At 43.9% G+C, this 65,124-nt stretch overlaps 6 protein-coding genes across 9 annotated transcripts; 1 reads left to right on the top strand and 5 right to left on the bottom strand.

Moving 5' to 3' along the window:
* Positions 1-2,146: 2,146 nt before the first annotated feature.
* Positions 2,147-4,661, top strand: LOC130116617 (phytanoyl-CoA hydroxylase-interacting protein). Its single transcript, XM_056284585.1, has 3 exons — positions 2,147-2,505; positions 2,752-2,869; positions 2,965-4,661. The coding sequence occupies exons 1-3, from the start codon at positions 2,373-2,375 to the stop codon at positions 3,509-3,511; spliced, it is 798 nt and encodes a 265-aa protein (XP_056140560.1). The 5' UTR covers positions 2,147-2,372; the 3' UTR covers positions 3,512-4,661.
* Positions 4,658-7,349, bottom strand: ppp1r3c2b (protein phosphatase 1 regulatory subunit 3C2, duplicate b). Its single transcript, XM_056284574.1, has 3 exons — positions 6,710-7,349; positions 6,394-6,479; positions 4,658-6,122 (listed from the first exon to the last, which is right to left on the bottom strand). Exons 2-3 carry the CDS (start codon positions 6,411-6,413, stop codon positions 5,261-5,263), a joined length of 882 nt encoding a protein of 293 aa, XP_056140549.1. The 5' UTR covers positions 6,414-6,479; positions 6,710-7,349; the 3' UTR covers positions 4,658-5,260.
* Positions 7,350-8,988: 1,639 nt separating this feature from the next.
* gins4 (GINS complex subunit 4 (Sld5 homolog)) lies at positions 8,989-13,337 on the bottom strand. Of its 2 annotated transcripts, XM_056290736.1 has the most exons (8): positions 13,087-13,337; positions 12,203-12,289; positions 11,278-11,391; positions 11,069-11,166; positions 10,870-10,958; positions 10,614-10,704; positions 10,350-10,451; positions 8,989-10,001 (listed from the first exon to the last, which is right to left on the bottom strand). In XM_056290736.1, the coding sequence occupies exons 1-7, from the start codon at positions 13,183-13,185 to the stop codon at positions 10,355-10,357; spliced, it is 675 nt and encodes a 224-aa protein (XP_056146711.1). In that variant the 5' UTR covers positions 13,186-13,337; the 3' UTR covers positions 8,989-10,001; positions 10,350-10,354. The 2 variants fall into 2 exon arrangements, with proteins under 2 accessions (XP_056146711.1, XP_056146718.1); XM_056290743.1 differs by lacking the exon at positions 12,203-12,289.
* Positions 13,338-19,704: 6,367 nt separating this feature from the next.
* arid5a (AT rich interactive domain 5A (MRF1-like)) lies at positions 19,705-29,718 on the bottom strand. The gene is made up of 7 exons (XM_056291538.1): positions 29,636-29,718; positions 28,338-28,417; positions 25,457-25,610; positions 25,241-25,293; positions 21,807-21,904; positions 21,558-21,717; positions 19,705-21,452 (listed from the first exon to the last, which is right to left on the bottom strand). The coding sequence occupies exons 1-7, from the start codon at positions 29,637-29,639 to the stop codon at positions 20,175-20,177; spliced, it is 1,827 nt and encodes a 608-aa protein (XP_056147513.1). The 5' UTR covers positions 29,640-29,718; the 3' UTR covers positions 19,705-20,174.
* A 4,258-nt stretch (positions 29,719-33,976) lies between these two features.
* Positions 33,977-48,165, bottom strand: dbnlb (drebrin-like b). Of its 3 annotated transcripts, XM_056280795.1 has the most exons (15): positions 47,956-48,164; positions 45,473-45,528; positions 45,143-45,255; positions 44,978-45,052; positions 44,512-44,658; positions 42,953-43,030; positions 37,840-37,991; positions 37,675-37,729; positions 37,314-37,388; positions 36,879-37,002; positions 36,390-36,506; positions 35,937-36,011; positions 35,609-35,679; positions 35,413-35,500; positions 33,977-35,221 (listed from the first exon to the last, which is right to left on the bottom strand). In XM_056280795.1, exons 1-15 carry the CDS (start codon positions 48,036-48,038, stop codon positions 35,085-35,087), a joined length of 1,446 nt encoding a protein of 481 aa, XP_056136770.1. In that variant the 5' UTR covers positions 48,039-48,164; the 3' UTR covers positions 33,977-35,084. The 3 variants fall into 3 exon arrangements, with proteins under 3 accessions (XP_056136770.1, XP_056136778.1, XP_056136786.1); XM_056280803.1 differs by lacking the exon at positions 36,390-36,506; XM_056280811.1 differs by lacking the exons at positions 35,937-36,011; positions 36,390-36,506 and having other exon boundaries at positions 47,956-48,165.
* A 2,850-nt stretch (positions 48,166-51,015) lies between these two features.
* ube2d4 (ubiquitin-conjugating enzyme E2D 4 (putative)) lies at positions 51,016-63,398 on the bottom strand. Its single transcript, XM_056283920.1, has 7 exons — positions 63,122-63,398; positions 58,214-58,277; positions 57,887-57,918; positions 57,647-57,724; positions 57,397-57,502; positions 54,666-54,759; positions 51,016-54,503 (listed from the first exon to the last, which is right to left on the bottom strand). Exons 1-7 carry the CDS (start codon positions 63,143-63,145, stop codon positions 54,458-54,460), a joined length of 444 nt encoding a protein of 147 aa, XP_056139895.1. The 5' UTR covers positions 63,146-63,398; the 3' UTR covers positions 51,016-54,457.
* Positions 63,399-65,124: the final 1,726 nt, after the last annotated feature.

The raw sequence follows: 65,124 nt of genomic DNA, 5'->3' as shown, positions 1-65,124 counted from the left end.
TGGACCAAAACTGACGGGTGAGACTACAGCCACAGCGCCGCCTCCATCTTGATTATTGCGCAACATCAGAGCGACTCGAGCTAATCTGCGACTATCATACAGCGAGTAGTATTAAAACAGATCCAGAACTGGATCACAGGGCGTCCGGGTGGCGTAGCGCTCTATTCCGTTGCCTACCAACACGGGGGTCGCCGGTTCGAATCCCACCCGCAGACACGATTGGCCGTGTCTGCGGGTGGGAAGCCGGATGTGGGTATGTGTCCTGGACCTTCTGGCGCCTGTTCAGTGGGGGGGGCGTGATCCTCCCACGTGCAACGCTCCCCTGGTGAAACTCCTCACTGTCAGGTGAAAAGGAGCGGCTGGCGACTCCACATGTATCGGAGGAGGCATGTGGTAGTCTGCAACCCTACCCGGAGGGGGTGGAGCAGCCGGCTCCCCAGATAGCATCCGGATGTGGGCCAGTTCAGGCAATGATACAGCACTGATGGCCCCTGACAAAATGGATGTGAGCCTGAAGTGGCTCACATGTATAATAGCAAATATGGCCCAAATATGCCAAATCAAATGTGGGCCTTCGTGGGCAAAGATGCGGTGCTCTGGGCAACATGTAATCTGGCTGTGACCCTGAAGTGGCCCGAGTGGTAAATGGCGAATATGGCCCAAATGTCACAAAAGAAATATGTGGCACATGCGGCATTGCTATGGCTACGTTCTGGCCCAGATCTGGCAAACAGGAGCGGACCGCCCAAGTGCCGTCATTCCACGCGGTATGTGGGCCGGATGAAAGTGTCGGGTGTAGGACGGGTCCGGGCCACAGCAGTTTTGCTGTCTGGGTCGGAAGAGTGGGTAATTGGCTGGGCACAACTGGGGAGAAAAAGGGGGGGACTGAATCCCAGTTTGGATCACCAGCACAAGCTTAAAAACTTAAATTTTTCTAAAGAGTCATAAATGAGGGATTCGGTTCTGACCGAGTCTTACCAGGCAATAAAGGAGGCGGCGCGCTGTGAGGTAAACCCATATGACTCACCTTATCCACTTCCTCACACCAAATACTCTTCAGCCATCTTTTCTGAGCTGCTACAAATGTGTAGGATCTAAATTCACAGTGCACATGTACAGCATATCACAGTAAGTAGTGTTTACTTGTTGTCATCCGGATGTGTGCAGTCGTCATGGGTTGCCTCGGTGTCAGCTGTTGCACGCAGATCGTCCTGCGTCTTCTGAATATGTTTTCCTTGGAACTGGTCTAATACAGGATTATTATTTTTAATTGAGCTAACCAGAAAGGATCAACAATAATCAAGACTTTTTTTTTTTAATTCAGCATACATATTCAAGACAGTAGCATAAAGTTATTGTCATTATCCTACATTTCCCCTCATTTTATGGGCCTGCATTTTAAGATTGATATTAAGTTAGATTAAGATTAAGACTGGGCGGCACAGTGGCGCAGTGGTTAGCGCGGTCTCCTCACAGTGAGAAGGTCCTGGGTTCGAGCCCCTGGGGTAGTCTAACCTTGGGGGTCGTCCCGGGTCATCCTGTGTGTGGAGTTTGCATGTTCTCCCCGTGTCTGTGTGGGTTTCCTCCGGGGGCTCCGGTTTCCTCCCACAGTCCAAAGACATGTAGGTCAGGTGGATCGGCCATACTAAATTGTCCCTAGGTATGAATGTGTGGTGTGGCCTGGCGGCCTGTCCAGGGTGTTTCCCCGCCTGCCGCCCAGTGACTGCTGGGATAGGCTCCAGCATCCCCGCCACCCTGAGAGCAGGATGAGCGGTTAGGATAATGGGGATGGATGGATGGATGGGGGATTAAGACTGAGTTGCTTTATCGTTTTAATAACACTGACTGTAATTACGACGTTGCCTCCTATTCAAACGTGAGCACGTCTGTTGCCTCTACGAAGTCAGAGCAGAGTCAGGGCTCTGACGCTTTTGACTGGGGGGGAAATGTTCTCAGTCGGATGCAGAGGTGACAAAAACCAACCAGCATCAGCCACGTTGCCATGGACAACCGGCCCTCCGAGCTTGTAGCGCTCAGCTATGCTGCTAGAGGCCTTCGCCAAAACAAGGCTACTGATCTGATTAGATGTATCATAGCAAATACCCTGGTTTTCTTTGGTTGAGGGTTGTTTTTTTGGGGGGCGGGGGTGTTGGGTGACTCGAACGGCGCCTGCATTTTGGTTTTCTCACCTCAGCTCAAATGCCACACGAGAAACGCACCGTGACGGCCGTGCTGCACAGTCAGCAGCCTGTTGCGCGTTGCTGGAAAGGAAGTGGCACCACTGGCGCTGCTGTGCAAGGAAATCCGCTCACGCTTGCTCCGTTTTCTAGGATGTGCCGACCAAGCTGGTGGCGAAGGCCGTGCCCCTTCCCATGGCGGTGAGGGGCCACTGGTTCCTGAGCCCCCGGACAGAGTACTGTGTCGCTGTCCAAACCGCGGTCCGGCAGCCGGACGGGGATTACCTGGTATCAGAGTGGAGCCAGGTGGTGGAGTTCTGCACCGGGGGTATGTACGGCAGATCTTGTCCAGCAGTTTATGCAAACTCTTATCAGCTTCTAACACCGGGCTGTGATGGTTTACACACAAAAGTGATGCGGGTCGAGTTGCTTTCAGTGTGCTCTGATTCAAAAGCGGCGTGGGCGGTCCAGTTTTCCCTGAGTACGTCCATGAGACACACTGGGCATTTTGGATTCGCGCGTCGTTTGTTTGTCGGTTTTGCTAGAACTAAAAGCCCTCCTCCCAACCTCACAGATTATGCCATGGACCACCTGCAGCAGCTGCTTGACAAGGCCAAGGACTCCGCAGGAAGGCTGCTGAAGTTCTCCGTGTTTTATCGCAACCAACACCCAGACTACTTTCACCACGTCAGGTCAGTGTTGCAGTCACACATCCCAGTTGCCGTGTGCAGGAAAACAAACCAGCTGATTGACCAAATGCCCCCCCCCCTCCTGTCCCTTTGCTCAGAGCGCAGTGCGGCGGCGTCATGCAGCCATCCCTCAAAGACAACAGCGGGAGCCACGGTTCTCCTATAAACGGCAAACTGCGGGGAGTCTTTCTCAGCTGCAACACAGAGTTTGACACCGGCCTCCCGCCCAAGGACTCCCCCTACGGCCCCCTGCGCTTCCAGATCCCGGCCGGACACCTGCTCAACCCCAACACCAACCTGTATTTTGCAGACTTCTATTGCATGTACACAGCCTACCACTATGTGGTGCTGGTGCTGGCGCCTGCTGGCTCAGAGGGAGACGGCTTCTGTCGCAGCCGGCTTCCTATGCTGGACCCGTCCTCCAACCCCTTTCTGACATGCACTGCCCCTCAGAGGCCGGGGGAGGAGCCGCTGTTTTGCCACGCCAGTGACGTCATCCTCGAGGTGCTTTTCACAGAGCCTATCCGGCTGGATCAGGGCAGCGTGGAGGAGATCAGCGGGCACCACCAGCTCATGAGTCTGACGACGGCCAACGCCAAGAAGGACCCCAGCTGCAAGGTGTGCAACATCAGCGTGGGCCGCTGAGGAGGCGGCCAAGTGGCGGCACGGAGTAACTGACATTCCTATAGTGCTGATAGGAATGCTGAAATGTTGCTTTCACAACCGACCACAGCTCGTGTGGCACGGAACACAACCGGGACCACCCATTTCCTGGGTTGTGTGCATGCTGCTCTCCCCCATCCCCGTGTCAGCCCGGACCAAAATAGACAGTGTTAGATGAATGACGTCTCCCATTGTCGATCTCAGATCTCCATTAGTCGTCGTGATAACCACTGAAATTACATGTCTCACACCCTGGGGACAAATAGTCATTGAGGAATGTGACAGGGTTTAGATGAGAGCCAATTAAGTTAATTTTCTGTGTGTGTGTGTCGCTCATGTGCACCGTGTTTTAATATTCATCAATTTTGTCTCATTTACATTTCCCCCTTCTTTACGTGTTTTACATTTGCTGCCCTGTCGTCGCTTTGTGTAGCTTGTCCAGTGTATGTTCAGTGATTTATAAGGTTACCGTGTTGTGTGTTGCACACCCTGCAAGTGGCGTCTGTGCAGGTGGCAAAAAGAAAAGAAGAAGAAAAAAAAGATGGCTCACTTAAAAGGAGTCCTAGCATTACGCAATCGGTGGCGTCCAGATATCTCCACACCTCATGATGTTCCTCCCTCTGCCAAGAATTAGCTGGCAAACGTCTGAAAAGCCCTGTGAAGAAACCGGATCTCCGTAAAGACCACCGGCCGTCCTCCTGCGCTTTTCTCCGCGGCGCTACCCGGCAGCCGCGGGGGAGCGGCGCGAGGGGGGGGGGCACGTGCCAGGAAGGTGGTCGGGTTGCTTCACGCGGCCGGAAAGTCCGCTTCTTAAGAAACGCGGGCTCTTTCTCGCGCCGATTGCAGAAAGATCCTGTGCGGTGGGGCAACAAGGGCAGGGCCGCCAAAACCACTACAAGCCCTGAACCTCGGCCTGCCTGGGGAACCTCGACCTGCCTGGGGAACCTCGGACTAGACGACCGGCAAAGCCACACAACACAAACACAACACAAACACAACAAACACACTGCATTCAGTCTCCGATCTGAAGCTTTATTTCCATAAAAAATAAACAGTACCGAGGGGAAGAGAAGTTTCTCCCCGACCCCCTTCCGGGGACTCTCTTTACCCCAGTCTGGCAGTCCATGACCTCTATGACGACAGCAACACATGGCTGCGGTGAAAGGGATCCCTGTGTGGCGCAGCGCCGGAGCTGGCGGCATTTTAGAGGCGGGGGAGTGTGACGTCAGTGGACGTCTTCACATGCACTGAATAACCTTTAACACCCTTCTCACCGAGACTATATATATATATATATATATATATATATATATATATATATATATATATATATATATATATATATATATATATATATTACAAAAGAACGAAAGAAATAAAGATAATTCAAAGAAAATTGTGCATGTAAAATATGCAAAAAGGCAAAGCCGTGAAGTTTGTTTTGTTTTTTTGCCAGATTCTGCAGCGTTCAAGGAAACGTACAGTGCACAAAACACATAATTACGGCTGAAATCATTTCACAACATTTCATTTTCAACGACACAAAACAGTGCAAATATCATCTCGATAGCTTAACTCGTCTCCAGTCGTCCAGCTCTGCTTAACTTAGTAATGCTTCCATGTACTAAATGGGGTTTTGCACTCATTTTGATTTTTGTTTTTAAATTAAGAAAAAAAAAAGAAGAATAAGGCTGTAATGAATATAGATTCAGGTTGAACGAGCTGGGCAAGCTACGCCCTTTCACTTGATGTCTTTCCGTGACAATGAGAATTGACACAGACGATAATGTTGTAATTCTGTCCGCCGTTGTTGTCCCAGAAGGGCACGCTGTGCCCGCCGGGCACATAGCGCAAACAGAACTCTATGCTCCTTTTGGCATCGATTACTTTAGGGACGGCAATGTCAAATTGAAAGACGTCCGTCTGCGGCCCGCCGTAGCGTTCCTGCAAGTAAGTACAGGGCACATCCCTGTAGCTCTGCCAGGAGTTGAAGGTGACGCGTACGTGCACATCCTTCTGGAAGCTGATGTTCCTGACCCGCACGATGCCCCGTAGGGCCTGTTCTGTGACACTGCAGCTCTCCAGGACAACCATGCTCTCTGCCAGCCTGGCACGGAAAGCCTGGAAATCTGCGGACGGCTGGGGGAAGCCCACCATAAGCAAAGTTCCCGGGCAGCATGTGCTGACGGTGCAGCTATATCCATCCTCTGTCATGCTTCCCAACTCCTGCAGCGACGGAAGAGGGTCCAGGTCAAAAGGCTCTTCCGCTTCAGAGAAGACTCGCACCATCGCCAGGGACAGTCCTTTCGAGTCAGCGAAAACCACCCGCTTGTTCTTGACGGGGACCAGCTCCACCTCATCATCCATATCGTCCAGCCAAAGGGACGCCGGCGGGGTCAGAAACGGCTGGCTTAGCATGGCAGGCGGCGACAGCTTTGAGGCGGACGGCCGGATGCACGGTCGCTGGGGCTTCAGGATGGGCACCCAAACGTGGGGGCACAGTTCTCTGCGTTGGTTCAAGCACAGCCTCACAGCGATCTCCACAAGGCCGGCGGACTGGGCCATCGACCCAAAGCCGATCATTGGAAGCACCCTTAGGAGACAGAACCACGGAGGTTAACGAACGAATGAGATCCACTTCACAACCGTGGAAGCCCATAAAGAAGGTACCACATATAAGAGATGCCTGAAACAAGGGAACATGCGACTCCTAATGACTTGTGTGCCGTGCGTGTTAGGAGGAAACACATCACAGATTTACTGTTAGAAAGAGGGCGGCGGTAGGGAGGCCTCTTGGCGACGACTGAGAGGCCGGTGAGAGATTTCAGACCATGCACTTCACACGCAGAACCACAAAGTCTTACGTTGTGCCGCTCATCTCCATTCTTGTAATCTGGTGTTGTAGGACGGAAGTAGAGTGCGGCCCTCAGCGACAGCTCGGGAGTGTCCTCTGAGAAACGAAGACAGGTTTCCACTCAATAAACAGTACAACGTGTTGTCGCTGACACAGCAAGGAACTTCAACACACCTTCCAACATTTTTTTGCATTTAAAGTCTTCGCTGAATGAAGCACGAAGGCGGTAAACTGCAGCCAGCCCCTACTGTTGCAGCGATCAGAGTATCGACTAAAGAGAGCGCGCACAACAAATACCAGCTCGTGTGAAGGACAGTCTTGCTTACATTCAACAGGTTAAACTCCCTGCGGTGGCCGTCTGCGGTGTCAGTCCTCCCTTTGCCTGCACAACATCCTATTTATATTAGCTCAGCCTGGCTCTCGCTTCGTAAACTCCACCCTCCTCTCCGCTCTCCTGCACCCTCAAGACGCACATCACTTCCATTTTGTGCTGCTAATGACACACGGTTTCTTTCGAAACCGTGCCTCCGTCACGGTTTGCGGGGAGTCGTCGTCACACCGCCTCTAAATCCTCGCTGAACGTCGCACTGAGGTCACAACGTGGAGCCTTTGCCGTTTTATCAGTTCACAAAAGCCCTTCGTCTATTAATAAACTCAACCTACACCACGATTTTTTAACGTCACCGCAACAACGCCACGTTAAATCAGTGCTGATTGGGCCAGGAAGCCCACGCGGATCCCGGTGGCAACGCCAGGTTTCCAACAGGGCTATGGAAACTATTCCACTCATCCTCGGCTCTATTCCTGGCCCTGCTGGTTGACCAATGACGCCGCTGACACTCGGGGCCTTGAGCCGAGTATTTCCCCCCGGCTGGCTTCTCTGACGGGCCCTCTCTCTCTATCTTAGGTTGCTCGGCATGTGTAACTGGAGAGTGTTGTGTAAGAAGGCACTCTTGGCACACTTTTTCCATCCTTCACACGTCTCCAGAGGCGGCCACACATGCCACTCTCTTCTCTTCTGCAGGCCGGCGTAGACATACAGAACGACGCGTTGCATGTAATGTGCATCGTCCACGACTTAGTGCAAATAATCATTTGCTGCTATCCCAAGCCCAGCGGACTAACTGACCAGCGTGCGGACTGATGCCGACCCGACTGCAGACCTTACAGTGATTTTCTCGACCATGTAATCGGATAATTGAATGCTTTAGCTTGACTGCTTTTGGGAACATGGTCAGCTAACCCAGCTGCTATCCGCATCTGTACATCGTTAAGTTTATTACTCCCAAACACGGGTATCGGCTAGTGTCTGAGGCAAATAAAAACGAAATGAAAGCCACTTTGTCATTGTGTTCTTACAAGGGACTTGTTCTCTGCGTCTAACCCACCCTATTGTATAGCAGCAGTGGGCAGCTGCAGCGCCCGGAGACCAACTCCAGTTCCTCTTTCCATTGCCTTGGTCAGGGACACGGGCAGGAGTATTAAACCCTAACATGCATGTCTTCCTGATGGTGGGAGGAAACCCACGCAGACACAGGGAGAACATGCAAACTCCACACAGAAAGGACCTGGGAAGGCATGGGGTTCGAACCCAGGACCTTCTTGCTGTGAGGCAACAGTGCTAACCACTAGGCCACCGTGCCGCCACTGGGTGGGCGATCCCGGCGGTGTGTCGGTCACAGGGCCCAGCGCCGGGCCAGTGGTCCGTGCTCGCCGTCCAGGGCTCGGGTCCCACTCCTGTGGGTATGCCTTGTGTCTGAGCCTGGGGGTTGGCGGTGGCCGTGTGCCTCGGGGATGTCGGCCCAGCTTGTGCCCCTCAGGGTCATGCAGGGCTGTTGCTCTGCAGCCTCCTGCCCCCCCTCCCCTCCCCCCATTGGCTCGGTTTTCCTCTGGTGTTGCAGTGCTGTGGGCTCCGGCTGTTCTCTTGGGTCATTAAGTGTCTGCACGACTGTGGGGCCTGTGGGTGGCTGCAGAGCCTGTCTGCTGCTCGGAGGCACTACGATAAGTCGTGGATCTCGGACACCAGAATTTACTGGGATTAATCCTGCACACCCACAGGTGGACACTTCACATATTAGAATCTGCCCTGACACACACTCTGGATTACATCCTTCATCCCCCTTTTTTCCTGCCTTCTCCTTTATCACCATAACCGCTATCCTAAACTGACATTGATAAGAGCGATTTGTTTTGTCGAACACGCCAGCGCCTTTCCATCTCTTCTCAGATACGTTATCATTTTCCATTTCTAAATTTCCTTGTTTCACTTGTGGCGATTGACCGCCCCCCCTAACCTTGGAGAAGCGATGCCGATTGGTTGTTTAGCTGATCAAACATGCGGAACGGGGGGGGGGGTCCGCTGGGGGCTATAAATGTATGACAAAACCCCCGTGCTCTTGTCATCTCACAGATCATCCAGAGGATGGCGTTATTACAAGTGGGTGGAAGAACCTGAACTCCACTTGCAGATGAACTCCGTCTGCGCCACATCGGCATACAAATTCCCCGTGCTGTACGCCAAGTCTGCCTCGAGCCCAGGTTTGATAAAAATTATAATGAAAAGAAATCACTGCAGCTGAAGAAGACGACAACGTGAAAACAGCTCAGTGATGCACACTGCCCACTCACTCGGTGCTTTATTAGTTCCAATAGCTTGGCAATTATGCATGAGGGCAAATACAACAAGCATCTACCACACTCTGCAAAACTCTTACATAACGATGCAATTACCACAATTATGTCTTGGAGAAGAAAATGTTCCCGTTAATTCTCGTGGCTTTGGGGTAAATGTGAGCAAAACGTTGAGCTAGAACCACAACATAACAATTCACTTCTACAAAACTCACTAATGTTGCGGAAGGTAAACAACAGTATGTGTCCTTCACTACTCAGGCGGCGATCAGAGCTCTTGATGATGTTCAACATGACACTTGGGTATGTAGACATGAGCCGGATGCTTTGTCTATGATGCAGAGGAACTGCTAGAGCGCTCGACTACGGCGTCAATACGTGCTGTCCAAAAGTCACACATTTGTCTCTGCAATGCATGAACATTCACACGTACACCATGAAGAGGAAGGCAGCTACTCCACCGTGATGCCGAGTGAACTGATGAAATTACATCTCCCAGGCATGCAACGTCAAATGTTACTGCACAACGGGAAGAAATTTCACAGCTGTGTCACACAGACAGAGCAACAGGGAGAACAATGAATTGGCAGGTTTATGACTAAACCCATCATTACTTGTTCCAAGTATCCAAGAAGCACTGAACTGCTGGCGTTGAAATCATTTATATTTGTATTCAATGTTGCTCGGTATCACTTCTGACACTCCTTCGCCTGGAAAGTCTTTATGTTGCATGGTATCATCTGAAAATTATACCACCTACAGACCTTGTATTTGTAGCCAACAGTTTCAATTAAGTTGTGTTTCTTCTGTTCGCATCAAGACTTGAGTCTCTTTGTCATTTAAGCGAGTCAGCTTTTACAAGTTCGAAGGCTCTGGTGAGGAACTGTCCACTCCCCGTTACCTCCAGGTCAGGAAGATGAGCCTGAGCTTGTTCAATGATTCATATGTATGGGACTCAAAAGATATATTATATAGGGAGGCAAGGACCTGTAAGACAAACACACACACACACGCACACACACACGCACACACACACAAAAGAGTTACTTAACTATCTGGAATTGGCAAATACATATGATGAAATTGTGTGATCCTGAAATGGTACATTTCCCCTTATTGTGAATCTAAGAAAGATTGCTAAATGAGACAATTTTTCTGTTGCCAAGATACCACACACAAGGCAAATAAGTGAGAGCTAAAAATAACACAAGATGTCACTAAAAAGCTGTCACTTATGTAAGACCTATTTTGAACTACTCATATGAATTCAAACTTGGCGGTGAGGTGGCACTGACTTGATAGAAGAGATGACCAAGACAATTAGCATTTACCCACCTTAATTAAATTAACTGCACAGCGCCATTTGAAACAAGTGGCGCTATGGTCCGATACCGCATAAGGTGCTGAGAACCCTCTTCTAGATCCACAACATACTCTCTGATGGGAGATGAAGAGTGGACACAATCAATTATCATTCTTTACCCTTTGAGGAAAAAAAAACAGTGAAAGGAAAAACGTAAAGACTGCCATCTACTGGAAAAATAATGTTGGATGAAATGGAATGGAGTCAAAGGGGTCAAGATAATAAAGCTACTGCACTTCTGTTCATCCGATTCAGGCTCCACCAGGACGTTGTCCTGTCTCTCCTTCACTCGAAGAAAAACAAAGGAATCCAAGTAGGGCTCAGGAACTAGGAGAAAATTAGAAAACACAGAACTTAATGTGTGGGTCATTTACGATGGCAGGACCAAAGGAATTCCTCTAACCATCTTGTGTGTACACTGCATGTATCATTCAGTGCCTAATAAATGGAATGAAAACCTTTCACCTGAAGCTGTTACCAATGGGTCTTTACCTGCTTTCTGCATGTCCACTGACTGTAGGTTGGGGGGCATATGTTTCAGAGCTACAGCCTTCAGGAAGGTTTCTGTATTAGCAAAGTATCTGTGCAGCAGATAAAAATGATTTCAATGTTTAGTGTCAGGGAAACATTAATGACAAAACGCAGAGTTACCATTCCCCTCAAATATTTATAACAAAGTGACCACACTCACTCTTTGGCAAAGGCAAACTCTTCAGGTGACAAGAATGATGGATCTCCCAAAGCTCGAGACTTCTCTTTCTCAAGGACGTGCGGGAAGAACTTCTCAATCTAAACATGGATGAAAAACAGATAATTGTGTCAGCTGGCTTCAGGGGGAAATTCTGTTGCCAGATTGATGAGGCCCTCATAGTACATATTTTGCTGTTAATGCGGTCGGACCTTCTGCAGGCGGGAGCGTAGGTAGCTACTGAGGACAAAGCGGATCCTGTCTATCTCCATGCGGTGGACACTGGCCTTCATGTCCCCTTTCTTTACCCTTTGCAGATTGGTCTCCTGTTGAGGGAAATAATCATAATGGCACTTTATGACACTGGCAATGTCATAAATCAACACTTCATTTTCGGAATTTATCCAGAGTGAATTCTGAGGGCAGTGGTAAAATAAAGGTGAGCATCTGAAGCGTCAACTTTACAAACAAATGGTGCCGAAAAGTCCGAAAACCACACCTGCCGCACTGTTAACAAGGATTTATTTCTGCGTCTCTAAAATAACCACATGTGATAGAGCGAACATAGTTCCACTAGCTTCAACATTTTACCTCAATGACTTGTATAAGCAAGAAAACCTTTTTAGAAAATTCAAGGATTTCTCTAAATGGAAAAAAAGATGCTGGCATTGCAACAAATCTCAGGCACACATTTTAGAACCACAACCGTTGGATGCATTTAAAAATAGTATTCATAAACCTAAGAGTGTCATTATAACAGTGTAATCACAAACTCAACTGGAATCAATGTAAGGCGTGCATAAACATTTACCCATAGCACAGACTACAGACTCAGTGACTCTACATCCATTACTACATTTAAATCCAAATTAAAAATGCATTTATCTATTCAGAAAGGCTTTTGGATAATCTGCAGGCACTATTTTAGTCTACAACTCAGACCCTTCCTACAGCCTCATTTCATAATCCCAACCATTTTTACTTTTCCGTGACCATTGTAGCCTTAGCTTGCTTATTATTGCTGATTTATGCATGTCCATCCTCATTCCTGTTTTTAAGCTTCTTCTTTCATGGTGCACAGTGTCCTTGAGAGTTTTGAAAGGTGGTTTAAATATCCTGTTATTGTTGCTGATTTACCATGTGAGTCAGCTGTTCCATCACACACTCCACCACCTCCGATCTGTTCTCCAGCAGCTCGGGGGAGAACTTCTCATTCAGCCAAGCCTAAACGTCAGAGGGGAACTTTGAGTAAAGTTGAACCAGCTACATCAGTGTTTCTCAACCCAGTCCTCAAGGAACCCCTATCCTGCAGATTTTCATTGTAACCCTGCATAGGTAGCCCTGCTTGTACTTACTCGACCAATCATCTCGCAGCACTTAATTATGCAAGGTGTGCAACATCTGACAAAATGCATTGCTGATTGGTTGAATAACTACAAACAGGTATCTATTCAGGGTTGCAAAGAAAATATGCAGGATAGGGGTTCCTTGAGGACTGGGTTGAGAAACACTGAGCTACATGGTGCTGGTCAGTGTCAACTAGCAGGGCCCAGACAAGTCAGCATTCATTTGTATAGCGCCACATCACAGCTCGGTCCCCTAAAGGGCTTTACAATCACATCACATTATACAACACACACAAATGGAACAGGTGACCATTTGTGACGCTCCCCATGTATTCTTAGATCCTCGACTCGAACAAGGAAAAGAAATTTCTACAGAATAAATTAGGGGGCGTCAGAGGAGGGATGGAGGTGCAACAGGCTAAGTGCAGTGACAGATTTACAATAACCCCTCACTGAAGCAGGAACTGGGGTAAAACAATGCAGAATATGACATGCACTGCACGAGCTACAGTGAAATAAGGGAACCTTAACTAACGATACCACAGGTTAATGAGAAACAAAACAGGTGGCATACCCATCTACAATGTGCACAACTCCTAAAACTGGGGGAATCTGTCAGATATTGTGAATTGAGACGCCGTTGCCAGAGGACGATCGCTATTCCGGGGACGGTACCTCTTCGAGTTTGGCGATCAGCTCCGCCGGGGTCATCACGTCCTCCTCGCCGTCATCTTGGCCGATTTCACCGACTTCATCAGACAACACGTCCGACATTATTACCTTCGCAAAGTATGCAAAAAAAACAACAACAAAAACGAAACAAAGAAGAAAAAAAGGCTCCAACGAAGCAAAGCTGGATTTTGGACGATTCGATTAAAGTTCAAAGCGGCGCCAAAGCGTGGAAGAATGACTGAGGAAAACACAGCCGCGGGTTCAGGAAGCGGAACCCCGCTTCCGGATGATATTCGCGCCGTTGAAACGGTGTAGTCACGAGAATCAAATTGCGCGATTGTGCGCATTCAGCAGGGCTTCCCCCCCCCCCGAGTTTGTTTTACAGTAAATCATGTTGATTTGAATATAATCAGTTTCAAATTGAATTGATTCAAATCAGCACTATTTACTCGGAAAAAAAAATCCCTAAAAATTCCGCTAAAATGTAAGTTACCGCAATACAATTCAAATCTCTCCATAGAACAGAAGAGATGGTAGGTGGAGTGCCCCAATTCATTCATTCATTCATTCATTCATTCATTCATTCATTCATTCATTCATTCATTCATCCATTCATCCATTCGTTCGTTCGTTCATTCATTCGTTCATTCGTTCGTTCATCCATTCACGATTCATGCCAATTCATTCATTCATCCATCCATTCATTCATTCATTCAAGATTCATGCAAATTCATTCATTCATCCATTCATGGCGGGCTTCTGTATTCAGATCTGTCCAGCATTCTGCTGATAAAATAAATAGAGCTGAACACACCAAGAAACTTATATTCCAAAGAAACGTGACCAAGTAAAGCATCTGCAAATTTAGAGAAAGGAAAAAAATGCTTGTCAGTGCGTCATGGGACAACTCGTATACGGAGAAAAAAAGCTGAATCTGCATATTATTGTTAATGAAACTATTAGTTTTAGCTTCAATGAATATGAATACTTTCCAAGTGTCAATTCTGCCAAGAAATGCAGTCAAGGTGTCAGTTATCAATGGCTTACATCCGGTTTACTGATGATGTCGAGACAAAAGAACAAATTGTGGACAAATGACCTCTTCAGTCTGTCTCTCTGCGTGCTCGATAACCCAGGTAAGAAAATCTCAGAAAATTGAATCAATTAATCTGGACACAACGTTTACTGAGAAAGAAACCTTCCATCATTCATCTACCTCTTCAGTCTCAGCTGACTGCAGGTACCCCCACCCTTATAAAGGATACAGTGGCATAACGAGCAAAAACAAGGATCGGTTTCATATGCTGATTTCTGTGACCATTAACTAGAGTTACAGTGGCCATGGGTACTAGTCACAGAGGATTGGGGAATGGGACGTGCACATCCTTAACAGGGTGGGACGCTGGTTTGAACGGAGAAGCAAAGAGGCCATCTATGAAGACGGAACAGAACCGGGGGTGTTGTGGGTGGGTGGGTGGGTGGGTGGGGGGGGGGGCTAACAGTATATCTTTCGCCATTTTACAATGCTGTGATTGCAACCATTCCCAAATCCTCTGTGAATAGTACACATTGCCATTGAAACTCTAGTTTCTTTCTCAGTAAACGTTGTGCCCAGAGGAACTGATTCGCCTTTCTCTGATGTACCTCTTCAATCCCTCCTCACCAAGGAGTCTATAAAGCCTATTGAAATAAATTCACTATCATTAGAGCTGCAAAACAGACATACCCCAGTAATGAATTCAAACAATAGTCAAATGATATTTGAATGCTTGTGACAGAGAGGAAAGAACACACCCGAGAGCTAGTGTACGGCAGTTTTTCATTCAACAATACAGATGAGATAACTGTAATTCACTAGCCTCTCATGGTCTGCTAGACCTCATTGCATCCTGCAAGGTCCTTTTTTTTTGATCCCCCAGAAATAAATGAACAGATTAAAAAAAAAGACTTTTCGGCTGGTCATGATTATATTTCTGCATTAGAGCCACTTATAACATATTTTCTTCATCATTGCAAACTGGTGTAATTTGAGACTTAAAGATTGCCATGGTTATCCCTTTGTTTAAAGCTGATGATCCAAGTTATTTTATCACTATAGACCAATATCAATTCTACCATTTTTCCAAGGTACTGGAAACAATTGTGTACAAAAGGAACATATTTCACCTAGATTTCTTCTATTTTGTACAAGCATCAGTGTGATTTAAATAAAAAACCAGTCCATTGTGTATATGGCTCTGCTTCATCTGATTGAAAATAATCACCACAGCGCTTATCGATGATTATATATTCGTAGCGCTTTCCAAAGCTTTTGACACAGTAAATCACATTTAATTTAATATTGTATATATATATATATATATATATATATATATATATATATATATATATCAATGGTATAAGAATTATTAAAAAGATATGTCCCAGACAGAGTACAAATTGTTTGCATTAAGGTTTCAGTTAACAAAGTAAGATTAGGGGGTCCCCCAGGGGTCCATTTTGGGACCATTGTTATTTCTTATTTATAGAAACGGTCTGTTCACTTTCTCAAACATGCTATTATCTGTAATGTTCGCAGATGACACAAACATAGTTCTCTTGCATTCAAATTTTGATTCACTGATGAAGGAGGCTAATTCTGGTTCAATTGCCTATGCTGAAAGGTTTAGATTGAACAATTTGGCATTGAATATATATATATATATATACATATATATATGTGTGTGTGTGTGTGTGTGTGTGTGTGTGTGTGTGTGTGTGTGTGTGTGTGTGTGTGTGTAAAATCAAACATTATTTTCATTGGCAAAAAGAGATTGCGAAGATCTTGCAAAAAAAAAAATCTCAGTTGAAAATACTGAAATGCTTCCAGTTTCAGCAACTGCTGCAGACTCATTGGAATCATCGTTGCTGAAAGCCTGAATTGGGGATAACAGATTGATTTCATCAGCAAAAATAAAAGTAAACATCGTTTGAGCCAACACATTCCTCACTCCTTCTTCAGAAAAGTGTTCTCCTGTAAGAATGTTTTGTTGGAGTAGCAACCTGCTCAAAGTCACGCTCCCCATATCTGTTCCTGTATTTCATGAGCTCCAGCTTCCTACAACTCACAATATTAATATTTTGAGACGTGTATTTGTATCCACCAAATACATTTAAGAGTGGCCAGTTCAAGCCTTATTTCCAAGAAAATCCACAAATCAATTCTTGTTCAACAAGACTGTGATAATGATTAGATGTTAATCTCCCCAAACATTTCACTGAGTTTTCAAGAAGTGTATGAGTACCAAACGATGGAATTCTATATCTCATCCAGTAAAAATCTCACCCTCCTTAAAATCTTCTAAAATGAATGAAGGGTGATTTAAAAAGACGTAAAAGACAACATTTAAACTGTCTAACAATTTTGTTTTCATTTTCATTTTTATTCCCTCACTTACCTGTGGGAGAAGGAGCCGCTCCAGATCCCAGACGTCCCTTCCTGCCAGCTTTCCCGCCTGTGTGATTACCAGTCCCGCCCTGATGCGTCCCCCCTGCGCGTCATCGTCTCCCCCATGTGTGTATTTAAGGGGTGTGTTCCAGCATCATTTTCTTGTCTTCCCTGGGAATGTTTTGACCATTGCCTATTTTTTTCTTTTTTTTAACTCTGTCTTTTGCCTGCCGTTTTTGATCCCTCTGCCTGATCTGCTTTGTGGGTCCTTCGTCATCGTGAGCCTGATGGCCTGGTCCACTACAGGGAATGTTTTCGTTGGTTTGTACCGTGTTCGTTTGCACCCAAACAACCCTTATAATCAACACCAATATTAGGAGCACCCTTTGGTTTATTGTCTTACACTCTAAATACACAGAATCTGAACGTCCATTAAGGTGCAAAGATAGACCTCTGCTAACAACACGCTTCTTCCCTCAGACAAATGTTTAAGTCTCCATCCTCGTTTTCCTGTGGTTTTGGCTGAGGTAATAAGGTTGGCAAAAAGAGGAAAGGCTCCTTGATCACATCTTTGTAATTAAACGGTTCAACGTATGAATAATGTTGAGAAGGAGCATGATTCCTTGTGACCTTCTGCACTATGTACCATTTTACTCTATGATTAGTCCGTCCATCCATTATCCAAACTGCTTATCCTGCTCTCAGGGTCGCGGGGATGCTGGAGCCTATCCCAGCAGTCATTAGGCGGCAGGCGGGGAGACACCCCGGACAGGCCGCCAGGCCATCACACACATTCACACCTAGGGACAATTTAGTACGGCCGAATCACCTGACCTACATGTCTTTGGACTGTGGGAGGAAACCGGAGCCCCCGGAGGAAACCCACCGCAGACACGGGGAGAACATGCAAACTCCACACAGAGGACAACCCGGGATGACCCACCAAGGTTGGACAACCCCGGGGCTCGAACCCAGGACCTTCTTGCTGTGAGGCGACCGCGCTATCCACTGCGCCACCGGGCCGCCCACTATATGATTAGCGTGCTTCAAAAGGCATCAGTACAGTTTTTCAAAGTAAAACATCGCAGTTCTAAAAAAGAAGTGTATATAAACCCGACATGATTTCTTGAACATTCCTCCATAGGCTGTTCCTTCGACTTAGATGGGTGAGGAAAACGCTCCTGTCAATAAACGTTGTGTCCAGATGAACTAATTGACATTTCTTCGATTTTCTTACCAGTGTAACCGGTTAATTTCTCGCCCGGCGCGGGATTCGATACGGGGTGTATTGCACCACAAGGCGACATCACTAACCGCTCGGCTAAAGGGTCAGACCCGTTAGCTAGGGGCTAACGTGTGTTATTAGTAGTTGACACCTGTAATACTGAACCTGCATAAAGACGTTGTTAAAATGTGTTGAGGGTCACGCCCGATGGGCTTTACCCCTGTTGTTTTTGTGCTGGTTTATTGTTCTTCTTCTTCAGAAATGTTCCCGTGAGTTGGTAAATAATAGAGACATTGTGGCGATACACAAATGAGGGTAGCTTCACCAGGGGCTGCGGCTCCTTTAAGGCAGACGTTCAGCGTGCTGACGTAGGTACTGCTTAGAGTTTCCGGGGTGGAGCCATGTTTGCAGCAGCCTAGCGGTTGGTTAGCTGGTTGCCACGGGAGATTGTGCAGCATCGGTGCCGTTTTGTGTGGCGAGTAAACGGAATTGACTCGACTCGATCTCTCCGTCTCCTCCTACCTGCACTCCCACACCATGATATTATGGCCATTAATGGGAAGTTGTATGCAAGTGCTTCCCAAGAAATATATCCCCAATCGGCGTGGCGGGGGCGTTATAATTAAAGGTCATTAGCCCAATTTACACGAAAAAGAACCACTGACGCCCGCCTGACTAGATTTTCTGCCATTTTAAATTTTTTGAAAAAAATTTTTTTTTTACATCTCCTTCTAAACCGTCCGATTGGTACTACATTTTCTGTGGATCATTATTGGACCAAGCTTATCAAAATTTGTATAAAGATTGTCGATCTCTTATTTAGTTTTCAAGATACTGACAAATGAACGTCAAAGGGACGTGGCTCAGCACATAAATAGAACCAAAGCCAACAACCGTTGGGCGAGTCGTCACAAAACTTGCAGGATATGACCACATACGTACCCGAAACACACCCTGAAAGTTCAATTCAAATCTATCACTAGGGAGTGTTATAAATGAAAAAGGGCTTGGCATGACACAAATCAGACTATAGATCAGGAAATAGTTTGTCCAGTCATTACAAAATGTACAGGATATGCTTCATAACAATGGTGAACCATGTGTGTAAAACATCCGTTTCCCCTTTTTCTCCCCCAGTTGTATCCGGCCAATTACCGCACTCTTCCGAGCCGTCCCGGTCGCTGCTCCACCCCCTCTGCCGATCTGGGGAGGGCTGCGGACCATCACACGCCTCCACACGCCCCGTAGCATCCAGGCACAGGATTCTAGGAAGACCCACCGCTACTCTGCGTCTGATTAGCTAACTTTAACCCTAACCCCGCCCTAACGTTAACCTACCCAACCAACGGAGGCAACGAGCCCTTGCCCATCTGGCCAATCCTAGCGCTTGAATGCTACGCGGGGCGTGTCTTGCCTAGAAGCGCCGTGGCATTCATAATAACGCGGAGTCAGTCGCTTCTTTTCACCTGACAGTGAGGAGTTTCGCGTAGGAGGGTCACGCTATTTCGCCCCAGTCCCAACAGGCGCCCCAACCGGCCAGAGGAGGCGCTAGTGCAGCGACCAGGACACATACCCACATCCGAATTCCCACCCGCAGACGAGGCCAGTTGTAAGGACAAGCGACCAAGCCCGGAGGTAACACTGGGATTCGAACCAACGATCCCGGTGTTGGCAGGCAATGGAATGGCTACCCATAAAACTATTTTGAGTCGCAATGGGGGGGGGGGGGGGTCCAACTAGTTCCAAACACGTGCATGGGCCTGGCGCAAATTTTGCCATAAATCAATGACAGTTTGTCCAAACATCATCAAACTTGGTGGATAATTTTAATTATGTTGTTGAAGCTTTCAGCTTCTAATGGTCTGTGTTTGCTTGAACCCCGGAGTCGCCACTTGTGGCTATATTTATGCAGCCCCCCCCCCCCCCAGACAAAATTGCTTTAACTGAAAAGAACGTTTTTGGTTTATTATTTGACAGCCACTTTAACATTAACATTTTATACATATACATGTGTGTGTAACCCTTTTTATACATATACATGTGTGTGTGTAACCCTTCAGCTTCTCCTTGTATAATTTGTCAAACTGCAGTTGGAAATCAACACAATAGGACTTTAACAGTACTTTTTTGGCACAATCCTGTACCGAGCAGTTTCTTTATAAAATGCCTAGGGTAGGTACCTCACTTTCTGTATTACAAATTTGGTGCTACCTTAACCGAATGCATCTTAATGTCATGCAACATCAAAACTCAAGAGCTCCGTGCTGAAATAGTCATTACGGCGGACAAGTAAGCCAACGAATGTTAGTGGTTCAGTTTCCCACCATAGCAAGAAGTCATAATGATTGTAGCCCTACTTCCTCAAGACAAAAATGAAGTGGGTAAAAAAAAAATTCATCTGTTTGAATTCTAATGTTGTTTTGACTCTAATAGAAGACATCAAAGTTTGTAAGGATAAACTGAGTTCGTGCTGGGAATGGTGTATCCGGGTTGGGGACTCCACGTAGAAAAGTATGGATACGAGTAGATAGCCGATCCAGTGATGGCAGGGTGGGTCGGACCCACAGGGATTTGATGGTATACTGGCTGAAAATAGGGTAGCCTCATTCTGCTGGGTATAAATGCAGGCTGGGGTGGGGGCTCATGATGAGAGTTTTTCCCTGCCCTGTCACTGCCCATTGGAGGGTGGGTCACTGGCAGGGTGGCACTGGAATGAGATAAAGACTGTTGAGTAGAAAAATGTTTGGCCGGCATCGTCTTGGATCTCTCTCTCTTTTCTGTCTGATAGAACCACGGAGCCAAGTTATGCACTGTCTTGGCACAGTTCAGTGAGTCATTGGACGAAATAAGCCTGCCCTGGCCGAGGAGGGAACAAGCAGGCGGAAAGGGAGTGGGGCGAAAAGGTTGCAAGTTTTTTGGAACCACTTTGGTGAAACTGGAGCCATATGTTGGAGCCCAATCAGACCTAAACACAGAAGGATGAAAACAGGAGGATGTCGATCGCGGACACGGAGCAGAATTTTTGCCGTTACCTTTGTGGGCCGGCTTCCACACACAGTCTTTAGTCTGGCTTTTGGTTGAGTCTGCATTAGGTGAGCGGGAGCTAACGTGAGAAACCTCCTTATGTTCTCCAGAAAGCTGTTTTGACGTCGCACCGCTGCTCAGAGACTTGCTTTCATTGCTGCAACTAGATGCCTTGCTGGTGATGCTGGAGGGAGTTTGGGGTAACTTCGAGTTTGATGAGGGCTTATAGTCAGCGAGCGCCGGACAATCCTCTGATGAAACAGAGCAGGGTGAAGGGCTGCGGGAGGATGATGAGGATAGAGGCAGTGGAGAGCCTTCAGAGGAGTTGCAGTTCTGACTCGTAGATGCTGAGGCCGTAGGCGGAGAGCAGTGGATGACAGAGGGACGGTCTTTATCATCCCCCGGTGGGCTCAGCGGTAGCTGGAGGCTGGCCTGGGCCACGCGCTTCTTTTTCTCCAGAGGGGAGATGACCTCTCCAGCCGCAGATGGGGTATGACCATTCCACGTGCAAGATGAAGGGATTTGGACAAGCTGGGACCAGCCATAGACTGAATCGCAAACATCGTCAGCCTCTTGCTTTGGTGGGGAGCAGTCTCGATGAGGCCTATCGGAGGTGACAGCCCGTGGAGTGGAATGAGCATGTGTCTCTGTCTCACAGTAGTCAGCAGTCTTTGGTCTTCCACTGGCATTCGACTTGAAAATTAAAACAGTGGTCATTTTCACACAGATTATGAGCAATACCTATGTGAAATATGCATAATTTATTTCCTTGTGTGTTATTATGACATTGTACCCTACCTCAGGATCCATCTCCGTGACAGACGGTGTGCTCTTCCTCTTCACCGCGGGCTTGCGGACTTTGCCATCCAGATTCCTCTTGTACTGTTTCCGCGGTTTGCTGGGAGGGAGAGGTTTGTCCTCTTCCCCCCTCAGCTGTCTCTCAAAGGGCAGCACTAGCCTATCATACAAACAGGTTGTATTTGTGATTTGTAATTAACTGATATGACAGTGGATTGATTGACATGTAGTGAGGAGCGCTGTTTTCACCTCTCATAGTGTCTGCGGGTGCAAGTTGCAGCACTGGTGCTCCCTGGGCTCCCACCCAGCTCATCATATACATTCTTCCATAGACGCCGCACTGTCACCTGTTGGTGAACATTAGTTAGAAAGGACGCAGGTGTAGCACTGGCCCAACATTTCTCCATTGAAAATATAATGAAGAGGCATTCCAGTTCACCAGAAAAATCAGAGGCTCCTTTTACCAGATGTGTAGTCTAGCAGATTATCAAAAGATATAAATACGGACTCTCCATGTAGTGCAATTTTGCAGAAAAAAAAGAGACATTCACTCTCTGAACTCTCACACTCGTCCCCATGAAATTTCATCCAGCAGTCGGAGAGCAAAGACAGTATAGCACTTGGCTATATGAACCAAGCCAGGTATAGTCCTGGACTCAGACCTGAATTTAGATAGCCACATTAAGACAATTACAAAGTCCGCCTACTATCACCTGAAGAATATATCAAGAATTAAGGGATTTATGTGTCAGCAGGATTTGGAAATCCTTTTCCATGCATTTCTCTTCGGTCGACTCGAGCACTGTAACGGTGTCTTTGCAGGTCTCTCTCTAAAAAAAAATCGATCAGACTGCTGCAGCTGATTCAGAACGCTGCTGCTCGAGTCCTTACCAAGACCAAAAGAGCTGATCACACCACTCCAGTTCTTTTTTTGGATTTCCCCCCCTTTTCTACCCAATTGTATCTGGCCAATTACCCCACTCTTCTGAGCTGTCCCGGTCACTGTTCCACCCCCTCCGCTGATCCGGGGAGGGCTGCAGACTACCACATGCCTCCTCCGATACATATAGAGTCGCCAGCCGCTTCTATTCACCTGATAGTGAGGAGTTTCTCCAGGGGGACGTTGCGCGTGGGAGGACCACGCTATTCCCCCCTGGTTCCCCCTCCCCCCCGAACAGGCGCCTCGACCGACCAGAGGAGGCACTAGTGCAGCGACCAGGACACATACCCACAGCCGGCTCCCCATCCGCGGACACGGCTAATTGTGTCTGTAGGGACACCTGACCAAGCCGGGGGTTACACGGGGATTCGAACCGGCGAGCCCCGTGTTGGTAGGCAATGGATTAGACCACATCACTCCAGTTCTGAGGTCGCTACAATGGCTTCCTCTCTGTCAAAGAATTGATTTTAAAACTCTGCTCTTGGTTTATAAAGCACAGAATGGTTTAGGGCCAAAATACATGTCTGACCTACTGCTCCACTGTGAACCATCCAGACCTCTCAGATGGTCTGGGACAGGTCTGCGTTCTGTCCCCAGAGTCAAAACTAAACATAGAGAGTCAGCTTTCAGTTTTTATGCACCACATATCTGGAACAAACGCCTGGAAAACTGCAGGTCTGCTACAACTCTTCAGTTCTTATCAATCTAGGCTGGAGTATTTCCTGTTTGCTGCTGCCTTGTAATGAACAAAGCTGGAAGCTTTTAATTTTCATCTTGCAGAGCGCTGTAACTTTAACTCTCTTTTTATTGGTCTTTAACCTTTTTATTTATTGTCTTATGTTGCTTCTCCTGATGCCTTTTGTGTGGAGCACTTTGAATTGCCTTGTTGTGGAGATGTGCTGTATTGATAAATTTGACTTGCAAAATTGAAAAGCTCTTGACTTGCTCAATGATGTTGTCGTGACCTCTTGTCCTGGAGGGGCCTAGAGGTCAGCAACTATGGTTACTGGACAACAAAGGTTTTGCTTCCTGAAGACTTGGGTGTATTCTGTGTATTTTGGGCTGCTGAACATGAAAATCGCCTTAAAACTTTCCCATCACATACTGTTTGTAGATATAACCTATTTTTACGATTTCCCATCATATTTTAAGTCTACTAGTATATTGTCCACAAAGCAAGCTGTTTTGGTCAGTCCAAGCATACCTGGGCATGCAAATGCTGTTTTCGGCATGCCTGGGCATGTTTCAACAGGTTAGATTAGAGGTGGGCAACATGGTCCAGAGAGGGCTGGTGTGGGTGCTGGTCTTTGTTCCAACCAAGCAGTTACACACCTGATTCTATTAGTCAAACAATAGTCTTGTTCCAACCAAGCAGTTACACAACTGATTCTATTAGTCAACCAATAGTCTTTGCTGAGGACTTTGATTTATAGACTTGGGTGTGTGGCTGCTTGGTTGGAATGAGGACCTGCACCCACGTCGACCCTTTCCGGATCATGTTGCACATCCCTGAAGGTTATAAAAGCGGCTCACATTTACAGATGCTGTTTGGACGCATGTTGACGCGCATGTGAATAAGTTAATGGTGTAAATCACATTTCAGTGGCCTTGCGCATAAGAAATGGGTGGCGATTGTACAGAAAACGGCTTGTGTTCTGTTATAACAGGTCTGAAATTCAGATTTGACCAGAAATGTAAAGCGCTTTGAGTGGCTGTTGCAGCTAGAAAAGCGCTATATAAAATGCAACTTGATTGATTGATTGATTTGCCCTGCCTTGGTCAGGGCCACAGACGAAAGTGTGTGGCCCCGCGTGGCCCCCCATGTGTGGCCCTAACACGCATGTCTTCTGGTGTCTTTTTTGCTACGATGCAACAAATAGCTGGAATAAACTTCCAGAAGATTTGAGACTTACTCCAACACTGACTACTTTTAAATCCATATTAAAAACATTTATGTTTGGGGCGTCCGGGTGGCGTGGCGGTCTATTCCGTTGCCTACCAACACGGGGCTCGCCGGTTCGAATCCCCGTGTTACCTCCGGCTTGGTCGGGCGTCACCTATGGACACAATTGGCCGTGTCTGCGGGTGTGGAGCCGGATGCCGGTCGGTCGGTCTGGGCGCTTGTTTGGGGGGAGGGGGAACTGGGGGGAATAGCGTGGTTACGCCCCCCTGGTGAAACTCCTCACTGTCAGGTGAAAAGAAGCGGCTGGCGACTCCACATGTATCGGAGGAGGCAGGCGGTAGTCTGCAGCCCTCCCCGGATCGGCAGAGGGGGTGGAGCAGCGACTGGGACAGCTCGGAGGAATGGGGTAATCGGCCAGGTGCAATTGGGGAGAAAAAAAAAAGGGGGGAACATTTAGGTTTGCCGTTGCTTTCTGCTAAACTGCAAACCTTGCACTTTGATGTTTGCAAAGTTGTAAACCTTGCATTACATTTTGATTTTATTCTTTAAATGTCTTTTTATGAATTACTTGTTAAGTTCTTTTTTATTGTATAATTGTTTTTTTTTTATGTTTTCGCCTTGGCTAACAGCACGTAGCAAGCGAAAAACTGAGCGCTCAGTTTTCTATTGATGTGGTAAAAAAAAAAAGGTCAGTCCCATCATCTAACACAACAGCTCATTTTCCACTCAGAGACCATCCAATCTGTGATGATGGCCTGTCTCAGCATTCAGAACAAGTGATGAGAAGCTGAAAAAAAAAAATCAAAAGGACTGCGTGTTTATATGTCTATTTGTACTCACTGAGTCATAACCTCCAAGCTTCTCAACTGTCTTGTAGATTCTCCAAAGATTAACTGCAAAGAAGAATGATAAGAAGAAGAAGAATAACTAGAAGAAAATGCATTGGAAACTCATTCATCTTATCGTTCATCTTCAGTGTCGGTCATTACCGCTTCTCAGCGTTATAATATCTTCAAACAGCAGAGGAGGTGGACACGGACAAGGACGTGGACTTACTCTGCTTAAAGCCCAGGTGTGGGATCCTTTCTATGGGCGTCCCTCTGCCCTTCATGAAATGATAGAGACTCGACACGAAGGACTTCTCCTCCATCTCTGCCGGCTCGACCGACTGATCGGTTGACGAGTCACAGATCACAATCGTGGACGAGGTCTACATTAGAGATAATCGAGATTTTATCAAAGAAAGAAGAAAAGAAAAAACCTCAACATGTGGCTGCATTGTGAGACTGAAAATAAATGTAATAAAAGGTGCCCAGGTAGTAGACGTCGTGTCCTCTTGATAAATGAATGCTGCATTAAAACTTCAAAAACACGGGGTAGGCTTTTACCGCTACTCTCAGAAGGTAACCACTACACATCCGGTCTGGAGAGAAAGCAGCAGACTTGTGGGGTTTTCGGTCTAGACATGACAGTTGTTGGTATCAGAAATGTCAAACTATAAACAGATATCACCTATGGATAAGAAGCAATGTGTCTATAAATCATGCATAAATAAGATGCACCCCATGATTGATGCTAATACTCAGCTTTGCACCAAAAATAAAGTTCATTGAAACGCAAACAATTTGGCTGGCTGATCATTTATTTATCTATTATTTATTTACTGGGTTTAAGTTATAATTTGGAGGCGTTATATTATAATGTTGGGACGCTAAGACGTGCCTCGTATAATTTTTTCATATGAGAAAACTCCAGCAGAAGAAATAGACAATGTCACCATGTGTGGTTTGCAAGAAATGAGAAATGAAACAGTGGAGGCATGCAGAAATTTGAATCAACAGTTTCAGAGTCCCAAAGAGGAGAAGTGCCCCGTACAAAGTCATTGATGCAGATAATACCTGTTTTGTATTTTCAATCTCGCGTCAGAGTCGAAGGAAAGTACCATATAGCCTGTTTCCTTCATTCTCCCCCGCCCTCCTGTATGGCATTTCCCATTGACTGGTGTTGATATTGTGATTTTGGTGCAAGGCCCATTTAAGGTCTGACTGAACCATTAGGCAAAGTCAGGCTAATCTGAGGATTGGGCTCAAACCTCAGCGCAACACCAAGGCCTTGTACTACACAAGTGATACCAGTCCTAATATCTTAGCTTAGAGCACGAGTTGTCTGTCATCAGTATATTTGACGGCCATTCATAATGAAACGCTTTAATATATCTAATAACACTGTTCCCATCCAGCAGCACAGTCAGGTAGTGAAAGTTGCATGGAAACGATAGAGATGAGTGAAAATTCAAATTACACACTGGTATTTCCCTTTATATCATCATGCTGTCCACCTGGACACATCAAGTATGGTAGTATTTTTCTCCATACAAGCATGGGTGATATGTCAGATATGCCTAAATCGTGTAATCAGGTTTTATCTATTTATTTGACAGGCACAGGGCAGCAAATAATCCCATGAAAGATGAAGACACTAACAATATTTCAGTTTGGAGGCTGCTTCATTTCTGCAGCACCCATTGTAAAATGAAATAACTTAACGGGGTTTCACACTGAATCAAGTTCCTTTCTGTGGTTTCTGCTTCCGAGAAGCGGCCTCCAGACTGAGTAATTTTGAAGGTACAGACCTACCACTAAGATAGCCCTGACTGAGTCACAGACATCTCAGCTGCTCCTAGCTCCTGTTCCCCACTAACATGGCAGCTTTTACTTTCCACCGTTGCTCTGCAAACACCACAAGGGACACTTTCCTCTCTTCTCGCCCTCTTATTTTGCAGTTGTTTGCATGTGAATTTCCAAACAAATCCGATTTCATATCTCGTATAAGGATCGTTCTGCTTTTAACTGCAACGCTAATTCAAGAAATCTGGCAGGGCTATGTGGTATTTTGCATTTGGTGAGTTAGCGGTGTTAGCAGATCAAAGCTAACATCAGAAATCTGATAATCATCAGGGACTTTCTGCAGAGATGAGCTCCCTGTTAGGCAGGGACATGCTGTCATTTTAAGAATATACAGATGAACGCGATGATTACCATAGGACACCTTGAGGTGGCTTTCCCCTCGATAAAAAGAAGGACAAAAATATTTATGGCAAAATCTTTTGCGCAAAAAAAAAACTCGCTGCTTATCAAAGCCCGTCCTCTGTTATGCCGCGACGTAATGCTACTGTAACTGCACAAAGTCGCTCGTTTTCTCATATGATGTTTATTAGCAGCTGGAGAGTTTTGGGAGGGTATATTTCACATGTATGTTTCTCTCCTCTAAGTGTAGATGTTCAGGTCTATTTTTCATTTGTTTCCTACAGGAAATGTCTGCAGCGTCAGCCACATACTGGGGTGTCTGTCTGCACTGCAGAGCTCTTAAGAAGAGGCTGAATATAAACGTGAAAGATTCAATTAATTTCCACAGAATTACTTCTTTCTTTTTTTTTTTTAAGAGTGTAGGAGAATAGCGTGGGTGAAGTTTACGTCTGTGTCGGTACATGGCTCTCACATTTGTTGTTGGTGGTGAGCACTACTGATGCTATCAACAGGCCAGTTGTCACCACAAAAACCACTAGGCTCTCAACTACATCATCCTTGGAAATTTGATGAGTGAACTTATTTCTCATATTCAGTTACCAGAATTTGTGACTGGAACGATCTTCCGCGGTTTCTGTATGTGTGGCGAATACAACGCAATGTTGTGATGTGCGTGTGTGTGTGTTTCGTGGCCTCGTATCTCTCATTTCTGTATTCGCTGCCAAGCCGTGATAACTTCACACTTTTTTTTTCAGCCTTTCGAATTCACTGATCTCAAGAAGGGAAATGAAAACACAGCCTGATAACTACTCATTTGTATTGCACATGATTATCTGTAACTCATAAATTGCCCTTACACCGACCAGAAGACCGGCTGTCTCTAACCAATCAAAGAGGACATTATGTTATACCTGGTTCGCCTTCAACCTGTCCTCGTCGATGGCGGCTCCTTGTTGTGATATCTCACTCTGGTCCACTTCATTTCTCACCTCTGACACAAATCACAAAACAAGGATAAGAAGTTTACCTTTGCCCAGAAAAAAAAAATTTGTCTCTCAACGTTTGTCAAGTCAAACAACTCAGTGATGTAAAGGTGATGTAATGGCAAGATGATCTTGCATGAGAACTTTAAAAAAGCGTACCAGTAACCACTCTACCTAACACTGAGCTACGTTTGATATCAAAACCACATGTTGCAAAACCACTTCCTGCTTGTGAGTCTAACCACTCCTGTGTTGTCCCATGAAAACGGTGAAATGACAGTATCGCGTGAGGTATTCTTTTTATTGCTTTTTATTTTCAGCCTTTCTTTTTTATCTATCCACTGGCGGAGGATACCCCATAATAATGAAATCTAATATGATACTGGTGACATTTCCTATGCATGCCTCAATGCCTGGGAACACATTTTTGGAGAAAATTAAAAATGGATGCTGAAAATAACCGTAGCCTATAGCTATGACAACTGAGAAGAATGTTGTTGTTTTGTTTTTTTGGGGGGGGGGGGTCCGTGAGATACTGGATATGAACTCAACAACCGGAGTCAAACCTCTTCCTCAAAAAAAAAAAAATCAAGTAGTCATCTACATTCTTCAAATGTTCTCAGCCCGCCACCCACCGTGATATCAATTGTCTGCAAAACCAAACTGCTTCTCTTTTGAGATTGCTTATTTCCTGCGCTGTGGCTTGAACCTTCAATTCTGCTTTCAATAGCCTCTGACTTCTCCACTTCCCATTTTGAAGAAATATCCATGATATATGGTTTCACCATCACCTCTCTCTCTCTCTCACACACACACGCGCGCGCGCGCACACACACGCACACCTATAACGCGTGTAACGCCTCTGCTGTACAAAAGTGCAGTTGCAGTGACACTTTCACGGCTGTGCTCTCTCATCAATACAGCTTCACAATTAACTTTCATGCAACGTTTGGCTTTTCTGAATCAATACAAATCAGCCCCCCCCCTCCTCCCCCCCAAACACGATTCACTTGACACGGGGCCGGAATGTCGTCAGTTTTCCTGTGAAAATGTCGATGACGCTCCGCTCCGCTATATCAAAGACAAACATTACAGCAGTTTCCCGTGTTGTAAAAAGTTGTTGTTCTTGTTTAGCACAGGAGACGAGTTCTCACACATCATGTGCGGTACCGGGGTGGGGGGGGGGTGGTGGTGGGGGGGGGGGGTGGTTGGGAAGGAAAGCTCACCCATTTGAAGAGGACGTCTTGTGCGGCCGCGCTCTCGCCGTGTTTACCTTCGTTACAGCGCTTCACGCCGCGTCCTATTCAACCCCGCGCCGCGAAGTAGGACGGTGCCGCCACACGGGCGCGTTCATTGGTTGATGATGGGCGGCGCGAGGGCCTCTGGGAAACCGAGTTCTTTCTTTTTTTCGGCCGACGTTCGAAAGTTTCGGCTCTCTTTGTCATTCTTAAAAATGCGAACGTGTCGTCGGCGGGGCTGGAAGAGGGAGGGGGGGTAGTATCTGGCAAACGGAAGAGCAGTTTTTTTTAGGTTTAGTTTGATGGACAACGAGAAGGGATAACTTCGACGTTTATTCTGGTTTCCAGAGAAAAGCCTGGGGGAGTGTGGGGAGGGGGGGCGGTGTATGGGGAGGTCACAGCCGTAATTGACCTTTGGTGTTTCAAAATGAATATTTGTGTTCGTAATCGTCCAAACTAAACTTTATCCTTCTAAGGGCTTGTTATTGTTGTGAGGAACACACATTTAAAGTTTTCAAAGTGCCCGTACTCTAGTGTCAGAACACCGCGTGAGCATTTCCACAGTATAAGATGCCGGCGTTTCGCTCATCCCCAGCATCCACATAGATTTTACGGTGGATGGGGGGGGGGTCATCTGTGGGTAGAACCAAGGCTGGATTACGGACCGAGCATGCTGGGCCAGTGCCCCGGGGCCCCGGACCACGAGGGACCCCAGAAGGTCAGGGGTATTGTGTTCGCCTATAGTAGGGATCCCCAATCATACCCTACAAGGGACGTTTGTTCCAACCCTGCGTCGCGATGCAGGGCCCAAGCTAGTCTCTATTGATGTGGGGCCCCATGCTACAGTCTCTACTGATGCAGGGCGCAAGCTAGTCTCTATTGATGCGTGGGGCCCCATGCTACAGTCTCTACTGATGCAGGGCCCAAGCTAGTCTCTATTGATGCGTGGGGCCCCGTGCTACAGTCTCTACTGATGCAGGGCCCAAGCTAGTCTCTATTGATGTGGGGCCCCATGCTACAGTCTCTACTGATGCAGGGCCCAAGCTAGACTCTATTGATGCGTGGGGCCCCATGCTAGTCTCTATTGATGTGGGGGCCCCATGCTACAGTCTCTACTGATGCAGGGCGCAAGCTAGTCTCTATTGATGTGCGGGGCCCCATGCTACAGTCTCTATTGATGTGGGGGCCCCATGCTACAGTCTCTACTGATGCAGGGCGCAAGCTAGTCTCTATTGATGTGCGGGGCCCCATGCTACAGTCTCTACTGATGCAGGGCGCAAGCTAGTCTCTATTGATGCGTGGGGCCCCATGCTACAGTCTCTATTGATGTGGGGGCCCCATGCTACAGTCTCTACTGATGCAGGGCGCAAGCTAGTCTCTATTGATGTGCGGGGCCCCATGCTACAGTCTCTACTGATGCAGGGCCCAAGCTAGTCTCTATTGATCCGGGAGCCCCATGCTACAGTCTCTACTGATGCAGGGCCCCAAGCTACAGTCTCTACTGATTTCGCCATTGATGCAAGTGACCTGAAATAATCGGACTCAAGCAATTCGCATTATATGAGTGACTTAACTTAGTGTAGTATCACCGTAACGTCACCATACTTTCACAGTCTGCGACATAGACAGTATAAAAAACCCGGAGTCGAAGCAGAAGCCTTTTTCAGTTGCCAGGGACTCATTTGAAGCAGAGCCATAGATATTACAAACATAAACGTACTAAATATGTCGGGGGTGGTTTCTAAATATATCACAATGAAGAGTCTGCGCCTCGTGTTGACATTGTAGCGTTGAGAGTGCAACAAAGTCTGACAGCGCAAACTGATCAAATTCATTGTTTCATTGTGTATAATTAAACAAATGTGCTAGCTAGGATTAGTTTAGCATTGTTTGGGTAGCCTATCGGACGGGGGGGGGGGGCAATGGGGGTGTGCGCCCCAGGGCCCCCTAGTGGGTCAATCCGGCCACCTCCTGCGTGACTATACCTGCATCCAGTTGATCAACCTGTCTGATCATGAGTCGAATTTGTTGACAACACTGAGGAGATTTTCGCAGACGTCAGCCCTTCATCCACATTTCCTCTACATGTTTTTGACCTATTTGAAATGGGGATGCCCTCGTCTTCCAACGCCTGGTGCGGATAGAGTCTGACATTTTGGGGTTTTTCTTTTTTCTTTTTTTCTCTTTATGAATCCGTAACAGCGCTTTTGCAGCTGAAGAGGTTAAGGTTATTCAAATAGTACCGTCCTCACCAACGCTTCATCAATAACTTCTTCTTTTGCAGAGACAATGCAGTTGTATTAAACAATGAATGAAGTCATGCATAAAACTGCAACTTAGTGGTGTGGGGTCTGAAATTGTTTCACATCCTAAGCTGCCACCTGCCACGAGTATGTGGATATGTAAATAAATACATAGATAGATAAATAGATTCAAAGCTGTATTTGTTACATGCGTCATGTACCAAAAGTACTATAAGCAGTGAAACTGAATTTTTTGGCAACTCCAAAACTGCGCAACAAGAGAAATGAACAACAACGACGACAAAATGGGAATAAAATAAAATTACAATAAAAGTACAGGGTAGTTTAAAGAAAGTAAAAAAAATATATATCCGGGAAGTGTACAGACGGCGTAGCACATATATGTGTGCAGTTGCTGTACACAATATGGTATAGATGATAAAGGGAAAAATGCAAAGCTGAGAAGATTTCCTGAAGCACACAGCAGTTAGAGGCAACAAGAAGATTAGCTGAAATGTCAGCCATGTTTGTGAGAAAATCCCCAACTATTCATTTAAGACTTTCAATGACATGGGGATGGGGGGGGTGGGGTTGTGACGAGGGCAGCAGAATGTAAATGAGAAAAAAAAAAAACAGCAGTACTGTGATTCCAATCAGAAATGTCTTCAGGTTTGAGTCACTGTCCTGGGAACACGCCAGTCTACCTCTTCTGAAGCATGAGAGACCATTTTGATCACAGCCAAGAAGTGAAACTCTGGGGTGCAACGTAAACTCTTCCAGATTGAGAGTCATGAACTTTAGTAATAAGTTATTGCGCAATACTTCTGATTCAGTTTCTAAAAGCAGGGACGTAAAACTTTGCTGGTGGAGTTTGTCTGCCATTGCAAGCTGTCTGTGGGAGTGGAGACAATTTTGAAACGCACACACAATCTGAGAGGCTGACTCATATGGAGCGTAGGCTTGCAACGAAAGGGAAGTTAGCCCCCTTATTTCGGGGAAAAATGAACAAAATTGGTAACTTTAGCTGCGCTAAAATTGGGAATTCAGCAAAATTCTTCTGTTACTGACACATGGTAAAAATCCACGATGGAGGATTTCTGCCATATTGTGTTGTATTTGAATGTATTGAAGCTCTATGAACGTGCACCAAGTGATGCATGCAGGCAAAACAGGGTGACAATGTTCTGAAATTTATATGTTGATTTCAAATTAAAATGTTGACTTGATCTGATTTGAAGTAAATACCCTGCAGCAAATTATAGGACGCGAGTCTTTCTGCATGCTCTGTAATCCCGGTAAGAAAATCGAAGAAGTGAACTGATTCAACCCTCTTTGATTTATATATAGATAGATGTAAAGTTTCAAACCCATTTGGCAAGGTCTGCAAACACCTGTCTAACGTGGGCTTGCAGGCTTTATGTCCAAAGGATTCTGGGATCCAGGACACTGGAAATGTCACATATGGATCTGTGCACCTGGAGATATTGGATAAATTGTCTGTGATAGCTACAGGCGGCAGTGAACCCAGGATACATATGGGTTTCAGTGAAGAAGGGCAAAACAGAATGGGTGACGGGGTCTATCCAGGGACCGCTTTACTTAGATTTCTTGGATGCAATTTAGATTGATCGCCAACGCCTCATCAAATTCAAGCCGGGCTCAGACGCCACAGTAGCCTGTCAATGGCCCATTGTTGGTTCAGACTTCATTACCTGCGGGAGAAACATAAAGCAACAGATATTTTGTTTCAATCAAAGATTGGGTAGATAGACAGCGGCTTTCCTAGTAGCTTTTTTTGGGTATCCAATTTTCCAATAAAAAGAGTTATCGAGTCCTTTTAGTACGGCGCTTCATTTATAATAAGATTTTTGATGGGAAACTGAAACCTAGGGTTTAGAGGTGAAATCCCCTGCTGGACTGCCTTCATGTCCTCATTCCTGGAAACTGTGATGCTCTGCTTAAGACTGTACAACTCTGAGATAGTACATTTTGAAAGTCCCCTAAGTGTCATATTTGGCCCATATAAACTGACATTACTTCAGCAGAACAGTGAATCTCATGCTAAATTGAACCCATTTGGAAAGACCAAATCAACAACACAAATACTTTTTTTTCCCCCCTTTATTATGAAGAGTGACTGAACATTTTTCAATATACTCTGGAAGAACACAAAAAAATAATGTAATGATGCATGCTTTTTTTCAATTCACAATTCATTTTTCTTTTCTTGGATGACCACAGACTTTTAAAGAACAATGATTTTTGTTGTACATTAAAAGCAGCACACTTTGCATAATTCTCATCTCGAAATTGACCCGATGTAAGATTAAAATGCCCCAAAGCACCCTTGCAGGGAATACCACGCCATTCGGTTAAACCTTCTCTACGGCACGCTCGAATGATACGGTATCTCGGAAATGACTGCGACTTATTTTTTTCTTCTTTGCGACAAAGTCCCTGAAAACTTAAAATATGCTTAAATGTTATTCATCGCTTAAGTCTGCCACCCGGAGCACAGCAACTGTAACGTCTTAAATATTCTATTCAACCACAACCATGATTTGAAACTCACACGGTGTTTTAAGCCCAATGAAAATCATTTCCACAAAAACAAGAAAGAGAAAAGAATTCAGTCTTCCTGGAAAGAAAGGCAAAAACAAGGCAAAAGTTTATACTGTAGCAGGTACCACCATATTTGATTTTTTTTTTCCTGAAATGGAAAGGAAAATTTGCTACGAGTAACAATTCATACCTGAAATACAACAGAATTCACTGTTTTAAGGAATGTGTGAACTACAAGTGCTACCGACGCTCACAATGTAATTCAAGACTGGAAACGATAACAAAAGCTGACAGTTAACGGCGTAACATTTAAGGTAAAGAGATTTATTCAAGGGATTTTGGCCAGCCTAACTTTCCCAAACCCCTTAACTATGCCATCAAATGTTCACAACATCAACAATGTAATAGGAATTACTTTCTTGAAAAAAAGAGATACATTTCCAAATTTTCTGGCCCCGTGAATACCATTTGGTTACTGGTCCATGATGTGGAGGATCACTTTTCTGATTCAACTTGGATCAGTTCACTAGGATGTACGGTCTTGTCTTTGTTTTGAGGCTGTGTGTTGTCCTATGGCAGAGGTCCTCTGGCACTGCCAATGTGCTGATCTAGTGAACGCACCGGGCTCGAGTTTAGAAAAGCTCCACGTAATTGGCTGGGAACATCCCAAAATGGCCATTTGGGCCATAGCCTCGCCACCAGCCCTCATCTATCATTTCGATCCCAGTAATGATTTCATCAGGGTCAAACGAAATCTCTGTGTCATCAGCTGAAAGAAGAAAGAACAGTAGGAAATGTCACTCCCAGTAATCCAGGTAGCCTTCATTACACATTTAACTAATTTAAGAGGGCAGTGGTAAAATAGGTACAAATTCTCAAGTCATTCAAATTCCAACCAACCAAAATTGTTACTGCCTGTGTGTTAATTAGTTTAAATGGGAGTTGTGCTCAAATACCTACCTGCCTGGTAGTCATAGAGGGCTCTAGCACAAACGCCTCTGTCTGATGTCTCCTCAGCGGTCACTTCATTGGCATTGCTATCCTCCACCTAGGGGAGGAGAAAGAGTTTAGGATCCAGAGAAGAAAACTGGATTTGTATTTCCTGCAAAAAAAAAAAAAGTATGTACAACTGTTGAATGTAGAGTAAATGAATTACCTGAGGGGGCTCTTCATTGTGACTGTTATAATCTGGCTCCTGAACATAAGCGTTAGCAGCTGGTACCTCCTCTGTAATAGAAGAAAAAAATAAAATCTGTATTTCAGGTGACACCCTCCATCTCTACCAGTAGGTGGCACAAGTAGCTGATCATGGCAGCCAACAATGATTAGAGGGAATGTATGGTATGTGTATATACAATGGCCATGACACACAAAAAAAAAAAGAAGTTTCATAAGAAGCACATGATTTTGTAGCTCCCTAATCTGGCAAACTGACATGTTGTGTGTGTTTAGTATGATGTTGGTGTGTGCGCAATCGGCCCCACCTTGCCACTGCTCTTGGGGGGTGGCCTCGGGTTCATCATACTCACACCGGGACTGGCCATCATCCACATCAGGCTCTTATCAACACAAGCATAGACATACATAGACACGTACACACAGGAACACCTCCACAAGTTCACACACGTCGGAGGTCACATTCTCAAACATTCATTCTTTGCACATTTTACCCCGGGCAAATAAGTCTTTTCTGGAAGTTGGACAAGTATATTTTGGGAACAAGGAGAACGCAGAGTGCATTAATGATACATGACGCTAAGAATGAAAATGAGGATGATGTTACACAAGAGAAACAAAAAGAAATGTAGCATGGATTTTGAAATGGACAATCTGGGAGATACTTCTTTTGCTAATGTGTAAGACCCTCACCCAAATGGCATGTGTGAGTGTGTGTGTATACTGTATCTGTGTTGGTGTGTGCGTGTTTGATCCCAGACCTGTGGCACGAACAGGAGAAGCAGAGCCTGCTGGCACAGGGGAGGCTTGGCGCAGGGGTGAGCTGACCCGCTCAGGTTCATATGCTTGCTTAAAGAGAAAAGGGCTTTGCAGACGCCCTGAGAAAGACACATGGAATATCCACGCATGCAATGAGTGAGACAGGAACAGAGAGCGGACATGTTGAGCAGCAGAGACCAGACACCACGTCAACAGATGTGGTTGAAAGAAAATGTTGAGTATGACTAAGAGATTGAGACCATCTGATTGAAAGTTTAAGCTTTGAAAAGAATGTCGCCGGAAAGACACCCCCCCCCACCCCTAATTTTTAGCATGCCTCCACATGGGAGAGATACATCTGCTGAGTCACACTACCCATACTCATGAGTGGGGCTAAGCGAAGCTTTCAGTAAAGCAGTGTTCTGACATCTTTAAACTTGTCCAGTAATGTGGGGGGGAGGGGGGGGTGAAGTGTGGATCGAGGTCCTAACCTGGCTGAGGGCTGGCAGGGGCAGCAGCAGGGACCTCTGAGTCACTGGGAGTTATGCCCCTTTCCCTCTGTTTGAACATCTCTCGTGGGTTCAAGGCACGCTGAGAAATGAGAGAGGCTGCCTCCTAAAACATAAATTGGTGAAACAATTACCACAGCTATGGTTTAGGAAGTGCACAGGTGACGTCACATCCATCTCCCTCGCGAGAATAATGCAGAACTGACCAACACTTTTTATGCATTCTGTATGGTTGTTTGAATTATGTCAATCACCACAAAAGAACTAATGGACAGTCAAAAATAAAAAGGACAGAGACAGATGTGTTAAGTAAAGTTTTTGAGAGTTCATATTTGCTAAAAACCACTTGTCTGGTGCTAGTTTGGAAACAGAAGGTAGTTAGTCCAGAAAAGACCAATTTCCAGGGAGGGAACTCACGTTAGCTTTCTCCACAGATTCACCTCTCTTGATCCCTTTCCTCTGGGCTTCTTGATACTCCACCTCCTGCTCCTCCTGATGATGATGTTTTTGTTAATATTGGCACCAGTCACATTAGCTTCCTTCTAGACTAGGCTTTACTATTGCTTCATGCATCTGAAACTTATTTGACTACCAACAACAAAACAGTATTATTAATGTGACTTGTGTGATACTGCAACTTATTCCCCATCATTTCTAGATCTGTTCCCTCATATGCATATTTGCAGCCAAATTCATTTGGTTGCTAAGTTTAATATCTTGACCCAAGTCTAATTTCCTTAGGCAGTAGGACGGTCATGTAAGCCACAAGACAACTTACCCATTGTTGTTTCTCCCGATCTCTGCTCTCAGCTTCCTGTTGCTGCTGATACTTCCTGTTTTACAAATGATCAATGAAAAGGCTAAGCAGATGTCATGTAAACCCATGACTAAGCTGAATGAAAACAACAGATAGCCCTCTTCAGCTCGGAGCCACGCCACATACTTTTGTTGGTCAATTTCAGAGGCCCTCTCCTTGTCCCGCTTGTCCCTTTGCACCGCCTCCTTGGCCTCTCGGTCCTTCCTCTCTTTCTCGAGCTGCTGGCGCTCCAGGTCTGCCTTACGACGCTCCTCTTGTCGCCGTTTCTCCTCATCTTTCTGAAAGCAAAGTGATAAGCAGTGACGTTTTCTCCCGGAGCCCACGGGCCTCCCCTGTTTTTTTCAGACTGTAGTTGTCATTTTAATGAAAACACTCCGTTTAACAGTTTTGGTAATTCCTCCCCATTTCTCATTGAGCATTTTAAAAATGAGTGAAACAGCGCCCCTCTAAATATTAACATGTAATGAATGTCAGTCAAAATATGTGGTGAAACACTGTATTGCACTCCTATTGTAGATAGTCATGTCAAGCCTGGGAGGATGCCAGGCCTGAGTTGGCTTCCTCTGGTTAAAATAAACAAACAAATAAATAAATAAATAAATATAATAACAAAGGATTCACACGAATCAAATCATAGCATGTTATAGCCATGGGGGGGGGACCCAGGAGATTTAACCGTTAGCTATTTTCTTTTAGATTCCCCCCCCCTTTTCTCCCCAATTGTACCCGGCCAATTACCCCACTCTTCTGAGCTGTCTCAGTCACTGCCCCATCCCCTCTGTCGATCTGGGGAGGGCTGCAGACTACCACATACTACCTCCTCTGAATACATGTGGCGTCGCCAGCCGCTTCTTTTCACCTGACAGTGAGGAGTTTCACCAGGGGGACGTAGCACATGGGAAGATCACACTAGCCCCCCCCCCCCAGTTTCCCCACCGAACAGGCACCCCGACCGACCAGAGGAGGTGCCAGTGCAGCGACCAGGACACATACCCACATCTGGCTTCCCACCTGCAGACACGGCCAATTGTGTCTGTAAGGATGCCCGATCAAGCCGGAGGTAACATGGGGATTCGAACCGGCGATCCCCATGTTGGTAGGAAACAGAATTGACCGCTACGCTACCCGGATGCCCCCTAAACCCTTTGATTTCTATTGACAGCTTTTCTGAAAAATTGAAGGGCAGCATCAGCCAGCATCTAGGTCTTTTTTGCCACATGCATGGTCAGGTCTTGATAATTTGTTTGTCTGACATATCTTCAGATTTTGGAGGAACTCTTGTGATGTACATAAGCACAGCCTCCTATGCAGAGGTGGAAAACTCCGCTTCTGAAAGTAGAAGTACTAACGATGTATTTGTTCCACCCATGCACTAAACCAGCTGATTCTAATTACCACAACACTTCAGCCAGGTAGGAGAACTAATTAGTGAAATCAGATGGTTTAGTCCATGGGTGGAGCAAATACATGGTTAGTACTTCTACTTTCTGAAGCCGGGTTTTCCACCTCTGCTCCTATGTCATTTTCATTGAGGATTTACAGGGATTGCAAGGTAAAATATGATGGAAATTGAATGCATTTATTAAAAAAAAATTAGAAAAATCAAAATCCTTGGGAGAACAGATTTCAGAAATGTTGTGGGTTCAGGGTGCCCAACCAGTGGATTGCGATCGACCAGTCGCTCGTGGGCTGATTGCCAGTCGATCGCAAGGTGATTTTGAAAAATGGAGTTAGATTTTGAATAAATAAATAAATGTAATAATAATAATTTTTAAAAAAAACGGCAGTCCTTTGTGTTTATTGGCAAACTATTTCACTCATGAGCTCTGACGTATGAAGGCGTTCACTGTCAGTGTCAAAGTGGAGACGAGAGCCGTGACTAACCTTAACAAGATCGACTTCGCTTTAATTTTCTTTTGAGCGTTCAGAGATGACAAACAACAAAAATGGCAGAAGCCAAAAGATCAAAAACTTATTATTTCCAGTGAATGGGAGGAAGATTATTTTTTCATTAATTCCAACACAACATTCATCTGTCTGATCTGCCATGCTACTAGTGTGGCTATACCCGAAGGAGGGTAATTTGGAGCAACATTTTAAGATGGTGTACAAAAGCTATGATACAGATTTCCCGGTGAAAACAGCTCCACGGACCAGAAAATTGCAGGAATTGAAGTCTCAACTAGCAGCACAACAGACCCAACACCAAGGGTAAGGCTGCAATGATAGCATCGTACCGCATCAGTCATGTTCTTGCTAAGCATAAGAAATCTTTCAAAGACAGCAAAATTGCGAAAGAGACGTTTGTTGCGGATGCACTCTCCGGTGATTTCAAGAATAAAACGGACATTGTGAATGCCATTAAAGACGTTCAACTATCCCGGAATACTGTTACACGGCGCTGTGAGGAAATGGCTGAGAATCTTCACGAGCAACTGAAGGACATCGACGCATGTGAGTGTTTTTTCCCTCCAGTTCGACGAGTCAACCGATATGGTAGATGTGGCACAGTTATACATTTTCATTAGAATGGTCTTTGAAAACATGAGCGCAAAAGAGCTGCTCACCATTTTGCCACTTAAAGGAAAAACTAGAGGCGAAGATATTTTTCAAACATTCATGGAATTCATTAACCAGAATAAACTGCCCCTTTTTAAACTCATCTCCATTACAACTGATGGTGCACCTGCTATGGTAGGCCGTACTAACGGGTTCACTGGACTGTGCAAGCAAAGTGATTCTTTCCTGGACTTCATTAATTATCATTGCTTAATTCACCAACAAGCGCTGTGTGGGAAGATCTTAAACATGAAAGAAGTGATGGATGTTGCTATGTAGATTGTGTGCTCGTTTAGGGCAAGGAGCCTACAGAGGAGGCTATTTTGCGCACACATGGAGGAGATAGGAGCAGAACACACAGACCTGCTGCTGCATATGGATGTAAGGTGGCTGAGCATTGGCAAATTTTTGGAGATTCAGCGAGTTGTTGCCTGAAATCAAAGATTTTCTCAAACTCGCTAAACATGCTGAACATACACAGGTAGAGGACAACAAGTGGCTTTTGGATTTGGCATTCCCAACCGATCTCACTAGCATGCTGAATGAACTGGATTTAGAACTACACTACCGTTCAAAAGTTTGGGATCACCCAAACAATTTTGTGTTTTCCATGAAAAGTCACACTTATTCACCACCATATGTTGTGAAATGAATAGAAAATAGAGTCAAGACATTGACAAGGTTAGAAATAATGATTTGTATTTGAAATAAGATTTTTTTTACATCAAACTTTGCTTTCGTCAAAGAATCCTCCATTTGCAGCAATTACAGCATTGCAGACCTTTGGCATTCTAGCTGTTAATTTGTTGAGGTAATCTGGAGAAATTGCACCCCACGCTTCCAGAAGCAGCTCCCACAAGTTGGATTGGTTGGATGGGCACTTCTTTGAGCAGATTGAGTTTCTGGAGCATCACATTTGTGGGGTCAATTAAACGCTCAAAATGGCCAGAAAAAGAGAACTTTCATCTGAAACTCGACAGTCTATTCTTGTTCTTAGAAATGAAGGCTATTCCATGCGAGAAATTGCTAAGAAATTGAAGATTTCCTACACCGGTGTGTACTACTCCCTTCAGAGGACAGCACAAACAGGCTCTAACCAGAGTAGAAAAAGAAGTGGGAGGCCGCGTTGCACAACTGAGCAAGAAGATAAGTACATTAGAGTCTCTAGTTTGAGAAACAGACGCCTCACAGGTCCCCAACTGGCATCTTCATTAAATAGTACCTGTTAGAGCCTGTTTGTGCTGTCCTCTGAAGGGAGTAGTACACACCGGTGTAGGAAATCTTCAATTTCTTAGCAATTTCTCGCATGGAATAGCCTTCATTTCTAAGAACAAGAATAGACTGTCGAGTTTCAGATGAAAGTTCTCTTTTTCTGGCCATTTTGAGCGTTTAATTGACCCCACAAATGTGATGCTCCAGAAACTCAATCTGCTCAAAGAAGTGCCCATCCAACCAATCCAACTTGTGGGAGCTGCTTCTGGAAGTGTGGGGTGCAATTTCTCCAGATTACCTCAACAAATTAACAGCTAGAATGCCAAAGGTCTGCAATGCTGTAATTGCTGCAAATGGAGGATTCTTTGACGAAAGCAAAGTTTGATGTAAAAAAAATCTTATTTCAAATACAAATCATTATTTCTAACCTTGTCAATGTCTTGACTCTATTTTCTATTCATTTCACAACATATGGTGGTGAATAAGTGTGACTTTTCATGGAAAACACGAAATTGTTTGGGTGATCCCAAACTTTTGAACGGTAGTGTACATGTAAAGGATAAACACGATCAGCTCAGTAAACATGTTTAAAAGCAAGCTCCAACTGCTATTAAGTAGGCTGCAATGCAGTGACCTGCAAAACTTTGCTCACATGCAGGCAGAACTTAAACGTCAGGGTAACGACACAGCACAGCTTGATAATGCACATTATGAGGAGCAAGTTCAGAGCATCTTGTCAGAATTTGATAGGCGCTTTATTGACTTTGCATCCATTGAACCTGTTGCCAGCTATCTGTGTTTTCCATTTGGAAGTATTGATGTGGATGACATTGCCTCCAAGTGGCATCACCGTTTCACCTGGACAGCCCTGCTGTGGAGAATGAGATCCTCATACTTCAAACTGACATTGAGATTAAATCCAGGGCAACACAAGGGATGAAGGGAGCGCTCTGGGAGCTACTGCAGCAGGAAAAGTGCCCCAACCTCTGGAGATGTGCCGTGAACTTCACCGCACTTTTTGGATCAGCCTACCTGTGTGAATCTGCTTTTTCGCACATGAGGATCATCAAGTTAAAGTACAGATCCACAATGACAGATGACCACCTTGTGGCCTGCCTAAGGCTTGCAACCAGCTGCTACAAACAACCCTATGAGAGACTAGCCTCCTCCCAGTGCCAGCAGTCCCACTAAGGTAGAGAATGACATTTATTTCTACTTTTCTAACACAGATAACTATACTGTATGGTGCCTGTATTTTCTGTTTGCCGTGTGTATTGGATGGGTATTACTGTAATACGGTTCCATATTTGTGCTGGTAGATCTCAGCTGGCTGACAAATGTAAAAGTAGATCTTGGTTCAAAAAAGGTTGGGCACCCCTGCCCAACCATTTTTGGGTACTCTTCACAATGTCTCAGATGTGAATTTTATGCCTTTGTTATGCCAATGGTAGGAAGTTCTGTAGCTTACCTCTGCTTGTGCCCAGAAATTGTCTTTGTTGGTCTTCTTTATTTCTGACATGGCATTGGTCTTCTGGTAAACTGAACCCTATGAAAAAAAACAACAACTTAACACTGACATGCGGCCAGGCTTATGTAAAAACTGTGGGACACATTTTAAAAGCATTTAGGCAAAAAAATAAACCTTACATCAAGACATTTGAGAAGCCCTTGAATAACTGACTATAATTCTGTGTAATTATGCTGATAAAGCTGAATTAATTAAATGATTTGTACCAGTGTTGTTAACAAGTGAGTCTACTTAAAAAAAATAAATCTATCCATGTTATTTACCCTGTTAAATTTATTCATTTTGAATTTTATTTGGCCCGAGCCAATATGGTTTAGGTTCACAAGGTCCCTGCTTTTTAGAAAATCATTTTCCAGGACTTTTCAATGACATTTTCCAGGACTTTTGCATGGGCATACACGACAAGTCATTACACACATAAAGTTATATTATTCAGTATGAACTATCGATGATAGCTTGGTCAGACAGACAGACAGACAGACACACAGGCGTGTGCACCCAATTTCACAAAAAATGACAATCCCGATGACGCTTCAGAGACATACAGAAGACCGCTCTGTATTATGGCTGCTAAAGGAGTGTTACCCCTACAACATACAGAGGTAATGTTGAAAATCATGATTGCTTCCCTTAAAATCTGCAGAGTATTATGCAATTTACTCCTCGCATCTTTATTTGGCAACACTTGTCATATAACATACACAGATTTTACAATAAAACAGTTAATTAAACCCCTAACCTCAGTCAGTTTGCCTGTTAGTTGAGCCTCGCAAACATGTTTTTTTGTTTGGTAAATTTTAGCCAATGTCCAACAAGGGAATTCATTAAAACTGACATCCCTAAAAGATATGGCGAAGTATAGGCAAGATCCAGATGAGTCAACAGCTACAGAAAAATCTCCATCATGCTAATTTCGGAGAGCGGGACCGACATCTAATGTGTTCTAGAATGGAAACAGGCAGGTGAAAATTGTGCTGAGTTAACAGCCTGACTTGGCTTCTTTTGCACTGGCACAACACAACAAAGCACAGCAGTGATCATGATGAATCATCATCACCACGATTCGTCCTACTGTTATGTCACTGCAAACTATATGTGCTGAGGTATGAAAAAAACAACAATAACACATTAACAAACTGAGTCAAGCAAATTAAAATGTATCACCAGCCTTATTGGAATAATTCAGATCTCGTTGATTCTCCCCACATTCCCAACCTAGCCTTATGCAAGGAGTCATGAGCACTGGGATAAACAATGGCACTGCAAGAGGAGGCCTTGATGAAGTTAAAGTCAAACTCAGCATGAAACCTGGAGTCCACCACCCTAAAACTAGAACGCTCAATCTTCTGGCCACCACACAGATGTAAACACAGAAACCAGAGCCTTGATATGTACACAGGCACACACCCTTCAAAAAGTCCTGATAAGATCTAACACGAAAGAGAAAACAACTGGAGGGCAGGAGACAGGAATGAGTGTTTGTTGTTTGTGACGCATACCACAGGACCCTGGGGACCAGTGTCTTGGAAGCGGTGGGATTCTTTGTGGAAGTTGTAGTTGGCTCCTGACGCTTTGGCCACCTTTTGAATAATCACTTCTGGTTCCACATCCTCCTCAGCTCTAGCGTTTATTGTGACATGGGCCCCCTGGAATAACAGTCGTTTCCATGCATGAAGTAAAATTTTACTCTTCTGGCAAGACAACCAAAGAACTATGTTTAATCATTATCATCTTGGTTAACAGATGCACCAACCTAATAGTTTGTTGGATTTAAGAAGTTATAGGCATGGTTGAAAAGACACTAGCCCTACTAAACACAGCATGCTGAAAAGTTTCCCTCTCTGTTTTCCCATTTAAAACCCCTCTGAAAGCAATCACGATGATTGAGCTTCACATAATATCATCTCATGAAAATACACAGTTCATTTATTCAAACTAGACTATGCAAAATAAGCAAATCGTCACCTTAAGAAAGTTTGCAATGGAGCTGACATGATTTGCACAAAGTCCTTTCCTGGCATCTTTCACTCCCTCGCCAGTCTGTAAAACAAAGAATTGTTAATAACTGCATGAGTTGCTTCAAGAAAGACAGAGGAGACAAGAAATTGTGTAATTTGGTGAACCACTAACCCAGTTGATGAGGACATATTTGGGCAAGCCAGAATTTGGATCCTTGACACGACAGAAAGCGTACATCACTTTTCCACTGTTCAGCTCCTCCACCATCTCCTCCAGTCCTCCATCTGGAATTCAAACATCGTGGCAAAGCCAAATGGCTTGTTGCATAAATTTGGGCAGACTTTTTTTTTCTTACGAATAATGGGTTGAGAAGGAGGATTCAAGTATTCCCTTCATGCTGCTATTCCAATATACAGACAGCTGTATGCTGTTGTTCAAACATTTGATAAAAATATGATCATACTAGTCTAGGCAAGCTACTTAACACAAAGTGGTACTTACCCCCCTTCTCTGCCAAGCGTATATCATTACTGTTTCCCTCATAGGTGAACAAGGCCCTGTTGATAAGAACATCACATTAAGAATAATTGGTGGCCAATCCAAGGCCATAGATCACACAGCGAGACAAAATAGGTTTCTTTAAATACGATAACCACCACTTTACATATGAAACGAGTGAAAACAATTTTTTTGATTGAATTATTTTACTTTGCTTGAATGACTGAGACTAATACTAGTTATGTGATGAAAAACTGTCTCGATCATTCATTTTAAGAGGTATTTTTTAATTTCCATCCCCCCCAAAAAGTAGAAAGAGAATTGTGGAAAATAACTGTCCTTACATTATAACTGTATTGTCAGGCAAGATCCAGCAGTGTATCTGAACTGTGATTAATGGGCCTCAAGAACATTAATTTGAAATAATAATAATAATTAGGAGTTCAAAACAGTTTTAAGTACCCACTATAACTGCCATTATCATCATCAGTATTGCAGGTTCATACATCATCGTATAATAAACAGCTGCTTAAAGTAGTAATATGTTCAGTCAGAATTGGCAAATTCCTCTACATTCTGGGTAAGGACAGAACTTACTGAGAAGCAACTGCTCTATGGAAACAGGAAGTGTGACTGGAGAAAAACTCAAATGCTTACATAGACCACATAATGCAGAAAAAGAACAAGACTACTTAAGTGAGAAACACGATACCTCAACATTTACAACTGTGAACATAGGCTAAGTTATAAAACAATAAAACGTTTACTTTGGCTTATTATTCAAAAAGAACACAAATATGGAGCAGTGTTGTTTGTGGAGGGTCACGGCAGGTTCATTAAGATCGAAATCAAAAGGCGTTCATATCCCATATCCAACAAAATGATAGATATTAATTTGAGTGCTACAGTAAGGAAATGGTGGCTGTTATTTATACATCACAAGCAGCGTAACGGATAAAATTCTGTAGGACAGTTCGCACGATAGGTGTGTTTATCCAGAAAGGGCCGGTGTGGGTGGAGATTTTTGTTCCAACCAAGCAATTACACACCTGTGTCTCCTAATCAAGTTCCTCAGCAAAGACTCTACTGGTTGATTAGTGGGATAAGGTGTGTAACTGCTTGGTTGGAACAAAAGCCTTCACCCAGAAGGCCCTTTCTGGATAAGACTGCCCACCCCTGGGGAGCATCATATTGCCATTTGCTTGGGCAGCCATTTAAACTGTCATAAAATTTGGAATAATGGATTCCAAATTCTAAATTTAATAAAGGGTGAAACTTGTAGGCCTACATAACTGACACTGGCTGATCTTATGCAACAGACTTTTTCATGAACATTGATAAAACACCATAGAAGCATATGCCCAATTACGACTTAAACCCTTGTCACAGACAAAACATCAAACACTGCTCAATTAACAGACATGATTTCAAAAACAAATTAAATTATTTCTTGCTTTCAACTGTTGTGCACACATAATAACATTGATGGGCTCAATTCTATTCAGGTTGATTGTCAGGGTCAATGTCTCTGTGCAGGCTTTAACTTTGCCAGTTGAATGGGGATGGGGCCATTATAGTCCATTGTCTCAGAACTAGGTGACTGGCACAAGTGGATACTGACACTCAGCCAGAGCCAGATCGCGTCTAAACGTGAAGCCTGTCTTATCTCGTCAAACGACGGCAGTAGGTGCGAGCGGTGTAGAAGTTACCAAATTCGCTGCCCAGTTCCTTAAAGGGGTTGAGGGTTGAATAACAATTACAACAGAGTCATTTCCCGAGAGTGAACGTTGAGCAAAAGACAAGAGGGAGGTGCAAATACCCCCCAAGACGGCTGAGACGTTACATTAATTAATTCGGGTCCATCTTTAAGCACCGCCAGGCTCCAGCAACAGGTTCTATCCGCCGCGCCTCGGCAGGAGCAGACGAGCGCGTATGTCAAGAGGAAGCGCCCGATTACCGCATTCCTTTGGCGGCATCACGTAGCTGGCGTTAACTTCACACTTGATCTCACCAGGAAGTAGGTCTGGTTAGCTAGGAAACGAGTTTAAACCGACGCAAATGTGACGAGACAGTTATAAAAAAGAAAAAAAAACACTAAGGATTCAAACTAAATAGGGGAGAAGTATGAAGTCGAGTGGTTTCATTGAAGGAAATCGCCGGCGACGCCTTTATTACTCCGGCGAACTCGAGTGAATGAGTTAGTCAACGTAACGACGTTGGCTATTGGGTTACCTAGTTAAGCAGGCTGTTAGACGTTAGCCCGTCTTTGAAGCGCGCCGCATACTGCTCAACTCGCAGACCTCCGATCGCCGATTTGTAAACCCGTCGGCTGTAGGTCTTGGGAGTTGATGATTGAAGTAACCAACACTAGTCAGCCCAGTGGCCGACTGACTGGGTAGTTCACCACTAGCCAACAACGTAGGCTAACCGCCCGCACAGCTAAGCTAACTTGCTTGGGTACAACGTGCGAAATCCTGCGACCTTACCAGTCGGTGTTAGATTTTTCATCTACCACCTCTTTATACGCGGCTGTCAAGGCTGGGCCGTTTTTGCTGAGGTTCACCGCCATCGTAACGATGAATATAGCTAGCCAGCTAGCTATACAGGATGCGCCCTTCCTTCGGAGGAGTGGCGACGGTGCTGAGTTTGGAGATTTCCGCTATGCAAGCTGACTACCGCCACAGGCTAACTATATCAAACCCGGGACGTCCCGGCTTTCATTTCGCGCGGAACCCCAAAGGGGTGGGGCTTTAATCTAGCTATTTTTCGCCACGGGTATCCGCCGCCAATTCGGGTTTTTTCTTTACTGAAACGTTAACCCTTTTGTAAAGGATTCGGACTTGGACCCTGCAATGGGTCGAAGTGCAAAGAAATTGCTCACTTTCATCACGCCGCACTTCCGATGTGCCTACTCGGGCCATCAAATCGAGCGTACCCTTCCGATTACACAAACACGCCGCAAGTTTGCACGACCTATTGGATGAGGCTGTTCATCACATTGACTTCAGCGTATCTTTGAATTCAAACTTCTTTAGCTCAGAATTAAATATAAACGTCCAGGGTTGAATATTACAGTAGACAGTGCATCCGGAAAGTATTCACACCCCTTCACTTTCCCCACATTTTGTTATGTTACAGCCTTATTCCAAAATGGGTTAAATTCCTTTTTTTTTCTTCTCATCGATCTACACACAATACCCCATAATGACAAAGTGAAAAAGGTTTTGTAGAAATTTGTTAAAATAAAAAACTGAAATATTGCATGTACATAAGTATTCACACCCTTTGCTATGACGCTCAAAATTGAGCTCAGGTTCATCCTGTTTCCACTGATCATCCTTGACATGTTTCTACATCTTGATTGGAGTCCACCCGTAGTAAATTCAATTGATTGGACATGATTTGGAAAGGCACACACCTGTCTGTATAAGGTCCCACTGTTGACAGTGCATGTCAGAGCAGAAACCAAGCCATGAAGTCAAAGGAATTGCCTGTGGACTTCTGAGACAGGATTGTATCGAGGCACAGATCTGGGGAAGGGTACAAAAAATGTCTACAGCTTTGAAGGTCCCGAGGAACACAGTGGTCTCCATCATTCGTAAATGGAAGAAGTTTGGATCCACCAGGACTCTTCCTAGAGCTGGCCGCCCAGCCAAACTGAGCAATCAGGGGAGAAGGGCCTTGGTCAGGGAGGTGACCAAGAACCCGATGGTCACTCTGACAGAGCTCCAGCGTTCCTCTGTGGAGATGGGAGAACATTCCAGAAGGACAACCATCTCTGCAGCATTCCACCAATCAGGCTTTTATGGTAGAGTGGCCAGACAGAAGCCTCTGCTCAGTAAAAGGCACATGACAGCCCACTTGGAGTTTGCCAGAAAGCACCTAAAGGACTCTCAGACCATGAGAAACAATATTCTCTGGTCTGAGGAAACCAAGATTGAACTCTTTGGCCTGAATGCCAAACGTCACATCTGGAGGAAACCAGTCACTTCTCATCACCTTGCTAATACCATCCCTACAGTAAAGCATGGCGGTGGCAGCATCATGCTGTGGGGATGTTTTTCAGCGGCAGGAACTGGGAGACTAGTCATGATCGAGGGAAAGATGGATGGAGCAAAGTACAGAGAGATCCTTGATGAAAACCTGCTCCCGAGCACTCAGGACCTCAGACTAGGGTGAAGGTTTACCTTTCAACACGACAACGACCCTAAGCACACAGCCAAGACAATGAAGGAGTGGCTTCGGGACAAGTCTGTGACTGTCCTTGAGTGGCCCAGCCAGAGCCCAGACTTGAACATCTCTGGAAAGACCTGAAAATAGCTGTGCAGCGACGCTCCCCATCTAACCTTACAGAGCTCGAGAGGATCTGCAGAGAAGAATGGGAGAAATACCCCAAATATAGGTGTGCCAAGCTTGTAGCTTCATACCCAAGAAGACTTGAGGCTGTAATCGCTGCCAAGGGTGCTTCAACCAAGTACTGAGTAAAGGGTGTGAATTCTTATGTACATGCAATATTTCAGTTTTTTATTTTAACAAATTTGCAAAAATTTCTACAAAACCTTTTTCACTTTGTCATTATGGGGTATTGTGTGTAGATTGATGAGAAAAAAAAGGAATTTAATCCATTTTGGAATAAGGCTGTAACATAACAAAATGTGGGGAAAGTGAAGGGGTGTGAATACTTTCCGGATGCACTGTATATATATATACTTAGCAGAAAAAGTAAGGAAATGTGTGTTTGGTAGATTATTTCTTTGTTGTAACAACACTTCTTGGCAATAAATCTTATACCGTTGGAAAGCCTGTTTACTTCCCCTTTAAATGGTGCCACATTTGTAAGGAAAACGCATTTGTGGGATGAGCAGCAGAGCTGAGTATGTGGGTTGCACCCATGAAAAATTTGCCAAATCTTCTCTGCCAATGCCAAATAGCTTATTTTGCTGTTGCTATTGAGTCTTGTTTTGAGCTTCTGGTACCCCAGGTGCTGACAATCAGGTGCCCGATATAAGATTTAATGCCAAGAAGCACTGTTACAACAAAGAAATAATCTACCAAACACAAATTTCCTTACTTTTTGTGCTAAGTTTATATAACTTTGTTAAAAGAAACACCCAACGATAGAAAACGTGCTCAACAAATGAGGGGGAAAAAAAACCCAGTGATTCAAGTAAATTCTTTGAGACAGTATAAGCCTGTTTCATGCCATAAGCTATTTCGCCATATCAGCTGTCAATCATTTGACAGCTGATGCGTGCTTAAGTGCTTATGGCATGGAACAGGCTTGTACTGTTCCATAATTTACTTGAATCATTGGATTTTTTCTCCCATATTTGTTGAGCACTTTTCCTACCACTGAGCGTTTCTTTTAACGAAGTTATATATAAAACCATGCCCACTTTGTCCTCTAATAGTATTTAAATATCACCCATCAGCTCGTCGACATATTGGAGTTCATATTACCATTGCACCACTTCTCTGGTGTAAACATGCTCATGTAAAAAAAAGAAAAGAAAAAAAGAGGCAAGAGCAAAAAAAATAACTATAGCTGTTTGTAAAAGAAAGAGAGCTTTATTCATTTTTTTTCTTCACAAAGTCAATGGTTAATTTCAATATTTTGTGTATGCAAGGGGATTTTGTTTATGGTGACAGATCAACTATGTATATTCCAAATTGTATGATGCATTATTAATGTTTGAAGGCTGGTCTTGCGTTTCAGAGAAAGAATATTTCATAAATTAGAACTACTATGTCATTCATATAAGCAATTTGCATGTCTACAGATGAAATAAATTAACCTTTATGGGAAACAGCCCTGATAGCAAATTTACATTTCATGACATGTTCTCTATATGTATATACAAAATGAGGGTTAAGGCTAAGATTTTAGTCAGAGGTGTTAGGCAGATGAATTGTAACGAAATCCCTGATATCTGGCAAATGGCTGTGAGAAGGTTCATAAGAGTGCAAAGCCAAGCTGCCTACATGAACTCTATTGAAACACAGTGAACAAATTCATTCAAATCTAGCTAGCACCACTCACACCAGGCTATCTGTCAAAAAAGTAACGACGCTGCATTCAGTCGTACAATCTGAGGATACACAGCTAACAAATAAATAAATAAATAAATAGCCAAACAAGCAAACAAAACAATTAAACAATGCAAAGTCTGGACTAGTAGTATTACACGCATATATTTTCTACTATTGTTGGGCAGCAGCATAAGGATTTTCACTGCATTCAGAGAGGATACTGCTGCAGAAGCCTTTTCAATATTCCCTTTATTTTGGGACATCCAGTTCTGAATAGTTCAACATCTATTAAATATTTTTGGCTCCAAAACCATGGCCTTAACTTCTACTATTTATAGACTCTACATGTTTTACACTTTTATGTTTTACCCTTCTGGATTTATCTATTCGGTTTAACACCTAGCATTATTGTCTTCTTTCTGACAGGGCTATCAGTTCCCTTTCCACTGGTAGCATCGAAAGGTAACCGGATACTTTGACTCAAATATCACAGAAAATTCTAACTAGTCGAACATCTGCAAATGGTGATTTTGAAGTTAATATTACATAATGACATGTTACAATCTTTTTTTTTTCAAATTCTGATGACATCAAAAATTAGTCTTCAAATAAAGCTTTCAAAAAAATAATGAAATAAAATAAACACTCCCAATACAAATGAAAAATCACAAATCTACCATCTGGGCAAACTGTTGTTCTGTCAGTGTAGGCCATAAATCTAAAAATAGTGTAACTTTTGCAGACCCAAGAATGAATGACATCATATCGTTGAGAAAAAAATATTTGGAGAAAATGTCTGCGTGGATTTCCTCCGGGATCTCCGGTTTCCTCCCACAGTCCAAAGACATGTAAATCAGGTGAATTGGCCATACTAAAATTGTCCCTAGGTAGTATACTAAAATTGTCCCTAGGTTTGTGTGTGTGTGTGTGTTGGCCCTGTGATGGCCTGGCGGCATGTCCAGGGTGTCTCCCCACCTGCCGCCCAATGACTGCTGGAATAGGCTCCAGCATCCCCGCGACCCTGAGAGCAGGATAAGTGGTTAAGATAACGGATGGATGGGTGGACCAATGTTAACTGCTATTCACAAAAGATGATATTGTAACAGCTTTAAGTTATTACAGTGAAAGGTATTTTAAAGCCATTTTATTTTATCCTTTTATTCTTAAGAATAGTATTGTTACAACGAATCTGTTCTCTGCATTTAACCCATCTGATTGTATAGGAGCAGTGGGCAGCTACAGCGCCTGGGGACCAACTCCAGTTCTTCTTTCCATTGCCTTGTTCAGGGGCACAAACAGGGGTATTAACCCTAACATGCATGTCTTTTTGATGGTATAGGACCTATTGTGACAAAATTCCACAAATATTAAGATACTAACCTTTAGTAAATAAGTGTGCATGACTTCTGATTCCTAAGGTCTGCAAAATGTCTGTTGGAGTTCTCATCGTGATAATAAATGACCCGAGGTGTAAGCAAGGGCTTACTACCACTTTTTAAAAAAAGGTACTGTATAACCTATCAACAGTACAGTTGTTAGCTGTTTTTAAGCATTCACATTCACATCTGAGTATTGTTCAGAAACAAGAAAACAAAGTATTGTGGTGATGGACGGTTGAAAAAGCCCCCTCTCCAAGTTAAATAACAGTACTTGTGGGACAGCATACAGTATTGTGCAACACACCACATCTGCACATATATCCATCGAGTATCTTAGGGGTGCTGATCTAGGACTATCATTTTGTCTTTCATACTGTTTTTTTGTCATGTAAACTGACAAAAGATGCAAGATCAGTATAATTCTTGTAAGTTTGACGATATGTTTCCTGGTCATTTTTCTCACCATGGGTCACTACATGAGTTTTCCATAATGTGGGTCATGGGTCAGCCCCTGAAAAGGCTGACGATTAGGCCAGATACCTGAGCAGCTGTATTGAGGATGTGGTACACAGCTGAACTGTACATGAAAGATTAGCTATGCTCTTAGCTAAACAGCAATTCACACGTAATACAACAGCTGGATATAGTGTGGTGTGATGCCACCCATAGGTGGATGTTGAGAGAGAACCAAGTACAAGGACAACATGGTTGAGAAAAATGGTACAAGACATTCCCCCTTGTCTTATGCAAACAGAGCCCCATAACCACCAATCTAGGGGCAGCTGACTCATTTGCAGCTTTGTTTCCCGGTCTTTTCAAAATGCTTGAATACTGTTGCTTTTCCGGATAAAATTCGTTATCAAATTTATGCTTTTTCTTTCACATTTGGGGGGGGGGGGGGTTGAGACAGTATGTGGTGACCAGTAATCTGGAACCACTGTGAGCAACAAAACGACTGCTGGTAATAACCAGCAACAGTCATGCACCATTTTGTGCTGAACAGTGAACATTATGCCTCAATTGCACATCTATTGTTTGAAAACAATACAGAAAGGCCACTGAATACACAGAAATACAAATAATACAAGACATCCAGTGGGACACACACAGTACCTGTGAAATGAGGGAGAACTTGAGCTCCTGAAATCAACCAGTTTGCCAATGGTTAACGGAACTGTATGACTTGTATCAAGAAGTGATAATGATCAGCATGAATAGTAACACTGATAATAATAATATTCATAATAATAATAATATTCATAATAATAATTGATAATAGCAAAAGTAACAGATGTCTGAGTGTGGTGTATTGACTGTGAGGAGGTTCCAGTATTCCATATGGGAGTGCTTTCAGGAGTCTATGAGGTCCTGCTCAGCAGATCCATACAGGTCACAAAGGACAGTACATGGCAGCAGCTCAGCACATGGAAGCCAGGTGGCACTGTACCTTGTTGTCTCTCTCTCCAGCCGGTGGTGTGATATGAAGTTATGTTTTTTTCCTCTCTTGCCCATTTGCCTTCCCTTAAATACCAAATATGTTTCTTTACTTCTTTTCTGCATTTTGAGCTCACTGAAATTATCACATTGCATACTTCTGTGTCCATTCTCTTGCTAGTCTGTTGTACCTGGAAAATAAATAAACAAACAAATAAATAAATCAAGGTCAGGTTCGACCACCTTATGGCACCTTGCAAAGTAAGATTTTGGCCATGTCAAAGACAACAAAGCATTTTATCTAACGAACGAATAAGATGATGGTGGTAAAAGCACATTTGCTCAACACTCACTTTTCCCTGTCAGCTTTGTACGTATGGGCGATCTCTGGTACTAGTGGGTCATCCGGGTTTGGGTCACAAAGCAGAGAGCAAATAGACAATAGAACTACAAAAGAATGAATCAAATTAAGTCAATGAGATGAGGCAAGAAGGTAGAAACACTTCTGTTACTGACTGTCTTATCTTAAAAACAACAAAGCCTTTTAGGATGCATAAATCTCCTTATGTGTCCTCAAAGGGAAAGGCATTACTCAGAAATTCAATTATTACTGCTGAGAAAATTATCTTGACCATCCTCTATTTTATGAAAGAGGTGTATGTACACACTATTTTTGAACTACTACAGCGTAATTTTTATTTTAGATAATCACGACAAATGTTTTTTCAAATAATTAAGAGCAGCAAGCGGCAATTTGTGGGTTCAAACCTTTCCGCGCACAATGGAAGGAAGCAGCTCAATCAGCCAAAATTAAAGCCACGAGCGACAACGAGTGGGTTTTAGGCTTCACAAAGCCGAGCAAAGTCACTTCAGCTAGTCTTATTCTGTTTAAAGAAGGAGCGAGACCAATCACAAACATTCTAAATTCAACAAAGATGTCCATATAGTAAATAACAAATAACATCTTATCTTGTCTACCATATAGTAAATGCATTGGGGAGCTCATTGATAATAAAAAAAATTAATTCAGTGCTGTTAATTAATATTCTCCTGCAAAAAGAATTAGCAAAAGTAAACACTGACTGGAGTTTATGACAGGAGGGTGCTATTGTGATGCTAAGCTATTTTTTGCCCTGTTTCAGCTACAAATGATCCTTGTTGCATGGTATGTCTGATTTGTTGCTATATGCTTAAGATAAATAAGTGGTTTATGCGCTTGAAGACTCAAACTATAGCTGATTGATTATTGATTCAATGAATGATCTTCAGAGTAGCACTTTCAATACACACAGGTACTGACTGAAATATGAGCCCGTGCCAACCAAGTGAAGAATGAGCATACAATAGAATGCAAAGCTACTGTTTGGCCCAGATGTGCTATACTGTATATTACATTGCACCCATTTACAATTTTATAATTTCATTTAGCAGACGCTTTTATCCAAAGTGACTTACATTTGAGAAGTAGATGGCTTGTATAGCATTAAGAGTCTAAGTCACGGACTCTTATTGGAGACTCATTCCAACCGGGATTTGAACCCCTGATCTCCAGTGGGGGAGCCGATGTTCTTACCTACTGAGCTTTCCAGCTGCTGGGTTAAAGATGTGCTTGATAAGAAATTTAGCAACTTATGTAGTGATTTTGCATTTATAACAAGGTGTGCAATTATATCAAAGTTATGTGTTAGTCTAAGAACACCAGAATGCTTACAGGCTCTTTATGTAGGACTCTACTCTCGGCCCATACTGTCTCGTAACACCATTTCATACCCCAAGAGGCTATAGTGAGTCACTGTAGCCTCCTGTTTGCCCTTCTGTCAGTTTAAACTTAAAAAATTAACAACAATTTAACTGTTGGGGATAAAATTCTGACAAAAAAACAAAACAAAAACACACACAAACATCAACATGCTATTCTCGGGTGTATTGTCAAAGATTTTGGTGCAATTTGTTAAAAAATTGGATGATATAGAAAGTGTACTTACAGTACAAATTATGTAAGACACTGGCTGCAGACTCACCGTTTGACACATCTGAACACCATTTCAAACATGTTGTATGTAGTATCTAAAGAACGCCTATGTCAGTTTTGGCAGCATTTGAATGAAGACTTGTGGAGATATAGATGTTAATTAATTTTGCATGTCTGTGAATCAGACATTAATTACTTTTGCATATTTTGAAAAATATAGTAACAGACTTCTGAATTGACCATAGGTTGCAGTCAGGCAAACTTCTGTCACACACCAGTGGACGTGCTGGAAAAACAAAAACAAAACTGCTCTCTAAAACATACGGATGAATATATTTTCTTTTTTAAGTTTGGAGTGTGAAATGTCTAGAAAGTTAGATTTGTTGTAATGAGCCACGCCCACTACAACCATTACTAAATTTTATGGATGGACTGAGTCATGACCGTAGATCATGTAAACCGAATATTATACAAATCCATACAACCGATTACAAGATATGAACCTTTTGCATTTGTGCGGTCCCCCACCAGATGTGTTCAATGAACACTCCTCAACATATGTGTAACGTTTCATGTTGATTTAATAAAAAATTAATGAGTTATGGCCAATTTCCTACTAAACCCCGCCCTTTGCAAAGTTTTTTGATCGATGGCGGCCATGTTTTTGGCTCAATCTTGCTTATTCATAGTACAATTGCGCATCTCAGTCCCGCAAAGCTGTATGCTAAACTTTTAGGCTCCAATTGATTTTTTTGTTGTTGACCACATTCAGCTGGATATGTGTGTTGAATTTCAAGTCAATCGGGGCTCACTGTGTGGGTGTCCCAGCCTTTCAAAAAACTTTGTTTTTTTGGAATGTGAATTATAGCGCCGCCATCTGGCTGATTGCAGTCATGTTTCTTGTGAAGCATTTGCACACCATTTCGTTCATGCCCCTAGCTTGTTCCAGCTCACGGCAATTTGAGCCACTGCACCAGACAACAACAACAAAAAACAATAATAATAATAATAAACCAGCACAAAATAATTAAGGTTCTACCCTTCTGGGTTTTGGACCCTAAATATCAATATGCACCATCTTAACAGCAAAAACATCTGCTACGATTACTTACCTTTAGATACCGTGAGCGCAGGTGACCACTGTGACCTTAATATATCCAAACAAATGCTTCCATTGCTGTTTATGTTAGGATGGTAGATTTTTGTTGTGAAAGCAACCTATGATAGAAAGAAAACAATGTATTTTACAAGTGAAAGCCCAAAAGGCTCTTTTAACTCACTAAAATAAATGAATGAAGGCAAGTTAGTAAAACTACAATAGTCGTTGCACAAAAAAGTGGGAACATAGTCTGACCAACTTACTTTTGGTGGTTTGAAGGGGTAATCTGTTGGGAAGTGAATGGTGAGAAAAAACACTCCACCTTGATAAGGGCTATCAGGCTATTGAAACGGGGGGAGGAACATGTTAACTTATCAGAGAGCAATTTTTATGACTAGAATACCATTCATTATTAAACTATTATCAAAGTATTAATTATTAAGCTATTATCAAAGTATTAATTAATTATTATTATGAGTAATACATATATAAAAATTACTTACTGGACCCATTATTGTAGCTTGCCAATGAAACACTGGGTGGAAAATATGACAATATAAGATGAAATGCCTTTTGTTGATGCCGTTTATTCAAACTACATTATATAATATACCTTATATTTTATATAATATACATTATATAAAAGCACTCCCACATTTCCATATTTTATATAATATACATTATATAAAATACCTTAGTCTTCACATTTTAATCAAAAGAAATCGTTTAGTGCTGACAGTGTTCTATGATCTTTTTATAGAGATTCACTTGGCAACAGAAAACATACAGTGAGGTATAACCTAGACTAAAATATCAGTTTAACTACTTACAGTCATCTCCAACTGGTCCAGCAGAACATTGTGCAGGTGGGTCCCTCTGCAGGTCTGTTAGCTCCTATAGGGAACACAATTCATACATAAATTAAAAAAAAAAAAACCCTTAGCCTTACATGTCAGTCAACATCACTTTCTTTTAAGTTTTGGCATCAAGCTTACATGATGGGCCATTTTCATGGTAGCATTTTTCAAATTCCAATATCAATTCAACTATTATTCATTTATTTTTCACTTGTGTAACTGTCATGTCCACTTATATTGCTTGCTTAAATCAAATTGCACCGTAACCTTGTGTCTATTAAGTCTAACCCAAGTGGATACTTTTCTTCACTTGGACAGCCATTATGGAGTTTGATAGTGGAAGATTTATAATGTACATTAAGGAAAACTAAATTTCTCCTCTATTAGGTGGTAGCACCAATTCGATGGTATTAAAGGATAGCAACACAAGTAAAATCGGGCTGACTGTGACAATTGTACATGGTTATGTAATAATTTTGTCAATACCAACACCATAATTGATGCAGTTTATTCTGTACTGTGTAAATGTGCATTTTTTTTAGGTAACAATTTCCTCCTAAAATGGACACGCTTATAGTTCTTCAGGAGGGGTTGAAATGGCTGGGTATCACTTTTGTTGTTTTTTTAAAAAAAAATTAACAATTTTTATTTGTACGAAAAAAAAAAAACGCGTTGTTGTGAAGGAAAAAGAACCCCAGTCACTTCGGTATATAAGCTGAATTAATATGGTGGTTCCATAGAAATTGAACGAGTAGAACGGACATTCCAATTCAAATCAACATAATTTTATGGCCGCGGCCATTTTTATTTGAACCGCGCCACGGTCATAGCCGCGGCTATTTTTATTTGAACCGCGCCACGGTCATAGCCGCGGCCATTTTTATTTGAACCGCGCCACCGTCATAGCCGCGGCCATTTTATTTGAACCGCGCCGCGGCTATCCGCGGCCATTTTTATTTGAACTGCTGCCATTGCAAAGAGCTGGCTGTTGTAACGGGCTAACTTTCGTATAAACCGACTTGCGCAAATTACGGACTCTCTTGTTTTTTTCCAAGTCTCGTTTTCGCTGAAGTGAGGTTTTGCAGTAACGAGCAGTACGAACATTTACGGCTCCACTGACGTGTATTGGCGCCGTAACGACTAACAATCGCCATTTTCTTTTTGACTACTTAAATGACCAGGACAAACAGTTCGGTGTCTGTTCTACTTCCATTCAATCTCCATGGATGGTGCAGTATTTTCAACTGAGTCGTCTTGATGCAATGCTCAATAATCCAGGTAAGAAAATCGAAGAAGGTTGAATCAGTTCATCTGGATACAACGTTTACGGACAGACACGTTCCATCGTCGAAGAGAGGCGAAGCGCAACAGCTGCCTAAGCGGAAACCAGTGGCGAGCGAGTCCGTATGTGGCGGAGTGGCGGAAAAGCTCAGGCGCGTTATTTTCCCCAAACACCGCGTCTCAGTTGCTTTACAACCCCAAAACACGCTGCGCCAGAAGTTGGTCCACCCCAAACTGGGTCCCCCGGCACAAACAGATAAATATAGTGTACGCTGTTGAGTGCCAGGAGGATTGCCGTGAGATATAAACGGACGCTGGCCAAAAGAATGGCACAACACAGGAGAGCTAACACGTCAGGCCAGGACTCCGCGGTCTACAGCCACCTACAGGTCAGTGGCCACTCTTTCAAGGATGAGGATGTGCACATCCTTGATAGGGAGCAACTATGGTTTGAACGGGGAGTCAGAGGCCATCGGATGTTAAGAGGGAACGACTATCCCTGACTCGGGGGGGGGGGGGGCCTAAGAGTACACCTGTCGCCATTTTACAATGCTGTGACGCACTTATTTCCCAATCCTCTGAATAGTACACATGGCCATCGAAACGATAGTTATTGGTCACACCCATATTTGCATATGAAACTGGTCGATGGTTTCGGTCGTTAGGCAACTGTAGTGTTGTTTGTAAGGAGTGGGGATGCCCGCAGCCAGGTTAGACCACGGATGTATTATAGTAGTACATCCATGGTTTACACTTAAGATGTCACTTAGTTGAGTGATGGAACGTATGTCAATAAACGTTGTATCCAGATGAACTGATTCAACCGTTGATTTCAATTCGAGTCACGAGGTTAAACAGTGCCATCTAGTGGCCGTAGTTGAAATGCAGCATTTGTCCCGACAAAAATCTCAGGACCAGCCAGACAAGTAAAAAAAATAAAATAAAAAAATAAACAGCAATTTATAGTCCGGGAAATACGGTAAATTAGTATTGAGCGTTTCTGTTTATTCGAGCATAGTCTTAAAGAGTAATGATTAAGTCACATAGGGGCTGTAGGGCTGTCACTGAATATTCAACATACCGCCGCTACATAATGGAAAGGAGTCACACAACGTCACTTTCATTGGTTGAAAAGGAAATGTAGGTCAAGCTGAATAATTCTACAACAACCGTGTGGTAAAGATGGCAGAGGACTCACAACCCAACACGGCCGCAAAGAGTGCTTTTCACTCCGAACAATCCAAAAAATTGTGGAACTTCGGGATGAAGTCATAATATGCAACCTAAGTATGCTAACAGTTAGCTTACCATCCCACCCCCTAGTAACCTGGCACATTAAGTTTTACGGTATAGGACGTTATTTTATTTTTTTTCATTGTGTAAATTGTAGGTATGTAGATCTTCTAAAAGACATGTTTACGTTTAAATAATAGGATTTTCCACAGGTGTCAGTGGAAACAATAGCACAAATAACATCAAGACTGGGTGTGGGGGCGTCCGGGTAGCGTTGCGGTGTATCCCGTATCGACACGGGGAACGCCGGGTCGAATCCCCGTACGGGTGGGATGTGGGTATGTGTCCTGGTCGCCGTAGCGCCTCCTCTGGTTGGTCGGGGCGCCTGTTTGGGGGCGGGGACTGGGGGGGAATAGCGTGATCCTCCCCTGGCGAAACTCCTCAATGACAGGTGAAAAGAGGCGGCTGGCGACTCCATATGATTCGGAGGAGCCATGAGGTAGTCTGGACCCCCCCCCGGATCGGCAGAAGGCATGGAGCAGCGACCCGGACGGCTTGGGAAATAGGGTAATTGGCCAAGTACAAATGGAGAATAAAAGAGGGGGGGGGGGAGAGAGAAGAATGGAGTGTGGCCAGTGCAACTTTGTCAAAGGGCTCAACCTGAAGAAGCCTATAGAAGCACTATTTTGCTACCCTAAACAATTTGTTTCAGTACTCTTTAAAGAAAAAAAAATCTGTATGTCTAGTAAGTGCTGGACTAGATAGAGCTGGTGCTCTGTGTAGTCTTGTACGACTCTAACCGCATCCGTGCAATTCATTTTGACAGAGAAATCAATGTTCTCCTGCCAAGACAGCTGTTCTACACTGCTTACATTGCCTAGGGCTCAATAAGGCACATATTAGGTAACTTGCCACAAAACTCTATCTCACTCTAATCCAATTACTAATAGTATTCTAAAGCAAATATAACAATTCGTTTCAAATGAGTTATTTCCTTACGCTAGTATTAACTTTGATCACATCCACGAGTCGTCAACCTACAAACAATACCGACAATCTATACCACAGACAGCTGCCAGCAGGCCATATCCTTGTTATTTAGGTTGATTCACTCACTTCACAAAAAAGTTATACAAACGAAGGATGTCACCTCATTTCCGCTTTGAAGCGTAACCCGTTGATGAGATTCCGCTTTCATAATAGTATCGTTTTAGACTAATTTTAAGTAGGCTTACCGGATGCCACCCATGACCTCGTAATAATTTCAAATCACTGACGAAGATTTGCCATGACAACATGTTACCTCACCAACAGGCGTCATGCTGCATAACCGGTCATCGAAAGGATATTTCATCCCATCGAAGTGACGGTTGGAGGGCAACGTTGCCTACTTTGAGTCAAAACATTGGAGTTCTAAAAAAGGGCAACACGATGGTGCCCATTACACATCTATATCCATCATGTGCAAATCGGGAAGCCGCAATTTACAGTAATTAGAAACAACTATATCCCAGCTGGCATGACCAGGACAAGGAGAAAGAGTCTGAACATCAAACAGCCCCATCACTAGAATATCTGTTGGAAATGGGGCTCCTCTTTGTATCTGCAAATATTATGCACCAAACAAGATACGCAGTAGTGACAGCGACGACAGGTTAAATTGAAATTCCCTCCGTTATTCAACAACTCTTCAAATGAAGCCCTTCTATTCAGTTATATAAATACACACCCTGCCCTGCTCCAGTGCCCCACTTGCCAACCCATATATGGAAACACTGACATTGGGGTTCAATTTTGGCAACTTACAAACAGCTGTCATAAAACGACTGGCTACATAATCGGCTATAGTCTTCGTCGCAAAACCTCGACAATAAACAAGAGGTGGCAAAGTTCAAGGTTCACGAAAGAAAAAATCTAGATATGCAGCGAATCAAAACCAAGACCTAGAATTCAAAGCTGCTATGTAATGCTAGCAACGCGGAGCTATCTGGTTAGCTTGTTCAGTTCGTTCAGTCTCGAGTATCGATGAGCAGTTACAAGTGTGCAGCGAAGCCTGAAATAAAGGGAGGGTCAAAAGAGCAACATAAAAGTAATACGAAGTGCCAGGGTGACGGCAGTTTCTCCCCCCCCCCCCACACTGCAAAGGTAGCAAGCACTGCGCAAACAGGCCACCGACGTTAGCTCGTCTTTGTCTATCAATAATTTTAGGGGCGCAGAGTGGAAGCAACAAAGCCTAAATCGAGCTACACTGATTTGTAGCCTGCCGTCTTAACGGAGGGCCCCAATATAACGGTAATCCGTTCGCTGAAATCTATAGCGTCCACAAGGAAAAAACACCCCCCCCCCCAAAATAACACGAACACTCACCTTTTGAATTCTTTTCAGCGCCATTGCTTAAATGGCTATGCTTGCTAGCCTGGCAGCTAACAGTTAGCGCTTGACACATACAATTTGAGTTGAGATTTCTGGCGCTGTAAATCACACCTTGCGTTTAAATAAACAAACCCGCGTTTAACGTGAAATTGGCTCGGGGGTTCTTGGCTTCCAAATCAACTTGCGCGTTAGAAATGTTTACTGTGGTCCCTGCTTGCACATGAGCTTGCTTTACAGTAGCCCAGATATTTCACCCCCTCGCCAGGCTCACCCCGACTCTTCTCGCCGCCTGGCACACGGGCCGCGTAATATCGCGAGACAGTTCGACTCTGGGCGAGTATCGGTCCCCGGAGTTGGCGTCTGTAGTTCTAAACCCGAACACGTGTCTATTTTACTGCTAAAGTTAAACGTTTTGTTCGCCGTAAAGAAACACGCACGCAAACGTGTGTGTGTGTGGGGGGGGGGGGGGGCAGAAGTGATTTACTATGTTTCAGTCAGTGCCATTTAAGTGAAAGAAAGGAAAAGAAAGTAAAGTGAAAAAATGACACATCACCTTTGAGAGCTATTCTATTGATAATACGTGGCTCTACAGTTGATATGATGACATGCCAGTGTTCATTTACAAAGATATCGAGAGCTGCGGGATTATACTATCACTTGATGACCCTATGTTATTAACTTTTTTTTGGTCATCCCCAGTCAACACTCAGTACTTTTACAACAGCATGTCCATAAGGTTTCAGTCCGGCCCAATAATGTATATTAACCACTGAAGTGCAATTTTTAAGACCTGATTTACACATTTTAAATGCACCACTGTGACATTTTGATATATTGTGCTCAATGTTAGCATGAAGATCTTCCCCCCCCACACACAGAATGACCTCTCTCCAATGGCACAGCACAGAGGAGCAAACGCGTCAGGCCAGGACTCCGAGGCCTACACCCATCTACAGGTCAGTGGCCATTCTTTCAAGGATGAGGATGTGCACATTCTTGATAGGGAGGAACGCTGGTTCCAGCGGGGGTGTCAGAGAGGCCATCTATGTCAAGAGGGGAACGGACCATCCCTGAACCGTGGGGGGGGGGGGGGATAAGAGTACATAGAGCTATCACCATTTTACAATGCTGTGATTGCAAATATTCCCAAATCCTCTGTGACTAGTACACATGGCCATTGTATCTGTAGCACACCCATATTTGCATATCAGACTGATCGTTGGTTTCGGTTGTTATCCCACTGCATTGTTTATACCTGCAGCCAGCTGAGACTGATGAGGTCACATAGATGAGTGATGAAACGTATCTGTCAATAAACGTTGTGTCCAGATGAACTGATTTAACTTTCTTTGATCTAGTTAATGCTCACGGCAATTTGCATATGAAAGCGATCGTTTTTGGTCATTATTCCACCGTATTGTTTATAAGGGTGGGGATACCTGCAGTCAGTTGAGACGGAAGAGGTCACTTAGATGAGTGATGAAACGTTTATCTCTCAATAAACGTTGCCTCCAGATGAACTGATTCAGCTTTCTTTGACCTCTCTCCAATGAAAGCCTTTAAAGTCCAAACAAGACACTTGCTTGCTTATTATACTAGAAGGCAGATTAGCACACAGTTAGTTGCTCAGTGACGTTTTTATAATGAAGTGCAAAAGTAATGGCACAAAAAGAAACCAAGGAAAAAGAGAATCCAGGGAATAAAGTCCTTAAAGTAATAACTAGATTATTACTGTTGTTGTTGTTGTTGTTAATGATGATGATTATGTTATGAATGTACTTTTTGTTATTTCTAGTTCTGCTTGTAGTAGTGGTGGAGCTAGGTATAGCATTAGGAGCAAATAGCATCCACGATTCAGTTTTATTTTCTGCATAAAATGGCATTCGGTGTAGGAATATGGCTGAATATAATTTTTTTAAAAAAGCAAATAGGCAAAAACATGTATTGTTCCTGGCCACAACACATTATATGGGCCTCCAAGGTTTATAGGCATCTGT

This window comes from Lampris incognitus, chromosome 1 (genome assembly GCF_029633865.1).
Source record: "Lampris incognitus isolate fLamInc1 chromosome 1, fLamInc1.hap2, whole genome shotgun sequence".
Taxonomy (NCBI): Eukaryota; Metazoa; Chordata; class Actinopteri; order Lampriformes; family Lampridae; genus Lampris; species Lampris incognitus.
The sequence above is the reverse complement of the archived record's forward strand: the minus strand, read 5'-3'. Positions and strand labels throughout refer to the sequence as shown.

Coding starts and splice junctions, on each gene's coding strand:
- LOC130116617 (XM_056284585.1), top strand. CDS start 2,373: ATGGCGGTGAGGGGCCACTGGTTCCTGAGCCCCCGGACAGAGTACTGT. Junction 2,506..2,751: donor GGTGGAGTTCTGCACCGGGG/GTATGTACGGCA, acceptor CCAACCTCACAG/ATTATGCCATGGACCACCTG. Junction 2,870..2,964: donor GACTACTTTCACCACGTCAG/GTCAGTGTTGCA, acceptor CCCTTTGCTCAG/AGCGCAGTGCGGCGGCGTCA.
- ppp1r3c2b (XM_056284574.1), bottom strand. CDS start 6,413: ATGGAGATGAGCGGCACAAC. Junction 6,123..6,393: donor ATGGAGATGAGCGGCACAAC/GTAAGACTTTGT, acceptor CTGTCTCCTAAG/GGTGCTTCCAATGATCGGCT.
- gins4 (XM_056290736.1), bottom strand. CDS start 13,185: ATGTCGGACGTGTTGTCTGATGAAGTCGGTGAAATCGGCCAAGATGAC. Junction 10,705..10,869: donor AGTGGACATGCAGAAAGCAG/GTAAAGACCCAT, acceptor ATTTTCTCCTAG/TTCCTGAGCCCTACTTGGAT. Junction 10,452..10,613: donor CCTGAATCGGATGAACAGAA/GTGCAGTAGCTT, acceptor ATCTCCCATCAG/AGAGTATGTTGTGGATCTAG.
- arid5a (XM_056291538.1), bottom strand. Junction 21,905..25,240: donor AGCTTGGAGGTTATGACTCA/GTGAGTACAAAT, acceptor GTTCACCAACAG/GTGACAGTGCGGCGTCTATG. Junction 21,453..21,557: donor TCACGGAGATGGATCCTGAG/GTAGGGTACAAT, acceptor TTAATTTTCAAG/TCGAATGCCAGTGGAAGACC.
- dbnlb (XM_056280795.1), bottom strand. CDS start 48,038: ATGGCGGTGAACCTCAGCAAAAACGGCCCAGCCTTGACAGCCGCGTAT. Junction 37,003..37,313: donor AATCTGTGGAGAAAGCTAAC/GTGAGTTCCCTC, acceptor TTTATGTTTTAG/GAGGCAGCCTCTCTCATTTC. Junction 35,501..35,608: donor ACAATGAAGAGCCCCCTCAG/GTAATTCATTTA, acceptor CTCCTCCCCTAG/GTGGAGGATAGCAATGCCAA.
- ube2d4 (XM_056283920.1), bottom strand. CDS start 63,145: ATGGCGCTGAAAAGAATTCAAAAG. Junction 58,278..63,121: donor CGCTGAAAAGAATTCAAAAG/GTGAGTGTTCGT, acceptor TGTTCCCTATAG/GAGCTAACAGACCTGCAGAG. Junction 54,760..57,396: donor TGCGCTCACGGTATCTAAAG/GTAAGTAATCGT, acceptor ATTCTTTTGTAG/TTCTATTGTCTATTTGCTCT.